This window comes from Ictidomys tridecemlineatus, chromosome 7 (genome assembly GCF_052094955.1).
Source record: "Ictidomys tridecemlineatus isolate mIctTri1 chromosome 7, mIctTri1.hap1, whole genome shotgun sequence".
NCBI lineage: Eukaryota > Metazoa > Chordata > Mammalia > Rodentia > Sciuridae > Ictidomys > Ictidomys tridecemlineatus.
In genome coordinates this window covers 34,743,887-34,815,975 of record NC_135483.1, presented here as the reverse complement: position 1 = coordinate 34,815,975, position 72,089 = coordinate 34,743,887, and the positions used below count along the sequence as shown (strand labels likewise).

The window sequence follows — 72,089 nt, the reverse complement described above, 5'->3', positions numbered from 1 at the left end:
TATTAGGAAACAACATTAAGTCTGAAACTTAGGGAATTAAATACATGAAACAAAAGAACTGATTTTAAAAATAAGGGTCTAAGAATAGGAGTTGCTAAGAAACTATCAGCACTGAAGCTTTTCCTTGCAAACATCTTATTTTAAACTTTCAGTGAAGACAAACAAGGTGGGCAGAGTATGTGGAGCTACAAAACAAATGCAGCAATGAGTTACAGCAGAAGGAGGGAATGCATTTTGTAATCCACAGGATCAGATATGTGGCTCTAAGCAGTTAGCAGTAAATATTTTAGTGTTCTTCCTATTATGTTAATTTTAAAATTTAAACTGAGTTACAGCAGTTTCATTTGTACAAGTTAATAGTTGACAAAAGCAAATTAAAAGAACACTAAAGTTGAGTTTTCTTTAACTGGGTAGCATTTACTTGATCCAACTGAACAAAAGCACCTCCCATGCTTAGTCCCCAAAGATTGAGCATACTGGTTGATTTTAATACTTTTCTAGTTTGAATGGAAGTCATACTATAATATATAGTCTGATTTTAGGAACCACCAGAATGCCAATTCCTAAATTCAACGTTTCAATAGAGAGGATTCTGGGAATTAACCAATCACAAATAATTCCAATTCCTGTTAATGCAAAAATTCATTCATAAAATTGGCCAAATAATTAATAAGTTCCTAAAACTCCTTCAAAAATTATGCTTCAATTTAAAATTAAAGAGCTAGAACAATCTGCAAATAAATCCACTATAATTTATAAAAAATCTTTTTACCAATTCACATTTATTCCATCATATTTTCTATTAAACAATAGGACTAATTATTATTTTTGTTTTGACATATACTTCAGAAACTTATTTTTTAGAAGGACTCACTGATAATCCAATTGTTTTTACAAATGTATTAGTTTTCTATAGGGTACCCCTGACTGGTAGCTACGCCCAATCAATTCATACAGGAAATTTAAATTTGTCAATTCTAAACATGTGAAATGATCATTGGGGGCATAATACTTAACTGCAATATTCTAAGGCAGCAGATAAAGTCATTCTTCACCTAAATCATCAGCTGCCAATAAAATTACATGCACAATTTAAATGAATGAGTCTGCTTTAGTTTAAGGAACCTGCACTGAGCTGAGAAAGGGAGATAAAAGTTGCGTTTGTAATTCTAGCTGCTGAATTCATTAGATTTTTATAAGGCAAATAAGGAAAGTTAGAACAGAATCTGTAGAACCATTTATCCTGTGATGTTGTAAAATCAAAGTACTACTTTATTAAATGAGTTATTTTACACAATATGAACATCAATATAATTACAATTGTAAAAAAATTTTTATAACAAGGATGGACTGATTTTCAGATTTCCAAATCAGAGTCAACTGTACATTTACACAGAATTGTCTTTGCATGAAGCCCAAAAGGGAACAGCATAAAAATGAGTGTTTCTGTAGCCCCTTTATTTTTGCTGATCAACAGTTTGTTAGAAAAGCAGCTGCAGGTTTGTTACCTAAGGTCTGAGACAGTAGAAGAGTCAAAGGTGTCATGAATTCACCTATAAAACATAAGGAAAATTTCAGTGAACATACCCATTGTACAAATCCAAGTTAACAATGCATTTCAAATGTCTAAAATGAAAGACCACACATACCATTTAGGGGTAAAAAATCCAAGCACATAAAAAGTGTAAACTGATTATTTTCAAAAAAGTTTTTAGTGTATGCCTACATTTTATACTATATTTAATATTTAGAAGCTCTGCTAAGCACTATTAAATAAAATAACTATAAAAATGTTCTCAGGAAATTTGTTTACATCATTTTTGGGAGGAAGGCCCTTAAAAACCTTAGAAATAACTATTTTCTTGCAGCTGATAAGTCTTTCATTCTTGAGCTAGAGATGGCCAATATTCACTCATCCCCCCACCCCTGACCCCATTTTGGTACAGTAGTAAAAACTTGGGATGTTTCAAAGGAAGTGATCTGAGGAAAAAACTTTTGATAATTATAAAGCATTCTAGTAAACTATAAGTAACAATTGTTAGGTTCTAGTAACGAAGTTAAACATTAAAAAGAAGAACTAATAAAGACTCAGAAATCAGAAATTAACTTCACAGTTAAAGAAGTTAGTTTTGCTCTTGTATTTAAGTCTGACATTAACAGACAAAAAAAAAAAAAGGTCAATTACCTGTAAACAACTTTATGCCTGAACATCAGCTAATTCTGGAGGAAGTGGAGTCTTAGGATGCTTGCTTTCAAAGTGCTGCTTGAAGGTCTTAGGGTCTGGCATTTGTGTCTAATTTAGAAATTATACAAAAAAGAAGAAATGGACTTCATGTATGAAATAAAAAACATGTTACCTTTTAAAACCCTGAACTTGTTTATAATAAACAGTTATCATAAATTGCCTTCAAGCTCTAACAACTTAGCAGCTAGCATATGAAGAGGAACCTTGCAAAAAAAAAAATCCTCATTCTTACATTTAACAAAAAAGGGGAAAGTCACATAGAAAAGTATTTGTTTATCTCATTAATAGCAAACAACAGGTAATGTTTATTGACATCTTATTGTGCCAAATATATTACCTTAATTTTCACAAACTTCCACAGTAATCTCTAGCTTCTACTGTTATCATTCTTGTTCTACATGTTAAGGAAACTAAATCCCAGAATTTACTTTGCCTAAGACCTATGTTTTCAACCCAATGCTAGGCATTTCAGCTCTTAAATAACACACTACATAACAATGAATTCCTTTGGCAAAGACCTTAATTCACTTACTCTTTAACATGCTCAAATATATAAAACATATAATAAAAGGTTTTGAGTTTTTAAATATGTGAACTAATTCTTGTACTTTTAGGTCAAGGTATTTCTTCATCATTAACTTAGTAAAATTTATTTTCACCTTCTTTTCAAACAGAATCAGAAGCTGCTCAATTCCATCATTTTGTGTGTATCAAAGCTCAATGTGAACAAGGTATTTAATGTAATAGGTTTCCTCTAATTTTTTTTTTTTTGGGGGGGGGTTGCCAAGGATTGAACTCGAGAGATACTTAACCCCTGAGCCATGCCCCCAGCCCTTTCTTTTTATTTTGAGACAGTGTCTTGCTGAGTTCTTGAGGCTGGCTTTGAACTTATGATTTTCCTGCCTCAATCTCCTGAGCCCGGTAGGATTATAGGCAAGCTCTGCCATGCCCACTACTAATAAGAATTCTTATGTAGTTATAAACTTCTCTTTTGTTATAACTCAAATAGATGACAAACTTCAGTCCAGGAATCATGTCTTATCAAGATCCCTTTGCCATGGGCTAGGGTTGTGGCTCAGTGGTAGAGTGCTTGCCTCACACATGAGGCCCTGAGTTGGATCTTCAGCACCACATAAAAATAAATAATGGTATTGTGTCCATTTACAATAATAATAATAATAGTAAAAACAACAAAAACAACAACAAAAAACCTTTGCCGTCCATACCATCAATTCCACTCAGCTTGTAAGGGGGCTGGAGAGCTAGGTATGTGATTATGTTAGGATTGCTATGTGGGCTAAACGTGTGACTGTATGTCTGACACATGGTAAGCACGCCACAGATGCTGTTTGTTGCTCAATTCTTTAAATTTATAAAAACAAATTAATTCTAATAATAGCCTTCAACATGAATACATTCTATATGGTTTTACCATACACTCTAACTCTGAATTTTAGTGAAAGAAAACAAATTAAAAGCCATATTCATAATCAGAAGTATTTTTACTAGCATAGTAACAAAGTTTAGTCAAATCTATATCAAGAATATAGACCTAAGTTTCTTACAAAGTTCAAGGCATATTACATTACCTCATAAAAACATCTTTATCCTACATAAAGAAAAAGTCTTGTTTCATTCTTTGTTCCTCAGATCATAGAAACCTGCATCTGGCCAAGAAGCCAAGCACAAAGCTTTGTAAATGGGTACATGAAGACAAATTCCTAAAACAACCAGATGTCAAATCTATTTCAAACAAACCATCTATTTTGCTAGCGTTACAAAATTTTAACCTATACAAATCAATTTACAATGAAAGAATTGTCCACCAAGCAATGTCTTTCAAGCCCTCTTACCCTACAGACAGTGCAGGTATATATTAAGGCAGCTTTGGCAGCAGCCTTTTGGTCATGTCCTTGTTTCTTCTTTTGTCCAGCCTGCTTTTTGGCATTTTTTTGCTGAGACTGAATCTTCTGCTGTCCACGAGCCATATCTAAAAACAGAAGTTAAGGCATTAGAGTGACTTAATTATTCTAATATTGAGTAATCTAAATAACCATCTCAGAGTTAAAGCCTTAAATTTTATAGAAACTTTAAGCAATCAAAATGAATGGGTTTTAAACTCTCACAGACAATGCTACTGGATTATAAACTGACAGAATCAACCACTGAGGAGGAAATAAAACTGGTTGGCAGTTGTCTATGACCTCTGTTGGTATATATTCAACAACAACAACAAAAAAATGTATACACACAAGATAAATACAAGAAAGTTCGGAAAACCGTTTCAAAACTAGGAACAATCCAACTGCTCAACAATTGTAAAATGGATACATCAATGTGCACACAAACACAATACATACAATGAAATACTAAGCAGCATTCTAAAATAATTATTGTTTCAAGCGACACCAAGTTTGTATCTCAATGTTAAATAAATCAGTTACAAAGAATATACATTATATAAAATTCAAAAGAGGCAAAGGAGGCTGGGGTATGAAGCTGTGCTTGAGCATCACCCTAACCTGTGCAAGGCCCTGGGTTCCAGAGCAAGGCTTTAAAGTGAAAGAGGTGACATTGGGGTTTATGGAGCAATGATTTGGGAAGAGAGGACAAGAGAAGAAATTATGAGGTGCTAAAAATGTTCTGTATCTTGAACCAGGTAATGGTTACACAGTATGTTTATTTGAAAAAATTCATTGAGCTATATACCTAAGATTGTTCACTTTATGTAATCTTCAAAAGCTTTCCCAAAAAGTTTAGCTTCCCTGTAACATTTATTTGGTTACTTTGCAAAGTAACTTTCCCTTTCTGGTATTTACAGTTGTAATTTGCAATTCTTAACTGTTTAAGACAAATAAGAGCTGTTAACTAGTCCTTCTAAAGGAGATTATGCTACCAAAGAGGAATTATTCTCTTAAATACCTAGGTTTCATTTAATTACTGTGCCATTCTAATTTTTCCTAAATGGTCATTATGAGATTTAATTAGTTCCCAGTTGAGAGAATGAACCTGGTTTAAGGGTAGGGACACCCTTACAAAGTTTAAAGATACCACTTTTTTTTTTTTGTTATTGGTGGTCAAAAGTGAACATATGTGAGTTAATTAAAAATAATTGTCATTGAGAAGTTACTTTTACTTTCTCATTAAAATTAAAGACTTCTTTTAAACAAGTTAAAAATGTTCAAGAATGTTGGTTTTTCTGATGGGAACCCTAATTAGATAATGATTGTAAGGTCTAAGCATTTCATAGAAACAACTAACTCCCCTCCCCACCTCCAAAAAAGGGGATGTAGGGACACAATAAGTAAATATACTGATTGGGCAAGTTCCCACTAGCATTATGAATTTAAAGTCATAATTTCAGAAGAGGATCAATGCTTTTCTTTTTTTCTTCTTCAAAGCCAGCTGAAGATCTTACTAATTATAAAAATGTTTAGTATGCTAGCTTAATACCAGAACCCAATTCCTACCAAATAATGGTGACTACTACCAGCTGTTAGTCCCTACAAGTATGCTTCAATTTTTTATTAAACCTTATTAATTTTAAGCTAAATGCATTATTTTTTCAAAAGAATATTTAAAGTATATTCAGATGAGAGCAGTCAGGTGTTCAATCTTTATGTACACCAATGTTTTGTAACATTCTTAATGTCTCAATGTCTTAGTATCAGAACCTATGTTAGAATACTCCAGTTATCTCTTTTATCTTAATCTTGACTCTTACACATAATGTATTTTATGTATGTTAATACACTGCTTTTGTGGATAAAATTGTTTTAAACAATTCTTAACAATTAAAATCCTAATCGTTAACACTGAAGAAAAATCTTACACAATGGCAGACCACTAATTCCATAAGTTTCCTTGCTATCTAGAAGCTATTAACTATTTTGATGACATGTTCATGCAGTGATCTGTACAATATTATAAGATGAACAAAATAAAACATTATATGACAGATTAACCCATTTTCATTGCCACCTAGCAACAGTAACAAAAAGTCATAAGAACTTTAACAAAAAAGGTAGTTGTTGTTTGTTCTTATTTTTGAGACAGAAAACTAGGCAAAAGAAATTTTATCAAACAGGCTAACAGCATGGGGTAGGCCCCTAACTTCTGACAGCACACTGCATTGATTTCCTTTCTGAAAGCCAAAATGCAAACGAACAAACCACCTGCTTTTGGACAGCTCAACTTAAGATTTGTTCTCAAACCAATCGAATTTTCTGCAAAATCGTATGCATAACTTCTCCCTGATTAAATATGACAAATGGAAGGGCAAGAAATCGTTTACAAATAACCTAAAAGCTGGTTTTTAATGTAACTCTTATTTAGTGTGCTTTTCCGAGGGGACTGCAAAAAGGGAAGTGTAGAACGGACGAGTTCTTTCAAAATGAGGAGCTTTCGCAGGAGGCAACAAGTAAGCCCTGTTCCAAAGATCCTTTTAAAAGCAAACCAAGAATTAAGAAAAAGATTTTGGATTCAGGAAGTAGGCTGATTATCCGTAACCATCTGAAAGGAAGAGGCCCAGGCAGTAGTGCTCAACATCCTGACCCTAGCTTTTTAAACTACATCCATCTGAGGAGAAGGGCGGGAGAAATCACCAGAGTAAGGGCGCCTTCACTCAACACTCCAATAACCCAGCTGCAGCCTGCAGCACCTTTCCCAGTCTTCTCCAGCCTCAGTGAGCCCCCTCCTCCTTCCAGCCACCAAAGACCACATAACCCTCACCTACCCGCCAGTCCTCAAGGACCCTGGCCCGAGATTTGTCAGCTGGAGGCCTTGGTTGTACGAAACCCGGCCCCTTGGGTCGCCGAGAGCCCGGCCTCGAGATACCGACCAGCTGCTGTCGCCAGCGGGTAAAGTTACCGCTGCTCCCGCGGCCGGCCTGCGACCCGGCCACCTGCAGGGCCTGGCAGGCACCCGAGCTTCCCCTCCTTTCCGGGGCCCGCGCCGGGACGGGCCCCGCCGCCTCCCGGGAGGCCGGCGCCCCCGCGCCCCACGCGCCCCACGGTCCCAGCCGCCCCTCGCCGGCTTCCCCCACCCCGATTCCCGGGCGTCCTGCGGCGTCAGCGCCGCCCCTGCCGCCGCTCACCCGGGCCGGGACAGTCTTGCGTCGGAGAGACCGCGCAGCGCGAGAGGGCCAGGGAAAGTCGCGGAGGGAAGGAAGGGGGAGCGCGCCCAGCACCGCTTCGGCCTCCTCCACCCGCCAAAGAGGGGAAAGAGGAGAGCCGGGAACACAACAGCCCGCGCCTCGCACACCCGCCGCCGCGCGCGCCCGAAGCCGCCTGAGCCTTAGGCAGGCCACTCGGCCTCGTGCCCGCGCACGCCGCGCCGCGCTCCCAGTCACCCCAGCGCCGCTAGCGCCTCGCGGCCCCGCCCCCTCGCCTTCCTGCGGCGGCCTCCCGCTCCACCCCTCTCGCACGCCTGCACCCTTCCGGTCGCGAGGGCCAATGGCAGCGCGCCCCTATTACATAAGCGCGAGGGGCGGGGCCTCGCGGAAGGGAACTGCAGGGGTTGTCGCCCGCTGTCCCCAGGCGCTCCTCCCTTCCCGCGTGCTCTTTCTGGGCGGCTTCTACTCCTGGCCCTGGCAGCCACGTGATTTGGGTCCTGTCTGAGGACGGGGCCGCGGCGTGTTTCGCAAGTCTCCCACCCGCTCACTCACTCGGCCAGCAGCCCGGCCTCGGCCCCCGCGTCCCTTCTCACGCGCCTTCCTGTTTGGCGTGCCCGACTCGGTTGCACCCTCCCGTGCACCAGCTGAGGTGCCTGCCCGTGGCGGGCCCAGCAGAAGAGCGCTGGGGCCGCGCGGCATAGGGCACCCACCCGGACACCCTCCACCCGCGGCCCCCGTCTTTCGTAAGGCCGGGGCCGGACGGCCTTTTACGGGGACGCGCCGCCTTTGTTCTCTCACCAGTCGCCTTTTACCTCATTCCCACGGAAACCCCCAGTATTTTTACCAACCTGGGGCTTTTAGTGAGTTCGAGATTTAAGACTGACAGCCGCGTTAAAAATTGCTAGCCAGGCCTCCTTGGCCGATTTAGACTGATTCCTAAAATTTACTGAGTAGCTAATTTGAAGTGGGGGGAAGAGTAGAGAGGAAAGTTCACCCGCCCCCGCCCTGATTTACAAGCAATGACAGTACATTTTGAATATCTTATTAGTAGCAATTGTAATTATTTACATCTGCTGATGATCAGAAACGGCATTTTTGAAATGTGCGTTAGTCTTAACCCTTTACCATTTTGGTTTCTAATTAGATTCATTAATAAGCCTCCCCCCAAAGGAAGCTTTTGCTTTTGATGTTCTCACTTGGTCCCTAGTCTTGAGTCTCCCAAATATGTCAGTGACTAGGAAATGTTGAATAACAATATATTATAAATTACCTGGAGTGGGATATAGATGCCACAGACTTGTTTAAACTAGCCAGGAAGGAATTAGTTGCCTATTGAATTTTAAGTGGATAAAATACTGAATGAAATAAGGTACGCAGTGATCTTGAATGTGCAGTCCTCTCTGCTCATCCTTTCAGCCTCTCTCCCTCACTTTTCACACTCTCCCTTTCTTATTGGCTGTAAATTATTCGTTTTAGTTTTGTTAATATCTTTCTGGTTCTAAGTTGTAAATCCATTTTCATCACCATATGCCCAGTGACTAGCAGTGTGGTTAAACGTGTAGGCATTGAATAAATGGATTTTAATTGAATGAATTATGTCATATAATGAAGCTATATCTTAGTCATTAGTCACCATAATCACAATCGTTGTTTTGGTCCTACTAATTGAGGGATGGGTTACTTGGAGGACCTAGAGATAGGAAATCATGAATAACAGTGGACAGTGGAAAGGGACAGTGAAATCTGGCTGGCATATATGCCTTAATTTCTAATTTATCTCTGGCATGTAGGTTAATATCTAAATGTATGAACTATTCAACTTGAGGGTTTATTAGAGAGCAAAAGGGACAATTCTGTTAATTAGATGACTTCTGTTTTTAAAGTGGGATTAATATGTCATTTTTTAAAAAACCATGGCCAAGATGAAGTAGTCAGAAAAGTCAGTGTTTAAGTTATATCTCCTTTGAGAACTTAGTACAAGTTTTAGACTTTGCCTCCAGAAAGTTCATGTACATGTAAATATACATTAAAACTTACCCCTATAGGTGGGGTTTCACAGTCTCTATACCACTGATACTTGGGTTGGATGATGCTTTGTTTTGGGAGTCTGTTCTGGGTATGGTTGCATGTTTAGCAACATCCCTACTTTCTACCCACTGGATGCTGGTATCATCCCATCTTCAGTTGTGACTAAAAATATATCTTTAGGTGTTTTCAAATGTTCTCTAGGGTTAGAATTTCCCCTGGTTGAGAACCACTGCCTAGAGGATATGGTACTTTATATGATGGATAGAAATGGGTAAGATTTGACATCTGTGAAGTGATAAATGGTAAATGAAAGGCAGATGAATTAGCATGACTACAAGTTTTATGTCCTTCCTGCTTATGTTTCCTGCTTATGTTATAGAAATGTGATAGCAAATGGAATATGAATGCCTTAGGAGATTTTTGTACATGTTTCTGGTTTTAATTGTGAGTGCCACAGTACTTCTAACTGGTTTTTCTCTTCTGCCTTTATATAATTACTCTAAGTTATTGAGCAATAAGCACTTGCTTAGTTTCTGTCCATAATCAAAATCAGATTAAAATGCTTCTCTAAGACCTGAAAGATTGCTTTATTTATTTGTATTCATGTAGAATTTTCTGAGGTAAAAGAGCTGGTGAGGAATCAATATATCATTTTCCAAGTAAACATATTCTGAATGACTTTTTCTAATTTATCTTTGGCATGTAGGTTAATATCTAAATGTAGTGAGCTATTCAACTTGAGGGTTTATTAGAGAGCAAAAGGGACAAGGTCCTGTCCCTGTAGAGCCTTCTGTCAATAAGTACAGTAAGCTCAAAAACATTTCCTTTGTTAGTTACTTCTCTTCTACTAAGCTTCTGTTTGCTGAGATAAATTTCTTGGGCTGCAATCTTGGGGCTGGGTCCTCTTGTCTTCTCTGTGCTCTTTTCCCTCAAAGAATCTTAGTTGTTGTGGCTTAAGATGACCCCCAACATTTTTGCCTATAGTTCTTCTGGGTTCCCTATTGATATATCTAAGTGCCTAGTGCTCATCTCCACTTTGATGTTTTATAGACATTTCACATCTAATACCACATTGTATTGAATCTAAGAAGATGTTGATTGTAAGTCACATGTATGTCCATTAAAATTAAAAAACTAAACTATAATACTAAAACACTGTAGGTTTCAGAGAAGTCAACGTAAGTTTAAAAACTGATGTGATTTATTGGAATAGCATCCATAAGAATAAAATAATTAGATATGGCTTTACCAGAGAAGTGCAAAATTTTTATTCTGAACACTAAACAACATTCCTGGAAAATATTAAAGAAGACTTAAGTAAATGAAAAGACATCCTAACTTCAAAGGATCAGAAGACTTACTGTTATAAAGATGAAAACAATCCCCAAATTTACCTATAGATTTTGTGAAATCCCATCAGAATTCCAGATGGCATCTTTATACAAATCAACAAACCTATTCTAAAATTCATATGGAAATTCAAGGAACTCAGAATAGCCAAAAATAATCTTGAAATGAAGAACAACGTTGAAAGACACTTTCAAATTTCAAAACTACTACAAAACTATAGTAAGTAATTAAGACTGTGGGTGTTGGCATAAGAATAGACATATACATTAGTGGAATAGAATTGAGAATCTACAAATAAACCTTTTTGTATATAAGCATCAAAAATTTCAATAAGGGTAAGGAATAATATTTTCAGTAAATGGTGCTGGGACAACTGTATATCCACATGTTAAAAAAAAAATGAAGTCGGATCCCAACTATGTCATGTTAAAAAAAAAAAAAAAAAAAAAAAAAGCTCAAAATGGGTCAAAGACCTAAAACTAAAAATCCTTAGAGGAAAATATTGGAATAAATCTGCATAACCAAAATCTTTACAACAAGTGCTGGCACAATGGATGGGGAAAACCCACACCAAGGCACATAAAATGAAATTTCACAACACTGGGAACAAAGAGAAAAGTCTCTAAAATTCCAGAAAGAGAAAAGTAAAATAGTTTTTTCAAAGAATTAAGAACAAGAATGGTGAGCTGGGGACATAGCTCAGTGGTAGAGTGCTTGTCTAGCCTAAACAAAGCCCTGGATTCAGTCCCCAGCACTGCCAAAACAAAACAAAACAAAACAGAAAGGTATTGGACTTCTTAACAGTCATATTGAACATTAGAGACAATAGAGAAAGAAATACAACATATTTCCCTTGTATGCATGTTTCCTTGCTGAGTTTATAAGCAGGTGAGTTCAACCAAAGTAAGGGAGTAAACAGGGAAAGCAAGTGATGTAGGATCCAGGAAATAGGAGTCCAGCTCACTGGTGAGATGAAGGAAACATGCAAGAAGAGAATGAAGAGCTCAAGATGGCAGCCTGCAGAATCCTACAGACCAACCAGTATAGTTCAATGCAGGAGAAACTTTAAGCAAATGAAATTAATAGATTGTCTTATGAGTGTGAACTTATAGAGAGATTGCACAACTTGGATTTAATTGTAATAAGCACATTGGGCAAAAAAGCCAAGAATAAGCAAGACAATGATCATCTACTTGGAAGATTAAAAGTTATGCAAGAAAGACAAGTTTATCATAGTGTATCCCATGGCTCAGCAATGAATAGCATTAACAGTGAGAATAATGTAAATACAGATCTAGCCACATTTCTACCTATGAATAAAAGTTTATTAAGAGTATAAAGGTATATAAAGTCTCTACATATGGTGGGGCCTAGCAGGTGTCTTAGTGGGGAGGATCTGAAAAAGAGCTACATTGTTCATTTGTTGTAGTGGGAAGTCCATAGAAAATGCCTAAAATTGGGGATGGGGTGGAATTCAAGAAATATAGATTTAGACACGTAAATATCTAAAGACCGAAATTGTAAGTAGCTGCTGCTGAGAAGAAATTTGGCAGGTGGGAAACTGCTTTTTTTTTTTTTTTTTCATAACATTATTAGGACTACTTGAATTTTTAACCCATGTACATTTTTTACTTTGATAAAACAAAAACTAAAGACATGAGTTTTATTTTTAATAGACTTCTCACCATGTTTTTGTTTTGTTTGTTTTTGGTAGTATGTATGTCTTCACAGTACTCTGGACTTCAGAAGGGTATCTAAGTTCAGGTATTGTAATCAGTCCAGCTATTATTGGTACCCTTGGCATCTCCCTTCAATTAGAGTTTCTATTTTTCATTCCAGAAAGACATGCTTCATGTTCCTTCATTCTGTTTTTCTAGTTCCCTGCATACGATCCTTATTATTAGACTTTCAGGCAGCTGAATGCTCTAAGAAGAGAGTACAAATTTAACATAGCCATTCTTGCTTTCTTTCCATTATTACTTTGAAACAGGCAGATAGGGAACAAAAGTAAACAAGAAAATCATGATTGGTGTTATTCATTCTTCTCCAGGCAAGAATTCAAATAGGTGTCTACTAGGAGAGGGCTTTTACCTTTTAGTCATGCAGCTATCTTGGTCTGATGGGTGGTCTTGACTGTTTGAGGTCGGTTGATTGCATCAATGATAGCAGGATGAAACCATATACAGAAGTATGACCTGAGAATGGCTCCTGTAGTTTTTCCTCACTTCCACAGATCTGCAAAGACTTGACAAAAATATCTCCACTTTGAAGTGTAACTTTGGAGAAGGGAAGGCAATAAAAGAAAAAAACTTTAGTTGCACTCTGAAATTTAAACCACTTTTTGGCAGGGTGTGGTTATTAGTTCTTTTAATCACATGCTTAATTATATTCTAAGTTTGATTTTTAATAGTACTTAAGCCATTAAACCTCAAAAGAATGTTTAATGACTGATTCCCCAAATGGAAAATGAAAGAGTTGAACTGAGTGACTTCCAAGACCCCTTTAGTCCTTGATCTTCTGTGACTTGATGACTCAACAGAACTCACAGATTTTAAGTGCACCTTATTTAGGCAGAGTAGAAGTCACTCCAAACTCCATCTGAATGAAAATTTAAAACAAAGCTGCTTATTTTTTACATAGTTAAAAAGAAATTTCTGTATTCCACAGAGGAGGACTAGATAGTTGAGGGATAAATAGAAAATAACATGAACTAAGGGGAAATACTTATTGGAACTCTGATGCTAATCATGACATTTTTTTCTATATCTTATGATCTGCCATGGGGGTTGGTGCTTATAGTCCTTAAGAGAGACTCTCGCTCCTGGGGCTAGCTAATTCCTAAAGATAAAACAAATTACTTAAGGATAACTTTCATATCCCAATCAACCAAGTCGAAGTCTACTCACAACCACCTCCTATATCTAACTATCATATACCATGTCAACATTTTTATATAATAGTTTTTATGATTTGCAAGTGTCATTTTAAAAATATCAGTCTAGTAAACCATGTAGAAATAAGTATGCAAAAAGTCTGCAAAACAAAACATTTTTTAAGCATGTTTTGGTAGATAGATTATCTGAAATTCTGGATTGTTCAGTCATTTCGTTATTCTGCTATGGCGACCAAGTAATCCTTAACTTCAGTTGGAGTAAACCGCCTAAATCCAGCTTCATAGCAGATTCTAACTTTTATGTTATCTTCTGTCATCTGCCCTTCAAGACTTTCCTTTAGGGTTAAGATGGCTGTATGAATGACATCTTCAACTTCCAAATCTTCATTATATCTTTTCTTAAGCAATATTTTCCCATTCACATAGTTCTTTCTTTTTAAGAAAAGTGAGCTCTAGATGGATCTGACTGAAATAAATATGGTTGTCCCTCCTTCCATCCACAAATAAGAAACTCCAAATGGACAAACACCACATGTCTGGGTATTTTCTTGCATCACAGAAGCTGCTTACTGTACCAGCTAACTGTGGGAATGGGTTCTTAGAAAACAAGATAATATTGCTGAGCAAGTTTTCTAGCTCTGTGCACAAACACTCGGTAATCTGGGCCTGTGGCACTATAGACCAAAGCTCTATGTTTGGTAATTGGTTCCAGCTTGTAAACACTTCACTTATTATACAGAATGAATTTCTATTTCTTCTCAGTTGCTGATACCACACAATTTGCAGCTTTAATTCCCACTGAAGGGGCTCCTCCAGTTACAGTAGCCAAAGCATATTCAATCTGGACAAGTTTATCAGATGGGCTCCCCTCAGTAGTCAGATAGGACAACTAAATGGGGAATTACTGATTCTTAAGAAAGTGGCCAAACTAGAATTCTTCCCTTAATTTTTTTTAATAATTAAAAAAAATTCTTCAGTGATGATTTTCTTACATTGGGTACCATGTTTCACCTCAACTGAATATAGTCAGTGAAAAGCTATAACCGTGTTCTGACATCTTTACCCAGAGAGCCAAAGCACCCATGTCAATATTTCTAACCTGCTAAGTCATCCCAGGGCCAGGTATCCAGCAATAGAGACTACTCTGATTGCCCCAAGCCTCCTGAAGTTATTCACACTGGCCAGCCCTAAGCTGTTTACTGGACTTCCCTGGCCTTCTCTGGGAAGCCCTGGTAAAGGCTCTGGCCTAGACCTCTCTTTCCTGCTTCTGCCTCCTGACCAGACTTAGTGCTCCCCATATGGCCCTGTGTGGCTTGGCATGCTTCCTTCTCTAGGAAATACAAGCAATAAATTCTTTCAATGGCATTGGCCTTCTTGTGTCATCACTCAGTCACCTCCACAATATAAAATCCCATGAGTACAATGGAACAATGACCTGAGCTCAGTTTCAGTTATCTGTATAGACTGTTTCCTATTATTTTTACAGTTACAGAGGGTTGGTTCTCTTGCTCAGGACATCTTCTGATATCCCAATCATTCAACTCAGGCCCTGTGAGGGCCATGCAGCTTTCCAATATTTCATGATCACACATGAAACCTCTAGACTAGGCCAGATGCCTCAAAATAAATGACTTTAGTCCTAAAGTATAAGGTGCCAAAGGTATCTGGGAATAAAGATGGAGAATGAGAGCCACTGTAGCTATTACTTGTTTCTTCTAAAATAATTAGTCATAGAACATGCTTTTCTGAGGCTAAGTCCTTAATAGCCTCTTTCTATATAAAAGCCTCTTTAGGATAATAGTAACAACTACAATTTATTGGTGCACTTGTTGGTATCTCTAACCCTTACATCAGAACAGGTCTGATAATTCCCAATTTATTGATAAAGAAACTACAATTACAAGAGTTTTCTTGTCATATAACTACAAGATAGATGGCCAGTAAGTAAAGGAGCCAGGATTGAGAATTCAGAACTGTCTGATTCTAAATCCTGATTTCTTTCCCCCCATGGCATGCTGCCAGGAAATGAATGCCAATGTGGAGTCTTCACAGTCTTTGGCTGTGAATGGCTGATACTATGTATCAGACTTAAGATGATCAACCATGGGTGCCAAATTTCTTTTTATTGTCATAAACACACCCAGCTACTTTCTGGGCTGCACAAGGAAATCTCATTACCTCTGGCTCTTATTTATTAATCATAAAATTAAGGTTTTGCAGTAGATTTCTTTTACAACAATTTGGATTATCTTAAAACATGATTTTAACTTTGCTAAGTATAATGTATGAGAAATTTATTGTTTATACTCTTCTTATTTCTTCTTAACCAGAGTCCTCAAATACCTAAATGTGAGTTTTATTTAACTGACATTTTATCTTTTTTTAATATGATTTCAGAAAGTCAACAGTAAACATGAATTGTTTAACCTTAAAGAGAACTATTTTTAGTGGCTTGGAATTTAAAGTATGAATAAATGAAGGATGTCTTTAATAAACAGGTGATGTGTCATTTGGGGGAAATGTAGCATGACGTATGGATTCATCCAATATAGCCATCAGGATGTTCCTACATACTTGGTATAGTTAAAATTCCCAAGATATGTGGAATATATAGATAGATGTGTGTATGTATGCCAATCTAAGTGGTTAATTTCACCATTGACTGGCCTCTGCTGGACTTGTGCTTCAGCCAAGTCTGTTTGTGGGGATGAATAGATATATACAGGTCCTCTCAACAGACCCATCTTTTGACCCCTGGCTTAAATGCATCAGATGTTTGACTTGCTAGAATCTGTGACCATAATAGTGTGTTATTATTTGTTCCATTGGGAGTTAGACCCCAAGCACTTGACCAATTAGCCCTAGAATCTCCTCAGCTATCCTAACCAACCATTCAGTCCAGGAGATGTGAAATTTTTGCATCATCTGGGCAAGTCATGCTATCTTACTGTGTCTCAGCTTTGACATTTACCCACGGGGATAATCTAAGACAACATTTTGCCCAATAGTATATTTTACCGTGTAGAGGACTGCCTGCAAGTAGTTGACTTATTTCTGAAATAACCCAATTAATTGGAGGGAAAGACTGTATACAAAATTAAGAACTATGATATCAACTTCAAAGTAACTATAATTAATTGAAAAATTGTATTTTTAAAAAATTTTTCACTTTGAGGAACAATTTAACATGGGGAAAAGAAAGAGAAATAGAGATTTTTCCCTATTTTTGACCAAAAAGATTTTGGGGAAACACATATTTTATTATGATTTTTCTTGCTATTCAGTAAAACACATATTTGTTATAACATGATGGATCCTGAGTTCTTTCAGACAAACTATCTGGTTTTATTATTATTACAATTAAGAGAGTGTATCTTTCAGCTGGCACAGCATTTCCCGCTTTCATAATATAAAGTGCTTACTTGAATTGTGATCGCAAAGTGGCAAAATGAAAACTTCAGGTCATAAATAGGTATTGAAATGTAATGAAGGCAGCAGATCCAAATTATTGGAAATGCAGCTGAATAAGCATTTAGAGAAGGGTGTGCTCCTAAATGACACCAGTTTATCTGTCTGCCTAGTAGAAAAAGGGTGAGTCGACTTGCTAGACAAGTCCAGCAGAGACAAACATGAAGAGTCTGAAATTGTGAGAGTTCTCATGTCATGTTCCCATAGGGTGGCATTTGTCAGGTTAAGGGGAGAAAGAAGAGAAGCAAGGAAGGAAGAAGGGAGGAAGGGAGGGAATCGTCAAGGAATTTGCTTTTCAGCACAATGTAACACAGACCATGGGATCTTCATGTTAAATCAGGGGTTGGTATTTTCAGTGGTTAGTGTCTGAGAGCAGCCATCTGCTTTCTCTCTCTCTCTCTTATACCTGAATGCTGTATGTGTCATGTCCCTGATTCCTTTGCATTAATCATCTCTGGAGAGTTCCAATAGTATGATGCACCTGGAGAATTACTACATGGACAGTCATTTCCAATGGTCCAAAAATATGCCCTCTATTGGCAAGAGAAACTCTGCCTTCAAAGATTTGATATTTATTTTTTCATTCATCTTCTTCCTCCTTCCAAACAAAATAAACCAGATAACTACTGATATTTTCTTAAATCATCATTGCTTGATTGCCATCCCAAAGCACATATCAAAGAAGGGAATTAGAGAGGGACTGGCTCAATTTAGGAATCACTTTGGAAAATGATAATACCACTGGTTACCAGTGACAAGTTCTGCTCCCTCACATGTTGAGTATAACATTAGAGAATCAGGTAGAGGCAAGAATATAAAGCTGGGTTTATTTAAAAAGGGGATGCTCAGTGGGATGGCCAAAAGGTGAGAAGCAGATGGGCTGGAGGGGCCATGGTAGAGTGATCTGGGGAGGAAGGGGACATAATTAACAACTTTTATAACTCCCTGTAGGGAGGGACAATCCCTGGGACAGGATACCTTACCACATGTTGGAGCAGGGATAGGTTATCTTGATAAGGGTGGAAGAAGGGCTCTGAAGGCATTAGCATTGCAATCCCTCTCCAACTTCCCAGACCCAAATTGGCCTCTGTTCTGATTACCTGTCTTTAATTCTGGCTTTAATGAGAGGAGACAAATCAAGGCCTGCTCAAACAGAATAATCATGAGGTTAATCTTATGTATAAAACATATGTTGATTTCTATGAATAACTCAAATATGTCTAGCCTAATCATTTATTAGCTAGCCTCTTTGTAATTACATTGTAGGGATTTTTTTTCTTTACATCATTTACTTCTACTGATGCTTTCAATCTTTATCACAGTCAGAAAAGCATTTGCTTAAAGTGAGAGGAAGGGTGCTACTATATCTGTTAACAGTGTGAAGCAAGTGCTTGACCAAGGGTTTAGAAGCTTGGTGGCTTCTGGTTCCCATAGGAGCTGGGGAGACTGGGATCACTGAGAACCATGGAGGGTGATAGATGCACCTGATTCATCATGTGAGCAATGAGAGGGGTCACTGCAAGTCAGTCACTCATCTAACCTTCAAAAGGGAATAGAATTGAGTGGACAAGCATAGCAGGTCGTCATCCTCCTCATTTTTTTTCTTTCTTTTTTTTTTGGGTGGTACTGGGGTTTAAACCCAGGGCTTTGTGCATGCAAGGCAAGCACTCTACCAACTGAGCTGTAACATACCCAGCCCTTCATCATTTTTCATATAAACAAAAATCCTAGATTAAAATCGGAGTTGAGACTTCGATGGCAAATTTTGTTCTGTGTTCTGTATAGTGAATTTCATGTTAAAGTCTGAAAATCTGTTAACAGAATCAATTAAATATCTTCTATTATTCATTTTAGAAATGTGCACATCTTCTGTGATTCCTTTTCTCTGCCACCCTGTGGATTTTACTTAAAATTGCAGTAGTGATGTCCTGAGATGAATAGATCAGCCAATGTTTGTATGGTTTGGAATTACCTCTTTTGAATTTTTTTCAAGAATTGGCACACACTATTAACAAACACTTTTAAAATCCACCATAGGTTAATAATAAAAATTATTATTAGGACATTATTATTATTATTATTATTATCAAGGACATCTAGGTCACTTTTACAATTTTTCAAAAACAGTTTTTATTATTAAATTATTTTTTAAATTTATACCCATTTCTATGTACATATCTATGGGCATACTTATGTCCATTTCTATATTTTGGACAGAAATTTTGATTAAGACTTCTAATTTCTTTTGGATTTGTTAAATGCAAAAACTTTGAAGCATACAGTAAAGTTGGAAGAATTTTAAAGTACGTGGCCATAAATTCACCCCTAGATTCTACTATTAGCATTGCACTTTACTTGCTTTATCAGTTACCCACATACTTATCCCTCTATTTGCCTTTTTTTTTAAGAGAGAAGAGAGACAGAGAGAGAGAGAGAAAGAGAGAAAATTTTTTAATATTTATTTTTTAGTTCTTGGCAGACACAACATCTTTGTTTGTATGTGGTGCTGAGCATTGAACCCAGGCTTCATGCATGCCAGGTGAGCATGGTACCACTTGAACCACATCCCCAGCCCACACCTTTATTTTTTTAATGAATTTTAAATTTATAGATATTAGTGTACTTCCTTCTAAATACCCTTCAGTAATAAGAGCTTGATATTTATTTGTACTATCTTTAGAGCTAAAATATTCATACAGTGAGATGCTCAGATCTTAAGTACCATTTGATGAATTTTGGTCCCTTTTAACAGCCTATGAAATATAGTATGTTAGCATTATCCCAGCAAGCTTGCCTCTCCCTGTCACAATTCATCTTTACCCCACCGCCACCAAAGGGACCCATCATTCTAGTTTATTCTTTGTTGATTGGCTTTGTCTCTCCTTGAAATGCCTCTACATGAAATCCTATAACATGAACTCTTTGGTAAGGCTTCTTTCACACAGCAAAATCTTTTTTTTTTTTTTTTGGAACAACATAAAACATTTTTTACACAATACCCTCTTTAAATCATATTTTCTCTTTTCTCACCTTTTGCCAACTGATATCTTTTTTGTTTTGACAAATGATAGTATTTGTTCCACAGTGATCTTTACCAAATGCTCTCAAACCAATAAAAGTTACAGAAAGACATACATGATAATCTAGATGAAAAATTCTAAATAAAATCACATCTATGCATTTTTGACTCTCACAGCAAGGATTATTATTCTTATTTTCCTTGAGGCAAAGCTGAGGTAGCATGTCTTGGGCTATGAAACTGGACAAGAATATACATCCTGACTTAATTCCAGCTTTTAAATTTTTCATGTTATTTCCCTACTCTACCAATTTTTTTATCAGTATAATGTTTTTGAGATTCATATTTACATTTTGAGGTTGTGTTGGTTAGTCTTTTTATTGTTAAATAGAATTCTGTTGTGTAGCTATACCATAGTTTATTTATCTAGGATCCTATTGATGGAAAACAAACTTTTTCCAGTTTTTAATTACTACGATAATGATGCTATGCACTTTTTGTGGGAGTCCATTTTTGAGTATCTATATTTATTTATCTTGAGTAAATAAATAAGAGTGAAATTCATAGGTCATATGGTTTATGAACGTCTAGTTTCTGAGAAATGCCCTAACTTTTTTTTTCAAAGTGGTTGTACATCCTAATACCAGTGTGTGAAAATTTCTGTTGCTACTCATTCTTACCTACATTTGATATTGTCTAGTCCTTTTAATTTTAATAAAGAAGTGCCAGGCCTATTTTCTACTTACAGGATTTCTCCATGTATCAGTTTTTCCATAATAAATATCATGGGCAAAAGGTTTCTAGGTTCTTCTCAGGAAATCTAAATCTAAATCTCACTACTACTCAATTCATAAAAAATTTTGTTTTAAGAAATATTTAAGAACAGGGTGCAGTGGTGCACACCTGTAATCCCAGCAGCTTGGGAGGCTGAGGAGGCAGGACAATGGCAAGTTCAAAGCCACCTCAGCAATTTAGCAAGGCCTTAAGCAACTTAATGACACCCTGTCTCAAAAGGCAGGGGTGGGATGGGGGTTTATGGTACAAAACAATAACAAAAAAATCCCAGAAATAAATAAGAAATCATCCTTGATAATATGTAGCCTATTCATTTCTGTTAAGATCCAGATTCTATCCCTGGATAGAGAGCTGAATTTCTGAAAAGCTTTCATTTGCCACTTTTTGGTAATTGTTTCTTTTGAACTCTACTTCATGTTACACTTTTACCTTCCCATGAGCAGCACTGTCAGAAATAGCCATAGGAAACTTAATTTGTATTCATGTAAGAAAGCTAATAAAGTTGTAAATGGTTCTTCCAGTCTCTTGTAATTCAGTGTGGGGATCATCTTTGCTTATTTCTCCTGAGCTACTGAAAGTTTCTTGTTTGCTTGTCTTATAAACCCTGTGACTTGTGGCTAATCTTCTCCCCATTCAATCACTAGGAGGCCTAGAAATTGTGACCTACTTCCTTTTCAAGAATTTCTGGTACATTAAACATTATTGTATATGTTACCTTTGGCTTTGTTCTACAATGCTATTCTTGGTTTTTCTCTTCATTTCCCTCTCTTTACCTATTTTGATTCTCTTGTATTTTAAAAAACTCCTCAAATGATTCTCACACTGAGACTAGCTTACAAATAAAAATTCGACTAGTTTGGTATGCTGTTTAAAGCACTGATTATTCAGAATGGAAATGTTTAGAATAGATGAATCATAAGAACAGGTTACACACCATTCTTTTATAATTAGGGTAATTAGAATCGCTAGTCATTTAATAAAAGCAACATTAGTCACAATAGCCAAAAGGAGGAAATAAGCCAAATGTCCATCAATAAATGAATGGATAAATAAATGGTGGCATATACCTATAATGGAGTATTATTCAGCCATAAAGAGAAATGAAATTTTGATACATACTACAACATGGATGAACATTAAAAACATTATGTTAAGTAAAATAAGCCAGTCACAAAAAGATGATATTGTATAATTCCACTTATATGAGGTATTTAGAATACATGAGTTCATAGAGACAGAAAGCAAAATAGAGATTACCATATTTGAGAGATTAAGTTATTGCTTAATGGTTATAATTTCTGTTTGAGGTTGAAAGAGTTTTGGAAATGAACAGCAATGATGGTTATACGACATTGTAAATTTTCTTTATGCCACTCAATTTTCAGTAAAAATTAGTTAAAAATGGCAAATTTCCAGTTATGCATATTTTTGCACAATAAAAAAATTAAAAACAAGTTAAATGCCATTCTTTTGTGATTTAGATAATTAGAATTGCTAGTCTTAATGAGTTGTAGTAGTTGTCTCTTTAGTTTTTTTCAGAGGACATCCTAAAACCCATGCTATATAGTTGTTTATTATAAAGAAGATCATGTTAAAGGACATGTTAGAATTGGGAGTCACATTTAAGAGTATTTGGCCAAGGAAGCAATATTATGTAAATTGCAGAGGTGACCAAAAATAGCCCAGAATAACTGAGTCATTACAAAAATCACTCTGCGTGTGTCCCGCAACAATCACAAAACCAGAAGGCAGTGGGGAAAGGAAGGACTGGACTCTGGACACCGGATAGGCAGGAGTGAACCTGTCTATTGTGCAAAGTGCTGAACAATGCCCTGAAACAGTCCATCTCAGGAGCAGAACAGTGGCACCAGGAATCTGTGGAGGAAGCCAGGTCCAGAGGCAAGGAGGAAGTGGGTGGATGGGAGGCTCTGCCGAGTCAGAGCCCCACCCACTGGGCAGGGCAGAGGGCAGCACTCCAGGCAGGGTGAAGTTGAAGATCCTGGCCATTTCATAGGTCAAGGACTCAGAAATAGGACGTCTGAGGAAGTTATCAATCCCCTACAAATATTCACATCTGAAATGAGTTAGGCATTTGGGGATACTGAAAAGGAAAGATTGAGTCTGAAAAGAGAAGTTCCCACAAGCCATTGGAATGCAGGAAACACCCATGAACCTTTGAAATGCAAAGCAAGCATCACGTGAGCAACCTAGCCCGCGTCCTTCGCCTTGATCCTTAGCCCTCGATCCAAGCCCTTGTGTGCAAATGCTAGAAAAACTTGCACAAAATTTAATTTCTCTGCTCTGGCTCCACCTCTAGCCCAGCCCCTAACTACTGTCCCTTTATATATATTAATGCCGGTGTTAAGGGGCTGCTGTCTCTCCATCTGATTGAGGGCTGTATTTCCCCCCTGAATGTGTACATTCCTTGTTTTACCCTAAAAGCTTCTCACTGTCAAGATACCTACATGCTCACCTGAACGTGTATTTATTACTTTAACCCAAAAGATGTGTCACTGGAGACAGCCTGCATTCTCCCTTGAATGTGTATCTGCTTTCCTAAATAAATCTGTCATGTATCTGCTTTTCCTAAGTAAACTTCTCTAGATAAATAAATCTGTGACAAAAGGATATTTATATCCTCCAATCTAACAATATGTTTTCAAGGGATTTGTTCTATAGACATTATCATCTAGCATGAAGATGTAACTTAATACAAATATTTTTTATAGCAAGAGTCCTTAAAATAATGCAACATTGTGATAAATGTTCAACAATAAAAAAAGATTCCTACAGTAACATAACAAAGTAATTAAATATGTTGTGGAGGATTTGGAAAGGCATACAAAGATATTTCTGTTTTTACAAATAGTATAGACTATTCCTTGGTTTGACAGTACTTGAGTCTTATTCCTGCTATGTAAATACTCTACTAAAAAATAAAAGGAGATTTCATGGTCAACATTTTCTGTCTAAAGCTATCTAGGTTACTCAGAACTTCTTTTGGTTGCAGAGTGAAATTGTGGGGTAACACAGGTCTTTTTCTTATTTCATCTCATGTTGCTGAAGTGTTTTATTACCTTTAGATATTTTACAGAAAGGATTCTTTATTGCCTGAATTGAGAGGTCAAAGACTGTTTTTTTTTTAAATTTTTGCTTTTAGCTGGACATGGTGGTGTTTGCCTATAATTCCCGTGAATTGAGAGGTTGAGGCAGGAGGATTATAAATTTGAGGTCAGCCTCAGAAATGTAACAACAGGCTGTCTCAAAATAAAAGATAAGAAGGGTTGAGATGTGACTCAGTAGTACAGTACCCCTGGGTTCAATCCCTAGTACTGCAAAATTTAAAAAAAAAGAAGTGTTTGCTTTTATTATTGCAGAGGGGGCTATACAGTACTGAATTCTGCATCTATCCCTCCCTCGGGAGGAGGGAGGTATGGTAGTCAGAGGCGTAGTCGATTTCGTCCCGGCCATGGAGGAGGCGCAGCCGCTGCCGCATCAAGAGCTGCCGCTCTGCGACAGCCTCATTATCTGGCTGCAGACATTCAAGACTGCCTCGCCTTGTCAAGATGTTAAACAGCTGACTAATGGAGTTGCCATGGCACAAGTTCTTCATCAAATTGATATAGCTTGGTTCAATGAATCTTGGTTAAGCCGAATTAAAGAGGATGTTGGGGACAACTGGAGAATAAAGGCTAGTAACTTAAAGAAAGTACTTCAAGGAATTATGAGTTACTACCATGAGTTTTTGGGGCAGCAGATTTCTGAAGAACTTATTCCCGATTTAAACCAAATAACTGAATGTTCGAATTCTGTGGAGCTTGGGAGGTTGCTACAGCTTATTTTAGGTTGTGCGGTAAACTGTGAAAAGAAGCAAGAACATATTAAAAATATAATGACACTTGAAGAATCTGTTCAACATGTGGTCATGACTGCTATTCAAGAGTTGATGAGTAAAGAAATAATGAACTCTCCTACAAATGATGCTGTTGGAGAATTAGAACAACAGCTTAAAAGGGCTTTGGAAGAACTTCAGGAGGCACTAGCAGAGAAAGAAGAGCTGAAACAAAGATGCCAAGAACTAGATATGCAGGTGACTGCACTTCAAGATGAGAAGAATTCACTGGTTTCTGAGAATGAGATGATGAATGAAAAACTTGACCAGTTGGATGGCTCTTTTGATGATCCAAATACGATGGTTGCAAAGAAGTATTTTCATGCACAATTACAACTAGAACAGTTACAGGAAGAGAACTTCAGGCTTGAAGCTGCAAAAGATGATTACCGTGTTCACTGTGAAGAACTTGAAAAGCAATTAATTGAATTTCAGCATAGGAATGATGAATTGACTAGTCTTGCTGAAGAAACAAGAGCCCTGAAGGATGAAATAGATGTTCTTAGGGCTACTTCTGATAAAGCAAATAAACTAGAGTCAACAGTTGAAATATATCGTCAGAAACTACAAGATCTAAATGACCTTCGCAAGCAGGTTAAAACTTTACAGGAAACAAACATGATGTATATGCATAATACAGTCAGCTTGGAAGAAGAATTAAAGAAGGCAAATGCAGCACGCACACAATTAGAAACGTACAAAAGGCAGATTCAGGACCTTCACGTTAAACTTTCCTCTGAATCCAAAAGGGCAGATACACTAGCATTTGAAATGAAGCGGCTTGAAGAAAAACATGAAGCTTTACTTAAGGAAAAAGAGAGACTGATAGAGCAGCGTGATACTCTGAAAGAAACAAATGAAGAGCTTCGATGTTCACAAGTACAACAGGATCACCTAAATCAAACAGATGCATCAGCTACAAAAAGTTTTGAGAATCTTGCTGCTGAGATTATGCCAGTGGAATATAGGGAGGTATTTATTCGACTACAACATGAAAACAAGATGCTTCGCTTGCAACAGGAAGGTACTGAGAATGAGCGTATTGAAGAGCTACAGGAGCAGCTAGAACAGAAGCACCGCAAGATGAATGAGTTGGAAACAGAGCAAAGGCTGAGCAAAGAGCGAATCCGAGAACTGCAGCAGCAAATTGAGGACCTTCAGAAGTCTTTTTTTTTTTTTTTTTTTTAAAGAGAGAGTGAGAGAGGAGAGAGGGGGGAGAGAGAGAGTGAGAGAGGGGGGAGAGAGAATTTTTAATATTTATTTTTTAGTTCTCGGCGGACACAACATCTTTGTTGGTATGTGGTGCTGAGGATCGAACCCGGGCCGCACGCATGCCAGGCGAGCGCGCTACCGCTTGAGCCACATCCCCAGCCCCCTTCAGAAGTCTTTACAAGAACATGGCTCCAAGTCTGAAGGGCAGGGAAACAGCCCAATGAACATCACCGCAGAGGAGCCAATCAGCTAGATGTTGCTGGGGCCACTGTGAGCCAATCATCAGCTGGCAACTGGAAGTTTGCTGGCAGCTGGATCATCAGCCGGCAGCTGGAAGTTTGCTGGGGCCCCTTTGGCTGTGGCTCTCACATTGGGCTAATGAATGCCGAAGTCTGGCTTGGCACAAATCAGGAGCCACTTGTCAAAAAGAAACTAACTTTATTTTTAGAACTACAAACGCCAAACAAAACAGCTCCAGGGAAAAACCCTCAGAGCCCAACTGCCACCACCGGCTTCCACAAGCCTCTCTCTGCCACACCAGCCTCTCCACCTCCCACAATCCTCCTGCTCCTGAGGCCGATTGGCTGGGTTGCGTGGGCAGAGCCAAAGAAGTCACCCAATGAGCAGCTCCGTGGAGGAGCCAATCAGCTAGATGTTGCTGGGGCCGCTGTGAGCCAATCATCAGCTGGCAGTCTGAAGGGCAGGGAAACAGCCCAATGAACATCACCGCAGAGGAGCCAATCAGCTAGATGTTGCTGGGGCCACTGTGAGCCAATCATCAGCCGGCAACTGGAAGTTTGCTGGCAGCTGGATCATCAGCCGGCAGCTGGAAGTTTGCTGGGGCCCCTTTGGCTGTGGCTCTCAACAGTGTTTGCTTTTATTATTGCAGAGGGGGCTATACAGTACTGAATTCTGCATCTATCCCTCCCTCCCTCCATCCATCCATCCATCCATCCACTGACCACCTACCATGTAACTCAGCTTTGCTTTCTATGTTGGTAAGCTAACATTAGACAAGCCTATATTTTAAAGAATAAATGTGGAGCAGACCATCCATAAGTAAACCATACATGATTGTAGGTAATAATAAGTGTTAATCAAAAATTGAACAGGAGAGAGAAAAACTGGATGGATGTGGCTACTAAAGTTAGAATGGCCAGGAAAGGATGCTCTCTGACAATTGTGTATGACCAGCCATACATGTTCAGCAGACAAAGAGGAGATACAGGGTCCAATATTATCCTTCATTCTCCTGTTAAATAATAAACCATGCTAGTCATACAGTTTATAATTATATGCTCTGTGTTAAGTACGGAGGAATGCAGGTGTTGTATTATTTAGAAGGAACTTTCAATAAATGTTATTCTTGACTCTGGTACCTGCATTACTGAAAACCCAGAAAAAAAATATTATCAGGTCATCAGTTTAGATTTTATAAATTTCTATTTTATAAATTTTTTCAAAATTTCTATGCTCAGGAAAGTTCTAGAATTGTTCTCTAAGTGGACTGAGTCTCAAACTTGCTGCCCTGGCGGGAAGGGAGGTGCCTGACAACCCCAGGAGTGATGGGCCATGTCATCAGTACTCACCTAGCTACTGCCAAGGTGGTGCCTGCCCTTCCTCACCATCCTGCACCAGACCATAGAGGAAGGTGATGGCTGCTCTGCTAGAGACTACGTAGTTCATTCTATTCATTCATTTGGCAATAATTTCCTGAGCTCCTGCCAAGGGCTAGGTTCTGGAGATTGCAGTGTGCTTACAGCCTAGTGGGAAAGGCAGACTATAAACACCAGCAACTGCAGAAAATTACAGCAGTGTTATGTAAAGGCACAGTGGGGACACAAAGCAGGGACCCTTCACTTGGTCTGGAGGTGCCAGGAAGGGTTTCCAAGAGAAAATGCTGTTTGTTTGAACTGGGCTGAGAGGCTGAGGTGGGATGAGGTGGTGAAGTGGGGTAGGCAGGGGTGGGGTGGGGAGGAGCAGAAAGAAGTAGGTAGAGTGGAAGAAATAGCATTCTTAGCAGCAGGAGTATACAAAACCTGGAGGGTCAAATGCTGAACTGTCAGAGGAACCGAAAGCATATGTGGCTGAGGCATAGAGGGCATGGAGAACAGTGAAGAGAAGGCGATCCAGAGGCATATTGTTCTGTTGGTCCATCATGTTTTCAACAGGAAAATTTCAAACATACTGACGGGAGAAATTAATATAATGAACCCCCATACCTGTCACCCAGATCCCAAAATCATCAACTCATGGTCATGTTTTGTCTACATTTCTACCATTGTGCCAACTCCCCTGCCCTCATCCCCTGGATTATTTGGGAACAAATCCTAGATATTTTATCATTTCAAAAGTATTTTTTTTGCATTCATTCTCCATTTATTTTATCTTCATTCCTGTTGTAATACCTTCTCATGGTAAACAACCAATAAATAAATTCACTTGTTTGTTGAATCAAGATACCAATATTAAGTGGAAGAAAGAAAGGCAGGTATCAAGCCAACAATGAAGAGTACTGTCCACCATATTGGAGTTTGCGCTTTATTCTATGGGTGCTTAGAACTAAGTGCAAGGTCTTTGATCAGAAAGGGACATAAAGAGGTTACTCTGCCTAAACTAGGGAGGAAGAAGTAGAGGGGGTAGTTGCATCTGCAGAGAGATTTTGGGGAGGCTATTTTACAAATTGAGGCAACTAGATTATCCCTGTGTGTGGGAAAGGGTAAGAAACTACAAGTGGAAGAAAACTAAAGGCAGGGGGGAAAGTCCAACTAGAAAAACAGGAAGGAAAGCAGACAGTGAGAGAGAACAAAGAAAAGCAATGAGTCAGAGGAAGATGAAGGAAGATGTCTAAAGGAGGAGGATGCTGAGGAATACTGACAGAGAGGGGACAGAGCACAAAGGGCCTGAAAGGTTTTCACCACTGATTCTAACTATCCATGCCAAGCCAATGCCTGCTGAAAGGGGTTTGCCCATTTCCTGCCAGTTTTCTTTGCCTCAACGGGCAATGTGCCAACAGCACTCCAGGGGGAGAACCCTGGTCTCAAGAACAGATCCAAGGAGGAAGGGAGGGATGCAGGGAAGGTCAGCAACATTAGTTCTCAGGGTCTTTGGGTAATTTAAGGAGTACTGGACAATGCAGGGTAGGTGAAATATAGACAGGAAAAGATCTGGAAGGAGTCAGGCTGGGGGAGGGGGAACCTCCAGCCCACTGGGAAATGATTCAGGGACCAACGCTCTTCCAGAAGGAGCTGGAATGGGAGCAAGTGCCAGGACACTGGGAAGAAGACCATTGTCCCTGGCACATATGAGTGGTGTTTAATAGACTGCCCACTGCTCAAGGCTGTAGTGGACACAGGCACAAGGAATGACGCAGCTAGCCAAACCCAAGCACATGCTGTGCTCCAGGTGTGGGAGCTACCCCTTGTTTCTAGCACTACCACCCCCATCATACTTTTGGGATTAGGGTCTTGATGAAGTGGATCTTGCAAGTGAATATTCTTTAGAACTTGAAGTGTGCCAGGCAGGTTACCAATATTTGAGACATTCCTATTTTCTAAACTGGCAAGATTTAATGAGGATTCATGACCATCATTTGTTTTAGGACTGGGAAAACCAGGGGCTGCCTCTCCTCTGTGAGCCAGGCAGTGATGTGAGGGATTCCCCTATATACAGCCACCTCCCGCTCCAGTCCTTCCTCTGTGGTGTAAGGGGGACCGAGTCCTTGGATGGTGGGTAACATTCGTGGTCTATGCTCATTTATTGGGTGCATTGGATTCCAACATATCCTCAGCATGGATGAGGCAGGGTTTGTTTTTGTCTTTCTTCAATCTTCATTGGGACCAGTGAGAGGCCACCACCTAGAAGTGTGTTTGCTTGGCAGATTTCACTTCACCTGTGCGATGGCTAATCTTAGATGGAGGTTGGCAGACCATCTGGAAATTACTCAGAGCTGTGTTCCCTGTTACAGTTCAGATCTTCCATGTCCCAGAAGAGGCCACGTGCTCAGGATTTGGTCCTTAGGGGGTGCTCTCAGGAGGTCGTGGAACTTTTAAGAAGTGGAGCCTAGTGGGAGGTCTTCTGGTCTCTGTGGACATGTTCTTGAAGGGGACAGTGGAACTCCAGCTCCTTCCTCTTGCTTTCTTTCACTTCCCAGTCATGAGCTGAGCCTCTTTGCTACACCATACACTCCCACCATGATGTGCTGCCTCACCACCAGCAATGGGACCAACACCCAATTATGGAAGGAAACCTCTAAGACTCTGAGCCAAAATAAACCTTTTCACTTTGTCAGTTGACAACCTCAGGCATTTGTTACAATAATGAAAAGCTAACACATTAACAGCTTTCATCAGCACTAAAGGTAACTTTTAGAAAGCTGTCTGGTATCTTCTCTATTCAGAACTTGGAGGTTTGCTCTTTATGGGAATCCCTGTGCAATGCTGTGTGTGACCAACCTTCCATAGACAAGGATCGGTCTCTAGCAAAGGAAGACAATGTCCTGACCCAGGATCATGCAGAGATATACCCCAAATGTCTCTTGGTTCATTTGTGATATAGATGGACAAATCTCTCAAAAATTCTTTATAGAGACATTTGTATCAAAAGAGAAACCAACAGGGACAAAAAGGTGAGCAAGGAGGTGGTGGATGTCATTTATTCGTTCATAGCAAGAAACTGCACACATCTTATTGAAACAGGAGCAACCATTTAACCTATCTTGCCCAAGAACATTTGTCACAGTTACTGTGCACTTTGTTCTTCACGAAGAACAACCTCTGACATGGCAGTTTCTAGGGCATTCAGGCCCAATTGAATAATTTTCTTATTTCTCTCCTGTCCTTTCAGTTGGTGATGGATTGATCAGACATAAATGTCTGCCCTGTCATCTCAATATCTGTGCTTAAAGCCCTGAACAGTACAGCAAAATAGTTCATCATGCTTTATCAGAGAATAATTCTAGATAAGAATGTGCTCTTAGAAACATGACAAGTGGATCATCCTTGAAATTTATAGGTCATAGTCACCTTAAAAAAAGGCTTTCAACAAAACGTTCTTATGACTCTGCCTTGGTTAACAGAGGTGGGCCCGACCGTCACTTTGACTTCTTACAGTATTAATTTGGACTTCTGAGAGCACATTCTGCCCATGGAAAAAACTTGACCTGTCTTTTTTCCCCTGAGTTCTGCAACATTGCCAGCCTGACATCCATTTTTACTCTGCTTCTATTTCTTAAAGTTTGATAGTTCAATAGTTTTACTTTTTGTACCAATATCCCTTTAGTAGGCTTTCTACAGCTCCGGATATTCATACAATGAGAATTTTTAGAGCTGGAAAGAAATTGGTGCCTCTGCAGTCTCAGATTGTCACCTACAGGGCAGAACTTCAGGTTACCAAGGAAACCAAATAGTCCAATGTTATTTGTAATACTAAGTCAAAAGTGCTTTTTGTGCATATGAAGAAACAAGGTCAAGACTTGGTTGTAGTTGCTGTGGTGGAGGTCAAGAGTATTTTAAACTTATTTATAGCTTATTTCATATTCTGCTTGCTCTTCAGAGCCTATAAATCTTTTCACCCTTTATAGCTCATTTTTTACTTCTACTGTTAATCTGAATCTGGGCCCTAGGAAGAGAATGCTATTACCCCCAGATTTTGTCCCTCTGATAAAGATATACCCTAAATGAGTGAAGTGGATATCCAGCATGTCCTCAGCATGAATAAGGCAGGGTTTGTTTTTGTCTTTCTTAAATCTTCGTTGGGACCAGCGAGAGGCCACCACCTAGAAGTGTGTTTGCTTGGCAGACTTCACTTCACCTGCGTGATGGCTAATCTTAGATGGAGGTTGGCAGACCATCTGGAAATTACCCAGAGCTGTGTTCCCTGTTACAGTTCAGATCTTTCATGTCCCAGAAGAGTCCATGTGCTCAGGGTTTGGTCTTTAGGGGGCACTCTCAGGAGGTCGTGAAACTTTTAAGGGGTAAAGCCTATTGGAAGGTCTTCTGGTCTCTGTGAACATGTCCTTGAAGGGGACAGTGGCCCTCACAGAATGTAGAATTATCTATATTTCCAAATTATCTATAGAATCCAAATTCAAGATTAGGAAGCCACAATGAGAACACCAGAGAAGACAAATCTGCTCACTGTCCCCAAGTTAGGATTGGTGTGTTGGCGCACTGGTTTCTGGAACACAGAGGGTGAAGTAGAGAGATAGTGCCTGAGAATCCAGCTTTCCAATTTGGGTGGTGACACAAACCAAGATTTGGAGCATACAGAAGAAGCGATTTTAAAAGTGAAGATAGCAGGTTTCTCCGGTACATGTGTTTGAGCAGCCTAGGGGATAGGCAGGGGAAATATAATCTTCCCTGAATTAGCTAATGTTCAGGTTTCAACTGAAAGATATTTATGGGATTGCCTTGACTACGAACATGGTGTGGTGAAAAGAGACACAACATTGACTCTTCTGGGACATGTTCTGCCACTAACTAGTTTTGTGACTTTAAGCAAATCATGACTTTTCTGGAATTTCCTATTGTTGAAGACCCTGAAATAAGAATACTTTAAAGATGTCTTTCTGGGCTGGGGTTGTGGCTCAGTGGTAGAGTGCTCACTTAGGACATGCGAGGCCCTGGGTTCGATTCTCATCACCACATAAAATAAAGGTATTGTGTCCAACTACAACTAAATAAAAATAATAAAATAAAAATTTACAGATGTTGTCCAATTGTGCAACCAGGGCTGAAGGTACTTTGATCCACTGTCTCCTTTTCCAGAGTGGCATATTTTCTCATTTAGTCAGTAATTATTTTTGCATGTTACCATGGAGGCAGCTAAATCACGTAGTCCAAAAGCTTTATCAGTTGATAAAGTAAAATCCTTACCTCTGGGACAGAGTATTGCTTGCCTATTTTGTTGGAATCTGCTGCCTGGTGTGATGGTTGCTCTCTAAAGTAGTTGCAGAGTTTAGACTTTCACCACTGGGAGAGTTCATGTGCCAAGATTTGTTGTCACACAAACTGAAGTAGTCTTCTTGGTTTTTGTTTTTTAGTACCAGGCATTGAACCCAGAGGCACTTTACCTCAGAGCCCATCGCCAATCCTTTCTATTTTTGTTTTGAGATAGGGTCTCACTAAGTTGCTTAGGGCCTCACTAAATTGAGGAGGCTGGCCTTGAATTTTTGATCCTCCTGCTTCAGCTTCCCAAGTCACTGGGATTACAGGCATGCAGGCATGCACCACCACTCCAGGTTTTTTTTTTTTTTTTTTTTTTTTTTTGGTGCTGGGGATTGAACCCAGGACCTTGTGCATGCAAAGCAAGCACTCTATCAACTGAGCTATATCCCCAGCCCTTGTTTTTATTTTGAATAGTGGTGAAAATTACATAAAATAACATTTACTGTTTTAAAGCATACAATTCAAAAGCCTTTTGTACATTCACAGTGCTCCGAGACCATCACCACTATCCAGTTCCAGGCTATTTTCATCATCTTAAAAAAAAAAGCACTCTGTCCCCGTTAAGCAGTCACTCCCCATTCCCCCTTCCCCAGGACCAACAATTACTAATCTGCTTGCCTTTATGAATTTGCCCATTCTGGACATTTCATGTAAGTGGTAGCATACAGTAAGTGATCCTTTGAATCTGTTTCTTTCTCTTACCATCATGTTTTCAAGGTTCATTTTATACAGGGACATGTATCAGTACTTCATTCCCTTTAAGACTGGATAATATTCCATTACATAGAGACACCACACTCCTTTTTACCTGTTCATCCATTGATGGACATTTGAATTGTTTCTACCTTTTGCTGTTGTGAATAGTTCTGTCATGGACATTCATGTGCAAGTTTTTATTTGAACACCTGTTCTTGGTTCTTTTGATTACATTCCTAGAAATGGAACTGCGAGGTCACGTGGTAATTCTGCTTAATGTTTTGAGGAACTGCCAAACTATTTTTGAAAGCAGCAGGACCATTTTCCATTTCCCCCAGCACCGTATGACAGTTTAGGAAGGCATTTGCTGTCACTTGCCTGGAGTATGCAGTATGGTGGGGAGTTCCAGGATATGAGGAACTGTTTCTCTTTTTCATTCTTTGACCACCCCTCCTGGTTGTTTCTCTGGCTGAGCTTTCAGTTTCCTCTGGATCCTGTCTTGGACCTGTAAGTTTTTTGCTGGCAAAGTATTTATACTGCTTCTTCTGGAAGCAGCATTGACGGCATTCTGATTGTCCTTTGAGGAACCAAGCCTTCACTCAGGGCAGTTTTCTGGTGACTGTTATTGCAGGTACCTTCTCCATTACCTGCCAAAGTGAAGGCAAGAGGATCAAGCTCAGCTAACCAGGTTCTCTCTTCCCTTGGAAACTAAACCTTGGTTGAAAGAGGAAAGGATAGAAAATGTTGAAGCTGACCCTTGGAAGAGATTTTTCATGTGTCCTTGTTATAGGAATCTTCAGAATTGTACTAGTTCCTGCCCCTTCTGGTTGTTTAACTTCTCATTAGATCTATGAGCCATCTATGTCCTTCTTAAATTATTATTTGCTTAATGGAGCCAGAGTCTGATTCTGTTGCTTTTAACCGAGGCCTTGGATAGATAGATATGGAAACCAGCCTGAGTGCTCTCCCACATGACTGGGAGTCTGATGCTTTTCTTGTCATGCCAAACCTCATGTACCTCCCACAGGGACTTAAGGATGACATTGTTGATGGACAATAATACATGGGATTAATTAACTTGGCTAACATACCTGGTACTGTTATCTGAATGTGCCTTCCCCAAATTCATGTATTTAAAATATAATTCCCAATGCAACATTGTTGGGACATGGGTTCTGAGGATGTTTTTAAGGTCATGAGATTCTGCCCCTGTGAACGAGTCAATGCTATACAAAGGGCTTGTGTGAGTGGGTGAATACCTGCATCTTCCATTCATCTGGTCACTTGTCTATGGACACGGAACACCTGATGAGCCAAGCCTGAGCTCTCCATGTCCATGCAGAGTGAACGAGCCTACTTATCTTCCTGAGGACTAGGTACAGCCTGGTCCTGGTTCCTTCCTTTCCATGTCAGTTCTGTGTTTACAAGTTCCCAACATTCTTCAGACCCAAGACCTTAATGAATTGACATTGGAGAAAGGATCATATCTATTTTCCATACATCTTTAACATATATTGGAAAGAGCACGAAACTCAAAATAACACCTGAACTCAAATCTTAGCTTTCCTACTGGCAATTTGGCCTTGGGCATCTCTTTCAACTTCTCCTGAATCCCAGTTTCCAGTTTGAGAGATGAGAGTTGTGATGGTCCCTGCTTCACCTATCTCTCAGAGAGGTTGTAAGGATCAAATTAGTTGACGACTGTGACAGTAGCCTAGCTTCCACCCAATTGTGATTCTCAAGGAGTAGGATCCGGCTTTTTTTTTTTTTTTTTTTGCATTCCAAGTATTTGGCATGGCACCTGGCTCACAGAAAATGCACCATGTTGGTTGAATGAATCTACCTTGGGAGGGAGATGTTTCAAAACTCAACTAGAACTTGGAGTAAGATGGTCATGGGAAAAAAAGAAGAACAGATCTGGGAGCATGTAGCCTCATTGTTCTGTAATCTTGTTCTTTGGCTGCTCTTTTAGGTTCCTTTATTCTGGACTGAACATTTAATCACACTGAAAAATCTGTTTTTTTTTTTTTCCTCCCCCAGTTGCTACTGAAACCGGAACTGCATGAAAGGGCAGCTGAGCAATTCATCCGTCTCTCTGTGGCTTAGATGGAGATGCAACTTCACTCTAAATGAGATTTCCAATGACACACAGGCTCCAGGGGGGATGTTACAATTTCATGGTCACACGTTACAGGCATTGTTCTAAGCTTGCAGGAGAGCTTTTGCTAAGCCCAGCTGCCTCTAGGTTTCCACCAACAGCCTGGGCAAACTGCCAGTCCTCTGTCACATTCTTTCCAGACTGGAAGGATTGCTGAGTAGCCCTCACAGATTTTTCTAGTTTGAAACTACCCAGCAGATATAGGCATGTACCCTTGGAATGAGACAAAGACTGGGAAGGATTTTATTTTTTAGTTAATCAAAATTTTAAAATTTTATTGAGGTAAAATTTATATATGATAATAATTGTGGATCTTAAGTGTATAATTGTATGAATTCTATTAAATGCATATACCTAAGTCACCAGCTCCCCAGTCAAGATGTAGAACATCTTTGTCACCCCAAAAAGCTGTGTTCTATTTCTTTCTTTTCAATTTCTGCTCCATCTAGTAGACAACAATAGAGGTGATTTCCAGCACCATCAGTGAGTTTTGCCTTGTCTAGAATTTTATATAAATGGAATCAAATGTACTCGTTTCCTACTTTTTTTGCATCTAGATTCTTGCTTTTGATATTAAGCCTTGTAGTTGCATATATCCATAGTTTATTATTTTACATTGACAATTAATGTGTCATTTATAAATATGCCACAGCTTGTTTATTCATAATGTTTTATATTTATCTTTGTTGTTGCATGTATCAGCATTCATTATTTTATTTTATTGGGTACTGGGGATTGAACTCAGGGGCACTTGACCACTGAGCCACATCTCCAGCCCTATTTTTTGCATTTTATTTACAGATAGGGTCTGAGTTGCTTAGTGCCTCACTGTTGCTGAGGCTGTCTTTGAACTCATGATCCTCTTGCCTCAGCTTCCAGAGCTGCTGAGAGTCCAGGCGTGCACCACCATACCTGGCTTTATTATCTTTTTAAAATCGCTGTGTAATATTCCATTTATATAAATATACCACAATTTGTTTACATATATTTTTAGTTGAGGGGTATTTGAGTTGTTTCCATTTTTTTGTCTATTATGAGTAAAGCTGCTATAAGAATTTCTGTAAAAGTATTGTAATGAAGATATATTTTACCTAGTAGTGGAATTTCTGGATCATGTGGCAGGCATATTCTTAACTTTATAAGAAACCGTCAGACATTTTTTCTTAATGGTTATATGTTTCATAATGATTGTATGTCACCAACAATGTGTAAAGCTCCAATTTTTCCATACCCTTACTTACACCTGTCCTTTTTTTAATGATTTTAATGGGAGTGACATGATTAATATCTCAGAGCATCCATGGAATTTTAATGGAATATTTGTTTGCTGCCCATAGCTTAGGCAGGACAGGTGAAAGCAATAGGAAGACACTGGTAGCAATTAAGGATTCTGGTATTCCTTCCCTTTCTCTCTGCATCCTTCACCAAGTTCTAATAACATGTCCTTTACAATGTGAAGGGAATATGACCTTTTCCAGTTTTAGAATTATTGCTATAGTTAATATCCAGGCAGTTTCTATTTTGGAGTTGAACCCTTGAACCTGGGCCAATTGCTGTTCTAGAAATGAAGGGGTCCTTACGCACCTCAAGAAAGGTGCTTTCCTCTCACCTCCATTTCATGATGGCCTTCTGGCCTTCCATCAGGATTATAATTCACTGAAGTATGCAAATCAGATCAGATCAGACTCCCAGGCTCTTCAATTGTTTGGAACAGAAAGCACTTCGGGCAATAAAGAGGATTCCCAGGAATCATAGAACTTAATCTAGTTATTAAGAATCTAGGGGCTGGGGATGTGGCTCAAGCGGTGGCGCGCTCGCCTGGCATGCGTGCGGCCCGGGTTCGATCCTCAGCAGCACCACATACCAACAAAGATGTTGTGTCCGCCAAGAACTAAGAAAAAATAAATAAATGTTAAAATTCTCTCTCTCTCTCTGTCCCCCTCTGTCTCTCACTCTCTCTTTAAAAAAAAAAAAAAAAAAAAAAAAAAAAAAAGAATCTAGAGCTTCTTCCAAAAGATGACTTGAAGGTTTTCAAGCTAAAACATGTCTCTCTGTAGATTCTGGGACACTCATCTTCAATCACGGGTTTATGGGAGCTCTCCAGGGTACTGGACTTCTGCCTGAAGTATCTCTGACATCGGACACCAGTGCTCCATGTCTGCATCCAACCACCACCTCCATGTGTCTTGAATACTGCCCTTCTGAGGTCAGCTTTTAATTCCAACCCAAACCCAGAGGATTATCTCTAACATATTCCCTCTGTTTCCATCTTCTCAGCCACTACTTCAGGACAAGCTACTTCCAACTTAGTGCTTTTCAAACTCTGTTGTGCAAAAGAATCACTTGAGGATCTTATTCAAATACATATCCTGATTCCAAGTAGGTAGAGAGGACCACAGCTCTATTTATCCAACAAGCTCCCCTGCAAATCTGATGCTGCTGGTCTGTGGTCTAACTAATCTTCCCACTTCCATTCTTGTCCATCAACATTAGATCGGGATGTTTGCCATTACTTCTGCTCAGGACTCTTTTGGATGAGGCTGCCTTCTTCTAAATCTTTAGGGCTCAGCTCAAATGTTTACTTCTTAGTCCAAGTAGAAAATAAACACATGGAGAAAGAAACATATCTATTTTGTTTACTGTTGTAATCCCAGCATAGAGTACACACTCACAAATATTTGAATGAATAAGGACAAATACCACAAACGCTACCCTCACTTGTCTTGATTAACATAGTTTTTCACCAGTTTCAATCAGATAACTCAATTTTCTCATTTGTACTCCAATCATTGATTGTCACATTCCAAAATAATTACCTTCAACTTTCTAACTTTAGGATTTCATTCTTGCTTATTAATCTTATTCACCATTAGCTCATGAACCCAAAGAACTGTTTTTGTTGTCTTATTCTTCTGTTTTAAAAATGAAAATTCTTACTCCCCATTACTTCTGAATAGTGTTCAAGCACTTAAGAGATTTCATTCACACTGATGGTCCCACTAATATCCTTACACTGTGCATGCCCAATACACCAGATTTTTAAAAGATTTCCATTAAAAGTAGAGTTTAATTTCTCCATCCCTCAAATATGGGTTTGTCTTGTGATTTGCTTTGGCCGACAGAATGCACTGAAAATGATAGGGTACCAGTTTTAGGCCAAAGGCTCAAGAGGCCTTGCAGCCTCCACTTGGTTTCAGGACTTCCCATGAGAATGCCAGCCTGGACTGACCTGTGGAAGATGAAGGAGCTCATGATGAGGTAGGAATGGGGCAAATTGTCCTGGTTGAAGCTAACTTTTGATCAGCCTTGTTTGGGGTTGGGGAGAGAAGTTTAAGACCATCCACATATTTGATCACTCACTATAAGCACTCCTAAGTCTCAGAAATTGTGCTCATGGTTATGGCTTATTACAGAAAAAAGACACATTGCAGGATCAGCAAATGAAAATGACACATGAGGCAGAGATGGAAGAGCCCAAGTGCAGGCTTCCAAATTTTCCCTTCAGTGCAGGAGGACACACTTCTTATTCTGTTTTTCAACCAGAAGAGTAAGACAACAAAACCAGTGCTTCAGGTTTATGAGCTAATGATGGAGGTCTGCATACTTCTTCCTCCAGCAATGATATTTAGTAACGTGTCACTGTGTTTCTATGTGCTTCTATGTGGGGAAGCTTACTTGAGACTCAGAGTCCAGGGTCTTTTACTGGGGACTGGTCACATAGGCAGAGGATGCTTAGATAACCAGCTACAATTATAGAAAGTTCATCCTACTGCAAATCCCATTGTTTGCACAATCTAGGTAAGCTGGTGCAGAGGGGTTCAGTGCCCAGGTATGCAAAACTGCCTCCTTGGTTGGTGTGGTAAACAGAATGAGTGAACAATGCCCTCCTGAAAATTTCTAAGTCCTAATACCCAGAATCTATTAGTATGTTACATGACAAAAGGAACATTGCATCTAGGCATGACAGTGCCCGCCTGTAATCCCAGTGGCTTGGGAGGCTTGGGAGTTCAAAGGAGGAGGATTGTGAGTTCAAAGCCAGCCTCAGCAATGGCAAGGTGCTAAGCAACTCAGAGAAACCTTGTCTCTAAATAAAATACAAAATAGTGCTGGGGATGTGGCTCAGTCATTGAGTGCCCCTGAGTTCAATCCCCAGAACTCCCCGGCCCCAAAATTGACATTGCACATATGATTTAAATTGAGGATCTTGAGATGGGAGGATTTTTCTGGACTATCCAGGGTTTAGGCCAAGAGGGGTGGAATTTGAAAATGCTTTGCTGTTGGTTTTGAAGACAGAGCAAAGAGTCATGAGCCAAGGGAATGTAGTTGACCTCTTGAAGTATAAAAAGCCAAAGAAACAGATTATTCTGTAGAGTCTCCAGAAGATATGCAGTTTAAATTTTAAACCTTTGATCTCCAGAGCTGTATGATAATTTGCTTGTTAAGCCACAAAATTTATGATATCTATATCTATATCTATATATCTATATATAGATATAGATATCATAAACATAAACATCAGAAATAGAAAACAAATACAATTAGTAACAGGGAACATTCCAAAAGTCATGTTCCCAAACAGCATCCAAGGGTCATCTCTGTAAGCAGACATCATCAATATCAGGCCACATCAGGTCCAGGATGTTAATTATCTACTTCTTAAGCCTATAGCTAACTAATTGCCAAATATGTGAGCTGGAGCAGCCAAGATCAGCAGAACTGTCTGCCCAACCCACAGCAGACTGCAGAAGCATGAGTGAGCTGAGTCTAAGCCAAAAGAACTTCAGTGTTGTGGTCAGTGATATTATTATCTTGGGCAATACTATCATTGTGGATAACAATACATGCTCATTATCTTAAACCACCAGGTTTTATTATGGTTTGATATGTAGCAATAGCTAATGAATTCATGGAATTCAAAGGCTTCAAGCAGGACTGGGGATGTAGCTCAATGGTAGAGCATTTGCTTAGCATTCACAAATCCCCAGTAACACACACACACCAAAGCCTTGTGCTTAATCCATATATTCTATCTTATATCTTGTTCACAAACTTTGTTTTATTTATGCTAATCTATTTAATATCCCCCAAATAATCCTTGTTCTATACTTCACTCTCTATCATCCCTGGATCTGGGATGCCTTTTACATTCACAGCTTGGCCTACTATTTCAGAATGTAATTGACAGGCATTTGGCAAGCATTTTGTGAACATCCAAGTTTCCAAGTCTAGTGAGCTGATGCCATTTGGAATTTGGTTAGGATCATGCAGTGTGTTACTAGAATTAAACAGGCTTGTAAGTCCTTGCCATCTGCAAGCTCTCAAAAGAACAAATACTTTTAGAAAACACTCCTCTTAGATGAGAGACAAGAGTTGGTCAGAGAGCTGCCAAAGTTATTATCTTTTTTTTTTTATTAGTGAGAGGGAGGTGTATTGATTGAGCACTTCTGAAACTCTTATTTCTTCAGGCCTCATGCTAAGCTGTCTGGTATTCTCCCTGGCACGTTGATTATTACTGTATTTATAAATGCTAAGAGCTTCTCTGGCCAGAAGTTAGGCAGCTCGCATTTCATTTTTGTATAAGACTTAAAGCCAGGTACAAAGGCTTGAAACCAGCCAGTGTTCTGAAATAAAAGTCGCAAATCTTGTGGACAATCACAAAATAGCAAGTTGGCAAATGCTTGCATTGGGTTGTAAAAAGGAAACACAACCACCAATATTTATGGAGTGCTTACTGGGTGCTGAGCCTTGGGTACAGTCATGAGAACATAGAGGTAAATAACACAGAAAGAACCCTTAATCTTGTAGAATTTATAATACAATATAAAAACAATAATAATTAAAATCCAGGGTGAACCATTTCTCTAGATCAGCAATGATATATAAGGGCATTTGAAGATTAAAAAAGAAAAAAGGATCCTCATAATGTCATCCTAAGAATATCCCAGTATCCTTTGTGTAAAGTGACCCATTTATTTCTAGTTTTTGTGCTACTGTGCCATGATAGTCCCATAGTCAAGAAATATTTATTGAGTATAGCTATGTCTTAGGCACTTTGGTGTTTGACACCAAGGAAAACTTGAGAGAGACCAATATATTAAAAACCCGTAAGTCCCCTGCCCTCACAACTCAATCACTCCACCTAAACATTAACAGCAATAAGAACAAAACACCTGGACCACAAAAATGTAGTTCATATTGCATTCAATCAATTTAATCAGGATGTTTTAGTAAGTCAGCAAACACACTGATAGACATTATGTATATTTTTTATGGTCAAGTTCTTTGATAAAGAGACTTGTAGCTTTAAAAGGATGGTCACAGTTAGATTATGAGTTACAGTTAGATTACAAGAATGAAAGATAATGCTCATTATCTTAAACCACCAGGTTTTATTATGGTTTGATATGTAGCAATAGCTAATGAATTCATGGAATTCAAAGGCTTCAAGCAGGACTGGGGATGTAGCTCAATGGTAGAGCATTTGCTTAGCATTCACAAATCCCCAGTAACACACACACACACACACACACACACACACACACACACACACCCCAAAGCCTTGTGGGCTTAATCCATATATTCTATCTTATATCTTGTTCACAAACTTTGTTTTATTTATGCTAATCTATTTAATATCCCCCAAATAATCCTTGTTCTGTACTTCACTCTCTATTGTCTTCTAGGACTTCTGGCTGTGTTTCGGATGGACTCCTCAACTACTTTGTCATTTGGATGGTGAATGTCAAGAAAAGAGCACTAGATCTGAAATCATGAGTTCTAGTTTCTACTCTCATGTGACAAATCATTAAGCCTTTTGTCCTGTAGGGGCTAAAAGGGTACCTTTCCTCACTCATAAGGTCACTGTAGACACCAGTGACAAAAGACAAGTCCAAAGAGAAAAGCACATGGATTTATTTGATTGAAGTATTACAAGACACGGGAACCCTCAGATTGAAGACCCAAAGATCCAGAGAAAACTGGCCACTTTTATACTTAGGTTTGACAGAAAAAGACAGCCATATAGAAATGTGACTGGAAAAAATGGAGCAGACCTGATGGGCTAGACAGAGGGGGGAATCCAGCAAGACCTGCCAGTTCAGATTCCTCTCAGCCTCTCTATGCAGCATTCCTTCCTCCCCAGGTGTAGGGCAGGACCCTTCTGGAATGAAGGTCTTGGGATCTGCTGTCAAAAAAGGTGGGCCAGGCTGGGCGCAGTGGTGCACACCTGTAATCCCAGCAGCTCAGGAAGCTGAGGCAGGAAGATCGGGAATACAAAACTAAGCCTTAGTAATTTAGAGAGGCTCTAAGCAACTTAGCAAGATTCTGTCTCAAAATAAAAAATAAAAAGGGCTAGGGATATCGCTTAGTAGGTAAGTGTCCACTGCTCAGGAAATGTAAGTATTTTTAGATATTACCCTGAGTAAAATGCAATGCCAAAGTGCATTGTGTACAAAAAAAAAAAAAGTAGGACAGAAACCTTCTTTTATGGCAGCTCTTACACAGACAGGCGGGAAAGGTTAGAGGCATATTTTTCAGCTTTATGACTTGCTTTGGAGGAAAGGGGTTCCAGTTTCTATGACCTGCTTTGGGAAAGAGGAATTCTGGTCTCTATGACTCACATTAAGGAAGAATTAGTAGCTGGAAGCAGGAGGACAGGAGAAGATTAGAAACAAACTATGCTTCTGAGGCCCTTTCAATGTTCTCCTGCTCAAAGTGTCAGCATGCCACAGTGTCACGTTAGCATATCATTTTCTGAGCCCTTTATATCATTCCCCTATAAAAACAGATATTTTATATTGGTTCTACTCAGTTCCAAAGACCTTTAACTCTCTGACATATTTGTCTCATAAGGGTTATTATTTATATATCTGCACATGGCTTCTGAAAGTTTACACCCATTAGCTAGAGGGAGAAAAACTGTCCCATAAGACTTATGATCATACAGCACTACTAATAACTTCCGCAGCAAGAACACTTGCTTATCAAAGAAGGCTTCTTTGTCCAACAGGATTTGGGACACTGGCCCTGCAGGATCACTGCTTGTGAAAGCCTGTTTTTGCAACTGTTTTAGGAAGAACATTTAGCTTTGATTTCAGAATGTCACTCCTGGGTGGAGCTGGGGTGTGTGAGGCTTTTGTAACTCTGCCCACCCATAGGCCCATGGACCAAAATGGTTCTTGAATTTGCCTTTTTAATTTTTTTCTATTGAAAAGCATGAATGGTTTCTACCGTGAGAGATGAGAGACCTCCTGAGATGCAGGTTTTGCAACTCAACTGCCTTTAAAGCAACCAGGTGCAGGTTAGGGAGAATTGTTAACTTAAGGATGTAAAGAAGAATCAAGCAACATGACAATATAATATTATTATTAAGATCCTACAAACAAATATTGGAGCTTTAAGAATTTCAGGATAGTGATTAGAGGTGAGTATCTGATGGGTTCTTACTAAGGAATTCCTCACACGAAATCCCTGACAATACTGAATTGATGGCTTAGTTCTTAAACCTGAACAAAAGAATGGTGGTAGGGGTAAGGAAATATTCATGAAGCCATCTAGGGCATCAATATTTATAAAGAACCACTAATGCATTAAAACACAGGGCACAAACAACAGAGTGCACACTGTTCTACCAGCTGTCACCTGGCTATAGAGGAGTTCTTGTACTTCACTGAATGACATCTCCCCGGTCGTCTCAGGCACACCGCCCCCTCGCTCCACTCAATCATGGTTATTATATAATATTGTGTTTTGTCCAGTGTTCTTTGCTTCTTCAGTGTTCTTGCTGCGGAAGTTATTGTCTTCTTGTCTTTATAAAAGGTGTATTTTGATTATTCCTGATTGAATATTTTCTTTTACATCTTCATCACAAATATTTAATCCAAGTGTGGTGTCTCTTGTGCCACAGCTTGTTCAAGATTGTTCTTCTGGTGTCTGTCTACTGCTCAGGAAATGTAAGTATTTTAAAATATTACCCTGAGTAAAACACAATGCCAAAGTGCATTTTCTTTGTGCAAAGCCTTTTGGATAGGCTGGACACCAAATTGGTGAGAAGAGGGTGTTAGACTCTGGAGTGAGAAAGACCTGGATGGGAGCCATGGTTCAGCCACCTGCTATTTTTGCAAGTTAATCCAAGCCTGTTTTTTTTTTTTCATCTCTAAAATCCACACTTTCGTTCTACTACTTATCTTGTAAGTTGTTGTTCGTAGTACATGAGCTAATACATAAGAAGTTCCCAGGACACCGGCCAGGGTATGGGAAGTATAGACTTTACAGGTGGCAGCATACACTTTACCCTGGGCCCTAGCTGAGCCAGATAGCAATTCAAACTGGGTAGTCTAAGGTAAGATTAATAAAGGGTCTTCAGGTATTTACAAAGGCATGGACAGTGATTATGGTTTTAGGATCGAGGATAAGGAATGTTGAAGTGCTGCCAGCGGCAATCATGCATTGCACAATGATGTTTTGGTTAATGATGCTTCACATACACCATTGTGGTCCCATAATAATACATGGAGCTGAAAAATTCCTAATGCCTAGTGACGTAGTTGCTGTCTTAACAAAACACATTACTCATGTGTTGTGGTGACACTGGTGTAAACAAACCAAGTGCTCTGCCAGTCTTATAAAAGTATAGCACATACCATTATACACAGCACTTAATACTGGAGAACAATAATAAATGACTATGTCACTGGTTTATGTATTTCCTGCACTATATTTTTAATCATTATTTCAGAATGTGTTACTACGAACTTAAAAAAAAACCACACCTATAAAACAGGATGCTGTGTGACACTGGAAGCATCTTCATGTCTCAAATTGAGAGCATCTTTTTTAAAATATTTTTTTTAGTTGTAGACAGATGCAATACCTTTATTTTATTTATTTGTTTTTATGTGGTGCTGAGGATTGAACCCAATGCCTCACACATGCAAGGCAAATGCTCTATCAACTGAGCTACAAATCCCAACCCCGTTTATAGCATCTTGTTGCATCAGGAGCCACTTGGACTGACTGACCTATACTGTGAAAGTCTGTGTAAGTGCACCTTATGAGGTTCACACAATGAGGAAATTGCCTAATGACAATTTTCTCAGGACATCCCCCTATCATTAAGCAACACACAACTTTACTGATGGTATGACTACTAAATAGGCCAGGTAGGGAGCAATTCACAGAACCCAGAAAGGTTACCTGTGTGAAATAGTAACCCCCATAGAAGCTGTGGTCTTCTTGGAAGAGTGCAACCAGTCCATCTATAGATGGGGAGCATCTTACCCAGGGATAAACTCTCCTCCACCTCTCCTGTATTCTCCCTTCCTCCCTCAGTTTCTGCCAACAACTTCTTCCAGCTAAACCCACTGGAAGGAAACTTATTTTTGCAGTTCATGTGATTCAACCTCCCAGTGCTCAGAGTAGGATGAAAGAGGCCAGCAGAAATTGCTTGGTAGAACTAGTAATCAAATCTCATCTGTTCCTAATAACTGAAGGGATCGACTGGTCAATGCCAGTTAAATGTTCAGACTATAGACTAACCAAAGAGAATAGCAGCTTGATTATGCTTAACTACAAATAGCATTAGAAACAGAGAACTCCCTGGGGGCTCCCCTCAATGAGTAAATAAGAACCACTTGTAATTAGCACTTCCCTTCAGTTGTGTGTAAATAGTACTTCTAAACCAAGTGAGAGTTTGAAGACAATTTGTTCCTTTAAGTAGTTTATACTTTCTCTTTTATTCAGCAAGTGCAAAGATAATACAGTGGCAGAATTTTGCTTGGCACTCTTCTGAATTCATCATAGTTCTTGATTTAGTTGAGTCTCAATGAATAAAAATTCTGTTCTGATACATTTCAAGTGACTTTGAGGTATTCAAATTTGGAAATTGTACTCATTTCATAGGGCTTCCATTAAAAAGTGCTACAGAATGGCAGTAGAAATTCATTCTCCTATGGAGGCTAGAAGTTCAAGATCAAGTTCAAGATCAAGATGGGCTATGCCATAATCTCTATGAAGGTGCTAGAAAATGATCTGCTCCAGCTCTCTCTCTTAGCTTCCAAAAGTTCCTTTGCTTGGACCAATATAACGCTAATCTTCATATGAAGTTCTCCTTGGGTGTGTCTCTGTGTCCAAATTCTCCCATTTTTGAGAACACCAGCCATATTGGATCAGGGCCTATGCTGATCTCATTTTAACTTGCCTACCTCTGTAGAGACCTTGTAGCCAAATGACAAATAAGGTCACATACTGAGATTTTAGAGGGAGGCATAATTAAACCCATAACAGGGTTATTTTGGCCACGGTTTCCTCTTTAGAGTAGACAGCAAGAGCTGGTTATGGAGTCATCTCTCTGTGTCCTGCTTTCATTAACCTAGATAAGTATCTACTTATGGAATGATGGGCTCTTGCTGGCAATAGCTTTATGAAACATTGGGCTCTAGCATATTCTTTAAGAAACAAAGAATAAGGGCAAAATTAATAAAAATCACCCAGGCTAAAGAAAATCCAGGGTTACACATGAGAAAACAAAGCCCCAGAAATTATGGTAGCAGCAGGAAGTAGAATCCTTAGGGATTTTCTGGATGAATGTCCCTCCTGGATGCTCTTGGAGGTAGCCTTTTCCCAGAATACTCTTCAGGCACCCTCTGTACATTGCCCAGGAGGCCACAACACATTTCTGACTAAGCTACAGAGCCTGAACAGCTAAGACTATCTCCATCGCAAAGCAACTTCAATATGGTTTCCTAGTGGCTTCCTCCCCAGCCTCTTGTACCTGTAATCATGGTCAAGGGCAAGAGGCAACTCCACTCCTCTCCCTGGTTCTCCCTTTCCTCCTGCTCCTCCCTCATTCCTGAATCCCCCGCTCTTAGGCTTATTGCCTGTCTGTTATGCACCTTCTTCGATGTTTCCCAAGATTTTGTCCTTGGTCTACCAACTTTTCTCCCATTTTATACACCAAAGATAAGTTTATTTGGTGCTGGGGTTTCAATCCCAGCCTGTCTGATTTCTCTAAACCTGTGTTAAACAGAACCCTGCATTTTCTCTGTTAAGTAACTTGTAATGATAACTGGTTTTGTCCCCTTCACTCAACCATACGCTTCCTGAAAGACATCACAAACACTTTTGTCTCCAAATGGTTGGCCTATGATTAATCTTATTTTGTACAATATTAATGTTATACAATTTACTGAATTGTATAAGACAGAATGAGTCCAAAATATTTATCTTGAACATCCTTCCTAAGTTTCAGATGCCTTTGTATACCTGCCACCTGTTTGTTTCACATGTGTCTATGCATCCAAAACTGAACAAGTCCTGGTCTAGTGTGCATATGTCTGGATTGCCCTGATCTCCCGTACTGGTAGCCTAAGAATTCATCTTCACTCCTCTGCCTCTCTATATCCAGTCAACATTTCCAAATATATCTTCTAAATAGTTCTCAAACTCATCCTATCTCTTCAGCCCATTCCCCTACTTGATGATGAGTTCCATGAGGACAGAGATGTTTATAGGAACACTGGTTCCTACAGTAGAGCCTGCCACATAATAGATACTTAAAAAATATTTGTTGAATCAATAAATCCTCCTGGGCCCTTAAGAACCAGCCTTGGAAGACACATAGGTTCCCATTCATTGCATTCTACTGATAAAATCATGTCATGAGCTAGGAAAGAATCAAAGACATGAAGAAATAGACTCATCCTCTTGAAAGGAGACACAGCAGTGGCACCGGGTGCTATGTTTCAGTTCACCCATTAAAACCTAACTGCCAAAGGGATGATACAGGAAGGTGGTGTCTCTGGGGATTAAATGATGAGGGCTTCTTCCTCTGGATGAGATTAGCACCCGTATAAAAGAGCTTAAAGCAGTGTGTCTGCCCTTCTTGCCTCCCTGTTCTTCTGCTATCTGAGGACAATATGTTCAACCTTTTTGCCCCTCTGCTGTGTGTGGTTATAGCCAGAGGCCCTCACCAGATGTCAATCTCTGTGCCTTGGACTTCCTGGCCTCTAGAACAGTGAGAAATAAGATCCTGTTCTTTATAAGTTACCCATTCTTGGGTATTTTTTTTATAGCAGCACAAATGGATTAAGACAAATGGCAAAAAGTGTGAAAAAAGTAAGTTTCTTCAGGAGCCATTGTGATACCAGTAGGCCATGCCATCTCTCTAACTGCCCAAGGTGGTATGCAGTCAAATCTGTTTCCTGCATAGCAGCCAAAGCTGTATCCTGAGGCATAAACCTGACATTGTTGTCAATTCTTTTATTTTTTTTTTTCGCTGAAAGATGGAAGCTGCCAAAATGATATTCTTTGAATAACAAGCAATTGGTTGTAATTTCAACTCCATCAACTCCACCATCAGCCTTTTGGTGCATAGTGGAAGAAAATCCATAAACATGTTCATCCACTGTCTGGTTTAGGAGATGATCACAAGGATGACTCATCCGTGGGCAGCACTGTGACACCCCCACCAGTATGTGCTTGCTTTTGCAATTAGGCTATCTCCTCCATTTTGTTTGTGAACTAAAATTTTAAAAGAGGATGTGTCAAAAGGAAAAACTAAATAGAAAGGAGACTTGGAAACCAAAAGCAGGTGGTTTGGAGAATAAACAAAACCTATTGGAAGAGGGGATGAGGAGGGAAATGAAACCCAAATCTTTTCTCACATCTTTAATTTTCTTTCAATAACTAAGACTCAGAGTATGAAGCTGGAAATTATGGAGAATGTGTATGTTCTTTATCTTTCTATTATTTTGAATTCAAGATATAGATTTTAAGTGTATGAGAGACATGGCAGGAATCAAAAATGCCTTTGCTAACTAGCATTAAAGTGTTATTACTAATATTATAGGGAAATAATTCCCTTGGGCCCACCACATAATCCTGTGGATTGTTTTCTGGTTTTGTTTCTCTATGGGATGTGTATTCAGAACGTCATGCAGGAGATGACATGCAGAATCTCAAGATGATAGGAATGCAGTGGTGGCCTAAGATTCACAAAATGTCTCTTTGTCTCTTTGTCTACTACCTGATGAGAAGCTGAGGTGTTGAGGTGAAATGGCAAATGGAACTCAGGTATGGGAAAAGTTTGGGGAGTAATTGGGCAGAGGTAGAATTCAGCTCAAAAGGCATCTGCTCCTCCCTTCATTAACAGTCCCTAGTGCCAGTGTGCAGTGTATGGTCCTTATTTTTAAGTGGAAGCTTATAGAATGCCAGATGGGATGGTATTAGCAGATTAAAAAAAAAAAAACTAGTGTAGCTCCAGAGAAAACCAGAAAAGAAGATATGCACTGGTATAATGGGATGGGCACCTGGAGCCTGGTGTCATCTATTGAAGTGTGGCTTGCTTCCCTGACTTACCTGATGAGGTTGAGGATGCTGGAATGCTCATATAGTGGCCACCAAGACAGGACTTCAGGAGTTGGGGACTTTGGAACTTGAAGACACTAGAATTAAAACAACGACAACAAAACAGACACCAGAAGAAACAATGGAACTGGAACAGAGATCCAAGACACACCTGCCAGTGCACTCGGCCTTCTCTCTTGCTTGCAATTTGACCTTGAGACAGAACATGGGAAAGTGTAAATGCCAGCTCCCCCTCACAGAAGATGAAAAATTTTTGAATGTGACCAAGGTCTCTTGCTCAACCAGGTTGGGTACAGTGACCCCTACCCCACCCCACCAAGAGCACCATTAGAGCACTAAGATCCACCTTTAGAGGTCCCTTGTAGCTCCCATCAGCAGGAATCCCACACTTTGCCTCACCAGGTTGTCTTTCAAGATATCTCAGAGCCCCAGAGGGCTGCCCCAGGCCAAGGGGCCAGCACTGTCACTCCTACTTCATGGGATGAAACCAGAAGTCCAGTCATTCCAAGAAAAAGACTTCTTATCTGCTGTTGTTACCTCTGAGTGCTCTAACTAGATGTCTAGTGTCCCTGCAGGCTCTTGCCTACTTATGAAAGACCCCCACTTTCAAGTAACCTTCAGTCTTCACATACCAAGGATTGTTGGGCAGACTGACTGTCCTCCACCTGCCCTGGAGCTCCTTCCTCTGTGTTTCTACAGCTTGCTTCTTAGCCACACCTCTTTGGAAAGCATTCTCTCCATAGCCTTGCTATTATTGTTTTAACTCCAACTCCATCTTTGTGTAATGCCTGATGTATGGAATAAATGTTGGTTGAGCAAATTCATAGAAAGATGGTACCTTAGGAAATAGTTATGTTTATGGTATACATCATGAAGTTTATCATTATTATTTTTCTGCTGCTGGGGATTGAACCCAGGTCCTTAAGCATACAAGGCAAGTGCTTTACCTCTAGGCTACATCCCCACCTCCTTAGGGAATATCTAAAAATCCCTACTCATGGTCATATGGACAAAGAAGTGAGTAAAAGAGAAAAACAGGGTATAAAGGTATGTTAAAATCCTCAAGTTATACAGGAGTAAAAAAATGTCTTTAATGCCATTACTTGGGTAATCACAGAAATAAACATTCAAGTGTTTTTTGTTTTAATTAAAGATAAATGGTTTCTTCAATAATCAGAAATTATTGGGATAGGCGGCTACCTTGACTATCATTTTACAGTGTGGAGCCAGAGGCTCAGGTTGGTTGAATGATTTGCCTAAGGTAATTAGTTAGTAAGCAGCAGAGGCAAGTCCTACCCTGACTTTGTCCCCAAGTCTTTTCCTACTAGATCTCATAGCTTCTGTCTGGCACTCACATAAAATCATGGATTGATTGATTGGCTGATTGTTTTCTTCATTAATTTGAAGCTCATTGCTTGGATGGAGCACTGTTTTAGGCATTAGGGAAATAAGGATAAATAAATGTCAAATGCTGATGGCTCAAAGAGAGGAGTGATTTGTCCTGCTTGGCAGGTCCGAGAAGGTGTGACAGGGCAAAGGCATTTGAATCAGGTTAGCCCTTTTTGGTCAAGTTCACAAATCCCCCTTCTGATTTAAGCTACATGAGCTATGCTACTGTCATTTACAGCTAGAAGAGTCCTCCTATGTGCTGTATGGATGTACCAGAATTTATTAACCAGGGCTTGCAATGTTGCTCAGCAGTAGAGGGCTTGCCTAGCATGTGTGAAGCTCTGGGTTCAATCCCCAACATAGGGAAAAAGAAAAAAAAGAACTTACTAACTAATCTCATAATGTTGGACCTTCAGGTTGTTTCTGAAATTTTATTATTAGTAACAAGATTATAAATGAACTTTTTGCATATAGGTTTTTGTGAACATGTTCTGAAAGGTCAAAGGTTATATCTTGATTTATTGTTACATATTCCTTCCCAGAAAGATGTAGCAAATACTTTTCCATTATGCTAGTAAAAGAATATTAAGTTCTACCCAGCAAACTGACTCCTACTTGCCAGACTCTGTAGTAGGATCAAAATAATATGCATAAATCACTTTACAGATAATTATTAGCTTTTTTCTTTATTATATAGCAGAACTTTTCCCTTGAGAAGGGAACAAGTATTATTTGAGTTCTTAGCATTGCACACCAAGAACTTTATATACAATATTTTTAGTAAACCTCCCCATGTCTCTTTGAAGAGTGGATTATGGTTATCCCCGTTTTACAGATGAAAAAGCTGAGGCTTGTATAATTAAAGTAATTTATCCAAGGTCATATGCAGAGTCAGTGTTTGAAACCAGGTCAGTCTGGTTTTGCATCCTCCCTTTTATCATTACTGGATAAAGTTGAAATGAGGAAGTGTGAAATAGTGGGGGCGTCAGACCTATACAATAGTTAACAATACTACCAGATGATAGACACGTTAAATAGCTGGTATTTAAGGTAAATGTGCCCTTTCCAGGATGACTCAGCCCTAGCTCCATGACAGCAGTTGAAGAGGAAGAAATAAGCCATCTGAGATACCAGTTTCCATGGTGCTTTTCCCTCATTTCCTCTTCCACTCGGCAGGCATACTCCAACCTAGCCCAACATTCCTTGATAATGACAGAGCTGGGTCCAGGATGCCCTTTATCTTATCCCCATGATTAGCCCCTAGTTTATAAAATCTGAAGAGACATTAAAGTTCCATTTTATTCTCAGCAGTTGTTAATTATCACACAGCTCTTTGTTCATAAATATCAGTTTTTCTCCTTTATGCCCTTGTATTTTTATTCAAATACATAAAACCTCATTTATTTAAAAAATAATCAATTTGTTTTGTTATTAAAAACTCAAACTGTGAGTCAAATACACCAGAGAAAGTTGCTTTTCTCTCCTAGCCTTTTTTTAGGATCCTGTGAAAACTACTCAGGAGTCTTTAGGGACAACGAGCCGACTTCCAGCGTCCTGGACTCCAGTATCCAGGTCTCAAACTATGACTGCCACTAGGTACAAGCTCTGTCCTCTTAGTCTTGGACCTGAGGGCTGGCATGCACCTGTCACACTCCCACATCACCCCTTTGGGGCAAAATGAAGTGAGTCGCTGTGATGCGACTAAGGTAGTGTGTGTCCAGCAGCTTCCTAGTGACAAGACACGGACATTCTACCAGTTGACTAGATTTGTGGCCTCTGGTCAGCTTCTAAACCTCAGTTTCTCATCTTCAAAGTGATGATAAAAGATATTCTCAGAATTGTTGTGGAGGAATAAATGAGATAAGGTATTTTAGCCATTAGCCCAACACCTGGGACATACAGTATTCAAAACATGGTGATTATGAGGCAGCTTCACACTGGAAACAAGAAGGGAAGACATACCCATTGTGGCTATTTTGAACGTTCAAACTGCTATGTTTTGCCATTTCCTTGGCTCTGTGTTCTGTGCTCTGAGGAAAGGAAAGCAATCACTGTTGAGCCAACTCACTGACATTGTTGTAGATTCACTGCCACCTCATTATTTTCTGTTCTCAGTTATGTATTTTCTGTCATTACCCTGAGCTGGTTTATATCATCTGTATTCCCTTAGAGCCAATCCAGGGGCATCTCTCAGTCTGCATCTCATTTGGTTTCCTGCATGGTTATTGCACAAATACTAAGAGCTGCAGGAGTTAAGAAAACTGCTTGCATAAAAGCAGAAAGTAAAAGAACACAAACATTCCTAATCTGATGCAAATTATTTAGTGACATCCTTATAGAATCCATAAAAAGATTTGCTCATAATTCAGTGCTCGCACACGACTGTATTTTAAATCTGCATCTCTCAACACATCTTTATGAGATGCCTCTTCTGATGAATATTAGTAGGAGTTAACAAAGCATTACAGATAATCCTTTGCCATAAAATATGAGAAAAGGTGGGGAACACAAAATTTAAATCACGGGAACTCTCAGAGCCTTTGAAATTCAAGTGTGTACTGCAAGTCTCTAAAGGAGGCAGGCGATAGCGTGCGGTATTTTCCAAATTGACTCTCAAGCTCTGTGAGAAATATCTCCCAGGACTCATGTTCTTCTAACCACACTCTGAAAAACAGATATAAATCCAAGGAAGAAGAAAACATGATTGTTTTATAAATTCAAATGTGGAAGTGAGCCTCAAAATGACACTTGGAAACAGCCAGAGAATCCCTCCCTCTTGCCAGATATCAACAAGGTAAGAGAGAGGAAGGGACAGCGGCCATTGATGGACGGGTCCTATGTGAGGTGGCAGGCAAGTCCACACTGCTGAGGGAAGGAAATGTGTGTGGGGGGAGTGACTTGTCAGAGGAAAGCAAATCTTATGGCTAATTTAGTTTAAGAAAATAATCATAGATAAGGATATGACTTCATCGGTTTTAGAATAGTGAAAAAATGGAAATAATATAATATCCAAAATGGGGCATAGAGTAAAAAAATCATAATTGATTTCAAATAGCCATGTATTAAACTTTTTACATATAGCCAAATAGTAGCTAAATAGTAGATATGAAACCATACCAGTAGTCTTAAGAGCATGAGATAATATGCATTATGTGTGTTTGGATTTTTCTGACATCTCCCATCTTCCTTATCTTCAGGGCCCTCCAGGGTGATCTGAGACTGTGGTTCCTCACTGCGCCATCTCCCCTTCTGCCTCTATATCCAGTTGGAACCCAATGCCTGCCATTCACTTCTCTGCCCTTTGTCTCATCAGTTGCTCTAGGTAGTCCATTTGGATGTTGGGGTGACCTAGAGGAAACAATGATAGAGTCTTTTTTTTTTTTCTGATGCCAGGAATTGAACCCAGGGTGCTTAATTACTGAGCCACATCCTCAGCCTTTTTCATATTTTATTTAGAGACAGAGTCTTGCCAAGTTGCTTAGGGCTTTACTCATGAGGCTGGCTTTGAACTTGTGATCCTCCTGCTTCAGCCTCCCAAGCTCTGGGATAAAAGAGTCTTTAAGCTCATTACACACACACACACACACACACACACACACACACACACACACACACCAAGCACTTACTGACAATCTGTAGCTGCTGGGCAATTAGGGGAGCCAGATGAATACCTGGGACAAACTTGGGGCTGCCTGATCAGGCCTGAGCTCAGATAAGGAGGAAGACCCCATGAAAGGAGATGGTACAGGGCTTTAGAAAGGATGGGAATCTAGACATAAGCAGTGAAGGATATGTAAGTGTAGACAGAGGGGAGCAGTGAGGGGGCATGCCAGGGGTGTTTGTGAGGACTGTGAAGTTTGACCTGCTGGAGCAGAGAAGTACATTTGAATAGACCAGAATATAGAGACAGGTCCTTCAAGACTCTGGGTGTTCTCTGTAATGAAAACATTTGTTATCCTTGAAGGGCTGCCAGGGTTATAATCTGATTGCCAGCAACAGAAACCACGCAGGCTAGCTGTTAGAAGGGACGTTTATTGCAGGTCCTGTGGAATCCTGAAGCTCTTGGCAATGAGGCTATGGGCTTCCTTTCCTTCTGGCTTGTCCCAGCCTCTGCTCCCGGCTGCTCTCTCTGCAGACCAGCACCCTCTGCAGGCTCATCTGCTTTCCCATGGCCCTGAGTCACTTCACCTATGGGATCTCTCAGCTCCCTGGTTCCTCTGCTCCTGAGCCCCGTTTTCAGGCTCTGAGAGAAGAATCTGATTTATTCCAGCCCTCAAGGCCAAAGGAGAGTGATTGTTCTGGGTCCTCCCCTGTCCTCGGCCCTACTGAGGATGAACTTCCAAGGGAAGAGATTGTGGCTTTGTATATCCAGTCGGTGCCACTGAGCTTGGTATTTTGTCAGTCCTCAAAAGATATTTGCTGCATGACTAGATGGACAGTTTATGGGAGGATCACATCCAGCCAGCCGGCTGGGGGTATAACTGAGACTGTGCTCAGGGGGCTGGAGGCACTGTGAGAGCAGGCAGCTCCCTCCACAGGACCGGAGGCATGGAAATAGCAATGGACATCTCCAAGTGTCCATGAGGTCTTTAGAACCTCACCAAGTTGCTGGTTTAGACATGGTTGTCATAAAGCTGAGACAAATTTTGTGCTTAATTTTTAGCAACTATTTGCTGCCTAGATTTTTTCTAATGCAAGCATTCTTATCTACTCTTGATCAGTCTTCCCCTGCATCGACTTTCATAATTTTTCACCTAATGATGATTTTAATGGCCCATTGCCTCTGTATCTTTGATCTTCCTATGTCTTAATATTATAAATCATAACAACAACAATACAAGTTTTAAATGCTATATGAATAGGTGAAGATGGGTGATTCAAGGCCAGAAGGCCTGCCTGGATGGAGGCATGTGAAAGGGATTCCTTCTAGGCCCAGGAGGGTGTAGGAGCCTCTTCGCCCTCCATGCTCTGGAGGAGATGGAGACTGTTACCTTCCTAAGCTTTGAGAGGGCCTTGGGCTTGCTCTGAAGGTCACATCTTATGGGGACAGAGTAAACATGGGAACTTTGATGGAAGTAGAAGGGGTAGAAGCAGACAATGACTTGTTTTAATATCTTTGTTTTCCTCTATTAGACCTTTAGAATACTCTAGAAACTTCAACTTTACTTTCCAGCCATTCACCATGATTTGTTACAGTTAGCCAGTCTTACATGCATGATGCACTGGTGTGAATTTTGTGATGGGCATTGCACACTGATTCTTTTTTTTTTTATTTTTTATTTTATTTTATTTTTTTTGAGAGAGAGAGAGAGAGTTTTTTTTAATATTTATTTTTTAGTTTTCGGCGGACACAACATCTTTGTTTGTATGTGGTGCTGAGGATCGAACCCGGGCCGCACGAATGCCAGGCGAGCTTGCTACCGCTTGAGCCACATCCCCGGCCCTGCACACTGATTCTTTCATGTTGTTTCTGTGCCAGCAATATTCGGGATCCCACTTTTATCTCTACATAGCTGCTGTGTCCCCCAATCCTATGCCCCTAAACTCACTAGTATCCCCTCTCTCTCACCCTACCTCTGCTCCCAGTCTACCTCTACCTTCCATCCCGCCCTATTTGCCCTGCCCTCCTTTATAAATGAATAATAGGGTCCCCTAAGATTTTCCTGTCCATTGGTGACACAAGGTTATTACACTGTCCTGGAATCTCTTCAGTCAAGGCCTTGAGAGGTGGACAGCCCAGGCTTTCCCTATCCCTCCACCTCTTTTTCGTCTGCTGGCAGCATAGCTTGTAGATAGCTATGCCGGGCTCCCCCACATGAACCTCTGTCCTGTTGCCTTAGTAACAAGACTGAGAAAGTTGGTTTTCCTGGTATCCAAGGTTACGCGGTGTTCAGACAACTGCGGCATGCTTCCTGTACATATGGGCCCATGGTTGGATCAATGAGAGGAGGTTTTAATTGTATACAGGTGTATACAGGTGGCATGCCAAATCTGGATTTGATCATGAGATCCTCTTTTGTTTGTATAACTAGAAATCAGGGTTGTAACTAGAAACATTGTGTCCCCTTTGCATTGTTTAATATGACCTCCCCTGAATCAGAGGAAATGTTCCCCTGCCTTCTCCTTAGGAGTAAAAGAATTGGCCAATAAGGAAGGAGTGAGGAAAAAAGGAGGGTGGAAAAGGAGTATGAATATTCATATTTATTTTTGGTTTGGTTAAATGGATTTACAAAATAACAACGGTGTTTCTTAATAGTTCACAGGTCTGGCTGTTCTCTTGGGCATCTCCTCCTACAGTCAGGGGTCAATCTTCTGGTTCATGATGCCCACTCCAGGTACACAGATCTGTGTGAGGCAGCAGGTCTTCCAATCAAATCCTTTCGTCCTCCACCTAGCTCCCTGCAGTTCCTAGCTTTTCTGCAGCCAAGGTTCCTCAACCCCAATCAGTGACATAGGTTCCTCAGGCCCATGGATGCAGCCCAGGGCCCCTGACTCCATCATGGTTCACTATTGATGTCCTTGGTGTTTCCCAAGGCAGTCTCACAAACCTCTCATCTGACCCCAGAAAGATATAAGGGGGAAGAATTAACCAGCCCATTGTAAAACATGAACAATGGGGACTTTGGTCAGCCCGAGTGGCAGCTGGAGCCCCCTAGGACGGGCGCCTGGCTCTGAGGTTCAGGTTCTCTCAATTGCTTAGCTCTGTAATCTGGGAATGTGGTCCTGGTGAAGGCAAATTCATCATCTTGTTAGGGAGAGTCCACACACTCCTTTTAAATGGTGTTCTCTCAGAAAAATTGGGAGAAATTAAAAAGATCACCTTGGTTCTAGTAGAATAGTTTTCAATCAAAAGTTCACAGTTACTGTGACAATATTTTCCTGACTAAAAAATAATATGTGTGGGGCTGGGGATGTGGCTCAAGCGGTAGCGCGCTCGCCTGGTATGCGTGCGACCCGGGTTCGATCCTCAGCACCACATACCAACAAAGATGTTGTGTCTGCCGAGAACTAAAAAATAAATATTAAAAAAATTCTCTCTCTCTCTCTCTCTCTCTCTCTCTCTCTCTCTCTCTCTCTCTCTCTCCTCTCACTCTCTCTTTAAAAAAAAAATAATATGTGGTCTGATAAAGGATTCTTCATGATTTCTAAATTTGATTTTATGAGAAAGAAAGTTCACAAATGTTACCTGTTTGTTAATTGTTTCCATTGATGTGCAGAAAATTTTCATTTAATGCCATGTATCAATTTTTGGTTTTATTTCCTGAGCTATAGGAGTACTATTGAGGATGTTGTTGCCTGCACCTATATCATGGGATGTTTGCCCTATGCTTTCTTCTAGCAGTTGCAAAGTTTCTGTCTTACACCTAGATTTTTGATCCATTTTGAGTTGACTTTTGAACAGAGTAAGGGAGAGGATCTAGCTTCATTTTTTAACTAAAGTATTAAAAAGAAATACTCAATGTCCCTCAAACAAATAATCCATTCAATAAATGGACAAATGAACTGAGTGCACACATTTCAAAAGAAGTACAGATGACCAACAATTGAAAACAAATGTTCAAATGTCTTTGGCCATCAAGGAATGCAAATTAAAACTACATTGAAATTTTCTCTCACTCCAGTCAGAATGGCAATCATCAAGAATACAAATAACAAATGCTGGTAAGGATGTGGGGAAAAGGAACGTTTAGATACTGTTGGAAGGAATGTAAATCAGTATAGCTACTAAAGAAATCAATATAGAGAGTCCTGAAAAAAATCAAAATTGAACTACCATATGATTCAGCCATACAACTCCTAGGTATTTATCTGAAAGAATTAAAATCAGCATACTTTAGAGATATGTACACAGCACAATAGCCAAATTATAAAATCAGTGTAGTTGTCTGTCAACAAAAGAATGGGTAAAGAGTATGTGGTTTACAGATACAATTGAGTTTTATTCAGTCATGAAGAAGAATGAAATGATGTCATTTGCAGGATAATGGATGAATCTGAAGAGTATCAAGTTGAGCAAGATAAGCTAGACTCAGATAGTCAAGCTGTTTTGGTCAGTTTTTTGTTTGTTTGTTTGTTTTTTGCTGCTGTGACCAAAAGACCTCACAGGAAAAATGTAGAAGAGGAAAGTTTATTTGGGGCTCATGTTTTCAGAGGTCTCAGCCCAAGATGGCTGACTCATTGCTTAAGGAAGCAGAGAGAGAGAGAGCATTCTTTACCAGGGACAAAATATGGTCCAAATTAATATGCACCAAAGAATGATGGTGATCCATCTCCTCCAGTCACATCCTACCTGCCTACAGTTACCAGGAAGTTAATCCTTATCAGTGGATTAATGTACTGATTAAGTTAAGGCTCTCATAACCCAATCATTTCACCTCTGTTCTACTATTGTCTCTCACATGAGCCTTTGGGGGACACCTCCTATCTAAACCACAATGCAAGGATTGTACATTCTCTCTTATATTGGAAGTTAGAGGGGGGGAAAGGTAGTTGTAGATAGAAGGAGGGGCTGGGGAGGTGGCTCAAGTGGTAGCACGCTCGCCTCGCATGCGCAGGGCACTGGGTTCGATCCCCAGCACCACATAAAAATAAAATAAAGATGTTGTGTCCACCGAAAACTAAAAAATAAATATTAAAAAATTCTCTCTCTCTCTCTCTCTCTCTCTCTTTCTCTTTAAAAAAAAAAGTAGAAGGGAGACCATTTGGCTAAAGGAAGGGGATAAGTGGGAGGGAAGAGGAGAAGGTAAGGAGAGGTATTGATGAGTGAAACTGATGAAATTATGTTATATGCATGTATAAATATGCCACGTAGAACTCACCACTCTGTATAATTAATATGCACCAATCTCATTCATTTATACATTTAACCAACTGACATAGTAGTAGAAAAAAAATCAAAATATTTAAATCAGGACCTTCCCTAATTTAAGTGTGTGACAGTTGTTAGGACATTAATGAAGCTACACTGTACCATTATTTTTTAAATTCCCATGTTATTTTTTTTTCAATAAGATTAAAATAATTTATAAACAACTTGTATTCATCCTTTCATAAATATTGATATCAAATTCAAAGAAATTATTGTTTGAGTAGTGAAATGCAAATCAAAACTACACTGAGATTTTATCACACCCCAGTCAGAATGGCAATTATTGAAAAATAATAATAATAAATGCTGGAGAGAATGTGGGAGAAAAGGTACTCTCATCTATTGTTGCTGGGACTGCAAATTAGTACAACCTCTATTGAAAATAGTGTGGGAGCTCATCAGAAAACTAGGAATGGAAACACCATATGAGCCAGCTATTCTATTCGCTGGTATTTATCCAAAAGAAGTAAATTCAGCACACTATAGTGATAAAGCTACTTCAAGTCACAATAGGAAGATTATGAAATCAACCCAGATGTCCATCAACAGATGAATGGATAAAGAAAATGCCATACACACACACACACACACACACACACACACACACACACACAATGGCACAATGGAGTTCTTCTCAGTCATAAAAAAGAATGACATAATGGCATTTGCTGGCAAGTGAATGGAAACGGAGAACACTAGGCTAAGTGAAATAAGCCACACTCAAAAAATCAAAAGCCAAATGCTTTCTCTTATATATGGAGGGTAGGGCAAAATAAGGGAAAGAAGGTGGTAGGGAAAGAGATTGGATATCATAAAGATATAAGGTAGATCCGTAGAGAAGAAGAAGGAGAACAAGAGTGAGGAAGGAAAGAAGGGAAAAGGATAGAAACATGGAATGAATTAGAAGATAGCATACTGCATACATATATAAATGCACCAAAAAGAATTTTACCTGTATGTAGAAAATATCAAGCAAAAACAAGTAAATAAAGGTGTAAGATTAATAGAGGAGAGGAGAGAGAGTTAGAGGGAAGGAGAGAGTGGGAAAGGGTAGGGGGTAAGAAAATTGAAATCAGACTCCTTGCATGCATTATTTTGTCAAAATGAACCCAAATATTTAAAAAGAAATTGATTGCTGGACCAAGCTTCTAAGAAACGTGGCAGAATTAATATGTAAGAGGGACCATAGAGTTCTGATTATTTATGATATCCTGCAAAAACTGAGATTAAAAAATTAGTAATGTCAACAGTTCCAACTTGAAAAAAAAAATGTGTGCTTTGATTTATAAGTCATGATTCATTTTCAAAAGCTTTTAAAGGAAATTTTATCCTGGTTTGGAGTGTTTTTTCTGATTTCCTTTTGAGGGAGTTTCAGAAGGATTTAATAAATATTCAGGTCAGGCAGATGTCTGGAATTTACAAGAAAGAGATTGTAAATTCTTTGCCACCATAGCTCTTCTGTAAAGAAAAGTAGGTGATGGCTACGGGTTGATAACTTTATTTTATGAGAATTAGAAATAGTGAAATTTTTGTAATGCTCCTGGGCATTACAGCAACCGTAGCATTTCTTATAGGTTTTTAAATTAATAAAAATTTAATTGCAGTATAATTTTATGACATTTTTATATTGCTTGTAAAATGACAATTATGCAAATACGAGAATACCTTTCTGTCATGCTGCCCTGGGAACCGTCTATTCCCAAACATAACACTAAGCACCTTTAAGTTGCTAATTTTACAACATCCACAAAATATAGCTCCCTGATTGTCTTAGAGTATTTTGCCAGAAAATACTCTTAAGATTTAATAAATTATTTACTGCTTTGAAATACAGAGTCACATAGCAGCTTTTTAAAAGCAGGATTTGCATTGTCTCTGTGATTACAAAAAATAAAAAATAGAATGAGTGAAAATTTACAGCCATAAGAAATGCCACAGAAACTAAGGTTCCCTCATGCATCCTCATGCTTATGACATGCTTTAATTTAACTTTTAAGATCGTAAATTACCAACCACCAAAATTAGGGTCATTTGTGGTTACATGTCTAGGAGCTCAAGTCTCTTTCCACATTTATTTTCTTAAACTCTCAGAAGCCCACAAAGGGCACATGGCCACATTCTACGAGGACATTCACATCTTCCCCTCCATCTGACTGGTATTCCAGCTTTGAGCAGGTGCAAGACAATCTTTTCTAGAGTCCAGGTCTGCAGTAATTAAACTGCTTCCTGGGGAAACCACACACCAGAGCAAAACATGGTACAAAATGTAACCAGGTTGAATTGGATTCCAGAAACAGTCACCAGATTTGCCCAGATCCAATTGTGTTACACTTACAACCAACCACAGTGAAAATGGTTCATAAACACAGCTTGCCTTACAGAGGCAGCCAGGTTTTGGGCACTGTACCAGGATCCTCCTTTTCCTTCCCACTTGTCTTTGGTCAGGCAGCACAGTGCAGCCGGATCTTTGTTCTGTGGCCCATTCAGCAAAGTCAATAGGGCTTCCAATTCTTATGCTTCTCCTCCATCTGCACAAATGGGGCCTCCTTCTGCTTTCTAAATCAAGACTTCCACAGTGGGCAGCAGCTTTTGCCACTATAACTTGAAGGATGAAGGAGAAAAATAGAATTGAGTTGCCTTTTGGGGGTTAATTGAAATCAATCTTGGATGGAATTAGGGACTTGTGTATTATAGTTCTTCCTCTGTCTTCCCTGCTCCTGGGCTCTGCTGTCCCACTCTGCTCATACTGCAGCAACACCTGGTTTCCTGACACACTGTGACAGTGTTAGGTTCTTTTTTTTTTCTATGTTGAAACTTTATTACAAAATTATAAAGCAGAGCTCTGTAACAAAAAATACACATCATTTGGGTTTGCTTTAACAGTGTTAGGTTCTTAATGGAGCCTTGCACTGCCCATTTGATCTTCCCCATCGGTTATTGAACTTGACTTGATTTTCTTCTTTGATTAGTTTTTCCTTTAGGGTACTACCTCCTTCTGCTGATTTCCATTGTTGTTTTTTGTTTCCTCTTCATGGAATATTTTTCCAAGGATGTTTTGTAGTGCTATACATTCTTTTAACTTTTGTTTATCACAGAAGGTTTTTATTTCATCTTTAAATCTAAAGCTTAATTTTGCTGGATATAAGATTCTTGGTTGGCACCCATTTTCTTTCAGAGCTTGATATATGTTGTTCCAGGATCTTCTAGCTTTCTGGGTCTATGTTGAAACATCTGCTATTATCCTAATTGGTTTTCCCCTATATGGTAATCTGATTCCTTTCTCTTGTGGCTTTTAAAATTCTCTCCTTATTTTGTATGTTGGGCATTTTTCTTATAATGTGCCTTGGTGTGGATCTGTTGTGATTTTGTACATTCGGCGTCCTATAGGCTTCTTGAATTTGGATTTCTAATTCATTCTTCATGTTTGGAAAGTTTTCTGATATTATTTCATTGAATAGATTGTTCATTCCATTGGTTTGGACCTCTATGCCTTCCTCTATCCCAATAACTCTTAAATTTGGTCTTTTTATGCTATCTTATATTTCTTGAATGTTCTGCTTGTGGTTTCTTACCATTATCACTGTGTGGTCTATGTTGTTTTCAAGATTATATATTTTGTCTTCATTGTCTGATGTCCTATCTTCCAAGTGGTCTACTCTGTTGGTGATGCTTTCATTTGAGTTTTTAATTTGGTTTATTATTTCTTTCATTTCTAGGATTTCTGTTTGTTTGTTTTTTAGAACCCCTATCTTCCTATTGAGGTGATCTTTTGCTTCCTGTATTTGTTTATGTAGCTCCTTGTTGAAGGGATCTTTCACTGCCTGTATTTGCTCTCTTATATCTTCCTTGATTGCACAGAACATTTTAAACATGTACATCCTAAACTCTTTCTCTGTCATTTCTTCTGCTGTGGCTGCCAATGATTCTAATGATGTGGTGTCTTGATTTGTTTGGGGAACTTTCTTCCCTTGTATTTTTATGTTGCTCATGTGTCTTCCTTTCCAGCTCTGTGGGTCTAGATTGTTATTGTTTTTACCCTATAGGTTTGTAGTGCTCTTGTAGGGTTCCAAGATCTCTCCTTTGTGGGGAAGGACAATGTCAACAGATCCCAATAGCAACAATATACCACCTATGAACAATGTGTTGTTATTAAGATGTTTACAGTTTAGTCTCAAAATGTACAGAAATGTTGGATTCAATTATTACCTAAAATATAATCAGAGTTTTGTAAAAAGGTTTATAGTTTCTGACAGTGGACAATAAACTGGGGGTGGGGCGTAGGAGGTAGGATATGCTGAGGAGATAGGATGTGAGGATATAGAAGGAGAAATCTAATGAAGAGGGCTAGTAGCAAGAGAATAGACAGGAAGTAATTTAGGGTAGGCAAGTATGAGGGATGACTTTAGAGTACATAAAACAAACACACATATGTATTTAGAAAAATACAGTAAAATTTGGAAAGGGAAAGAAAAAAGAAAGAATAAAAAGGAAAAAAAGGTATATACAACACCTCTATATTATATTATTCAGATGACTCAGTCCTCAAAGTCCTATTTCATGCAAATTTCTTGGTTTCATATACGTTGGGGATGTGAGGGCTGGAAGATAGTAGGGTAGAAGAAAACAAACAAACAAACAAACAAACAAAACCTCAAAGGAAGAAACCAGGGTTGTAGCTAGCTTTAGAGTTCCATATCTTTCCTGCTTCTCTTCTCATCCAATAGGTGGGGTTGTCTGTTGTAAGCTGGTGTCTCTGCCCTCCGGATGGTGGAGGTAACCAGGGTGGGAAGACTGGTCCTGGTGCAGGGCACCTGGATACGGATTGGCATCTGCCAGTCCCTGCAGAAAGACTGCACCTCATGGGTCTCTTTTTGGGACCGCTCATATGACTTGAGTGCCTGGTACTATCTCCCTCTCTTGCGTGGAGATTTCCCAGTTCCTGGTCTGTTAGGCTCCAAACTTTAGCCCCATCTCCCTTTTCCCTAGAAGTTCCCAATTGAGGAAACTCTCACCCCGGGGGGCTTGCATGAGCAGCTCCCTGGTCGAACTGCACACCTGTGTTGGGCAGCTACTGTGTTGGGTTGCCACTGCTGGGGAGAGAGGAAGGTTGGAAACCTGGTACCTGGCTGCTGGAGATCCGACCTAGGAACTGCCTTAAGCTAATATGGCGAAAATGTTCAGCCAAGATGGCAGCGGTCTACTTTGGGGGGGGTCTGTTGAGGTGGAGGGAGCCTGATGAGGTGGGAGGAGCCTGGTGAGGTGGGAGGAGCCTGTTGAGGGGAGGAGCCTGTTGAGGTGGGGGGAGCCTGGTGAGGTGGGAGGAGCCTGGTGAGGTTGGGGGAGCCCTAAGATGGCGTTGTACTGTGGGTAGGTAGCAGCTGAGTGACCTGCATGGGAGCAGTGTGAAGTCTTGGTGATCTGCAGATGTGTTGATAGCTGATTCTGCTAAGGCACTCAACGAGCCTTGCGTGGGCTAGAACTTCCAGCTTTGGGTCCTGCTCCAACCCCGGGCGTCCTACTCCAACGCTGAGGCCCGGAGCCCTGTGCTGGGTCACCGCACTGGTGATTTCTGTGGAGAGCAGCTGGATGGGGTCCTCTAACACTCTCAGAGATGCAGTATTCAGAAGGTGAGATCTGTGGGTGTGGTGCGGCGGGGCACGGGGTGGCTCACTCTCTTCCCACCGCCATGGTTTTTCTCACTCCATCTTCCCCATCTGTCCTTTAGAGCTCAGTCAGCCATTTATTTGTTTATTGATTCAACTCACATGTATATCTTTTGCTCTTGGCCAGACTTTGTGCTGGGGATGTACAGGTCTCATTTAATCAATCACTCCATCAATCATTGAAAGTTTTTGAGTAGCTATTAGGTGTTCTAGATGTTAGTTGTACAGTTAGAGAACAAAGCAGTCTTCATGGAGCGTCATGAAAAGGGAGGTGGAGACAAACACATTTTAATTTATGTTAGATGAATGCCCAGAAGAAAAACAAAGCAGGAAAGACAAATGGAGAGTGTTACGTGGGATGTGGCAACTTAAAATTCGGTAGTTAGGGATGGCCTCACTGTGCGATGACACTGAGTTAAGATGTGAGTGAGGTGAGGTGGCATGCCATTTGGACACCTGAATGTGACAGTTGTTTTATATGTCAACTTGACTGGGCTGAGTAATGCTCAGATAACTAATAAGGTGTTATTTCTGGGTGCATCTGTGAATGTGTTTCCAGAAGATATTATTATTTGAGTCAGTAGACTGTGTAAAAAAGATCCACCCTCAGCAATGAGGGCAGATATAATCTAATCTCAAGAGAATAAAAAGGCAGATGAAGGGTGAATATTCTCTCAGTTTGAGCTGGGACATCCATCTTCTTCTGCCTCCATCTTCCCCATCTGTCCTTTAGAGCTCAGTCAGCCATTTATTTGTTCATCGGTTCAACTCACGTGTAGATCGGAGCTCCTGGTTCTTGGGCCTTTGACTGGGAGTCACATCACCAGCCCCCTGGGTTCTCAGGACTTCAGACTTGGACTAAGTGACATCACCAGGTCTCCTGGTTCTCCATATGGAGATGGCATGTGGTGGGTCTTCTTAGCCTCTGAAGTCACATGAACCAAGTTTTATAATCAATCTCCTCTTAGATAGCCAAATATATTCTATTGGCTCTGTTTTTCTGGAGAGCCCTAATATATAGGGCTAGAGCTGTGCAGTCCAAAGAAGTAGCCCTTAAACATCTTGAGGCAGGAGCATGGTTAGTGTGTTCTAAGATCAGCAAAGATCCCAGTGTAGTACAGTATCTACAAAGGGAGGAGAAGTAGGATTAGAAGAGTGATTAGAGAGGTAAGGAGTGAAGGAAGATCCCTCAGGCCTTATAGGACTGAAAAGGCTTTTGACTTCAGCTCTGAGTAAAATGGGAAACCACTTGGGGGTTTGGGGCAGAGGGAGGACATAATTAGCTGTGATTACAATGGACTAATAAGGGGAAGGGCAGAGTCTGCTGTTCCCAACCCCTTTTTCCCTTGATATCTTACCATGGTTGGAAAAGCTACCCTGCATTTTCTCCACCTCTTTTGTAGAACATGGGAAAGTTCTTGTCCAACCACAGCAAGCTTATTATCTACTGGTTTGTAGCAGGGCCGTGCTTTGCTCCCCTAAGCAAGGACAGTCATGGCTGCTGGTCAGGAAACCTTCAAACTTGGAATGCACATGTGAAGTGGCATTGTGACAACCAGATTGCAGCCTCAAGGTGGTAAACCTGCATGCTAAGGAGCAGGAACAGGAAAGGTGAGACAGAAATGAGGGTGAGCTGCTGCCCAGTGCTGAGTGCCCACCTCCAGACTTCCCTAGATGAAACACAGTGCCTACTTAAGGCTCTTCAGTTGGATGTTCTCAAGTGTCCAGAGTGTTTCTAAGTGGTGGAGCCAAGGCCTTCTAGACCACGCAGGGTAGCTTGGACTATGAACAGTGGGGGTACTGTTAAAGTGAGAAATGATATGAATTTTTTTTAAATCGATTTTCATTGGTATGTTATAATTTGACCTAACAGTGAGATTCTTTGTGACACATTCATGCATGTACATAACATAAATTTGGTCACTCTTATTCCCAGGTAAATCCCCTTTCTATGTGGAGCTGTATATTTCTGAAATCAGGTCTTAGCCAGCAAGTTCCCTTGAAGTTCATGCTTAAGGACTGGCAGCAGGAAGTCTGTGTGGAAGCTGCACCAGTGTGGTCTTGCTACCCACAGTCATGTATTAGTGAGACCACTGGTCTGCAGGCTCCAGGGTGCAGATATTGAGGGACAGCTGGTTCCACTGCCCCTGATGCTGAACCTGGCTGGGATACTGGAACCAAGGTAGAGATGTAAGATATAAGGGTTCAATGCTACATACTTGCTATATTCTAATATAAGATACTTCTTCATGTACATTGTCCATAGCTTCATGGAAAATAGAGACTGTCAGGTGGGTGCTGTCTGGGCCAGTATGATGTCCCCAGTCATGCTAAAAAGTAAAAGAGCAATGTAGCATGAGTGATGGGTGACACATCATGCAATGCCCACCCTCTCCTTGGGGAGAGGGTGAACTCTATTGGCCTCTCTGTGGGTCTCCTTCTTACTCTCTTGAAAGCCAGGCTGCAGAGGAGCTGCACCTGAGCCTCCAGGGACATGCTGGCAGAGAGTAAAGCTCAGAGCAGTTCCTCAAGTGATGTGTACCTGGATCTTCCTCTGTCTTGAAGAGAATGGATCCTGGAGCCGGAACTGATCAGGATTCATGTTGATCCCAATCTAGGCTCCATTTCAGAGGTCTCAGTCCATAGATGGATGTCTCTATAGCTCTGGGCCCAAGGTGAGGCAGAACATCATGGTGCAATGGTGTGGAGGAGGAAAGTAGCTCAGGCCAAGGCAATCAGAAAAGCAGAGGGAGCTGATTTCTTTTTTAGAAAGATCCTTCTAATGGGATGGGGATGTGACTCAGTGGTAGAGTGCGTGCCTGGCAGGCATGAGGCCCTGAGTTCAATCCTAGAAGAAAGAAAGAAAGAAAAGAAAGAAAGAAAGAAAGAAAGAAAGAAAGAAAGAAAGAAAGAAAGAAAGAAAGAAAGAAGGAAAGAGAGAGAGAGAGAGAGGGAGGGAGGGAGGGAGGGAAGGAAGGAAGGAAGGAAAGAAAGAAAGAAAGAAAGAAAGAAAGAAAGAAAGAAAGAAAGAAAGAAAGAAAGAAAGAAAAGAAAGATCCATCTAGCAGTAAGTAGTGTGAAGACAGAATGGAGATGAGAGGCAGGAGGTCCATGAAGAGGCTGCTGCACTTGTTGGGTGGAGCTCAAGGTGAGCCAGGCATAGGTGTGGGCAGCAATAACACTGTCTTAATGGCCTGCCCCCTCTGCTTGCTGTTCACACCGGCCCTCCGGAGAGCCCTTTATTTGGTGTGACCTTCCCTTTAGCTCCCTTGGGGGCCTCCAACTGCAGCCAGACCAGTAGGTGACCTCATTTGGTTTCCCTTTCTCTTCCGAGACTTGACCTTTCTGGATTCCTTCCATATCCATTCATGCTGGTGACAATGTGACAATGGAATATTTGGGTCAGTAGGCCCTTCTCAGGGGCTAAAGGGCTTCATTCCAGACCAAGCCCTGCCTCTAAGGAAAGGAGAAATGAGGAGCTTTAGACATATTACTTTAACCTTGGCAGATCCTGGTTCTCTATTCTAAAGTTAGGGGAGTAAAAATGGAAGTTCTCTTGATGACCTAGAATATTTGGCCCTAACCAGTAGTCAGATGGACAGCTGTCAACATGTGAACTCCTGAAAACTTACTGTCTGCTTGCCCACCCCCCACACCCACAGTCTCCTCCATTCTGTGTCTGGAAGCCCACCATTCATTATTTCATTCTTCAGGGTCCTGAAGATCTTGGGACTTCCCCCACTTTTCTACACATGTGCAAATACCCTGGACAGGGCACCTATATTCTCTATCTACTGCCTGAGGAGGATAAGGAAAAGGAAGGACTTAAAAGTTATAAAAGTTGCTGCTAGGAACAGAGCATGGAGATGAAAAGGAGGGAGGGAACTAATGAGAATACCCAGAATTAGGCTACCCTGGCTTAGAATCCACTCATCATGGAGTCAACCCTCTTGTCCTACCCTTTGTCCATTAGCACCTGGGTCACCTCGCTGTCTCCCCAACTCACACCTTGATGTAGTTTTGAATCTTCTTCTTATCACTATGCCCCTACCTCCTTCCCTCTCCCTAGTTAGATGCACAGTTCAGATGACTACATTATCATTTCTTCTCAAGGACTTGGGATGTCTACCAAATGTTCATCTTTATTTTTTATTGTTTTTTTCTTTTAGTTATTAATGGACCTTTACTTATTTATATGCAGTGCTGAGAATCAAACCCCGTGTCTCACACATGCTAGGCAAGCACTCTACCACTGAGCCACAACCCCAGCCCCTCATCTTTAATTTTTAAGGAGAGAGTCTGCCATACTGGAAGGTAGAGGAATCTTTCCCTCTGAATGTTTCCTTGCAGCTGTTCCTGGACACACATACCCCAGGCCTCCCAGACCTATCAGTTAAGGCATATGGCAGCGTGATGGTGGGGGACTGTGGAAGAGCCAGCCATGGCGTCAGATCCTGGTGGAGCCTCTGAATGTGAGAGAACCATTTCCAACATGGGGAGGGCTCCAAGCATCCAAAGTTGGGAGAGCTTGTCTCAGTATCTCTTCCCATAGGATGTTCATATTCTCTCTCTCTCTCTCTCTCTCTCTCTCTCTCTCTCTCTCTCTCTCTCTCTCTTCAGTTCCAGGGATTGAATCCAGGGGAGCTTAATCACTGGGCCACATTCCCAAATGTTTTTTATTATTTTTATTTTGAGACAGGAACTTGCTAAGGCCCTTGCTAAGTTGCTGAGACTGGCTTTGAACTCCCAATCCTCCTGACTCAGCGTCCCCAGCTGCTAAGATAACTGGTGTGTGCCTTTGTGTCCAGCTTCGTGGTCTTCTCAGAGCACTGTCTGTCCCTGTAGGGAAGCAGGAAAAAGACAAGAAGGAACACTAATCACTGTGGTTTCTATGTTGTTTAACAAATGACCACAAAGTTAACAGCTGAAAATAATCTACTTAGCATCTCAGAACTTCCATAGATCAGAAGTTTGGGCATGGCCCAGCTGGGTTTCCTGCTCAGGGTCCCACAGACTGAGTTCAAAGTGTCAGCAAGAACTGTGGTCTCATCTCGAGGTCAGGGGCCTCTTTGCAGCTCATTCAGGTTGTTAGTGGAACTTATTTCTTGCAGTTGTTGGACTTGGTTTCCTGTTTTCTTGAGGTGATGAATCTATGCTAAGGCCAAGTAGCCTGTGGTTGTCACCTCACGGTGGGTTAGAATGGGCTTGGGCTGCAGAACATCAAAGGCATCTCTCAGAGTGACTTTCCTCCACTGCATTAAGTAGGAAACGGCAGCAACTTCCCCAGCTGTGCACAGCTGGCGCATTGGCCAGCCCCCTTTGCTTTTCCATGACTGATGGTGTCTGACATTTTAAAGTCATCTTTCAGGCATCCTCATTAGAAATGCAACTTCAAATAAGAGAAGATGAATTTTAAACCTTAGGAGTCAGAAAAAGGAGACTGTGTGGGAATTAAACCCAAGGCAGAGCTTCCAGAATTCAGAACTGTATGCATTTTGGATAGGAACCAGCAGGGCATGACTTAGAAATGCTGACCAGCCCTGAGCAGAGGGTGCACTTGCCTAAGGTTCGTCTCCCAGGCCTTTGCATGGACCAGTCCCATCCTGGTGTTGGCTTTTCAGACTCGAATGCTTGCTTTTTTGCTGCCAAGGTTTTGGCCAAGAAAAAATACTAAAGGAGACAGGAGGCCAACGGCACAAGATGGCCACATTGCATTATCAACTTGCATGGACTCAGAAAACACTGCCTGAAGCCCAGGGAACATGTGAGGGAAAGCCATCGAGCACCATGTTTAAGGCACAAGCTTTTCAAGTCCTTTGAAAACCTGCTTTGCATTGAATAGGTATTTGACTTAGGGACGTTTCTTTCCTTCTCTGAACCTCAGTTACATTATTCGTAAGCTGGGGACATAAATGCTTACTTGTGGGATGATTTCAATGAGATACCAAACCCCCTGGCCTGCACCTACCCACCCACAGCAAGTGTGAA

The 72,089-nt window shown here is 40.1% G+C and overlaps 2 protein-coding genes and 1 pseudogene across 3 annotated transcripts in view; 1 reads left to right on the top strand and 2 right to left on the bottom strand.

Moving 5' to 3' along the window:
• Positions 1–7,592, bottom strand: part of Znf706 (zinc finger protein 706) — an 8,253-nt gene extending 661 nt beyond the window's left edge. Inside the window, exons 1-4 of one of the 2 annotated variants that reach the window (XM_078016849.1) lie at positions 7,341–7,592; positions 4,099–4,235; positions 2,186–2,293; positions 1–1,553 (exon numbers count right to left, since the gene is read on the bottom strand). The exon at positions 1–1,553 is cut by the window's left edge and continues 661 nt beyond it. In XM_078016849.1, coding sequence (XP_077872975.1) covers positions 2,198–2,293; positions 4,099–4,233 — 231 coding nt within the window. In that variant the 5' untranslated portion in view covers positions 4,234–4,235; positions 7,341–7,592 and the 3' untranslated portion in view covers positions 1–1,553; positions 2,186–2,197. Of the gene's footprint in view, positions 1,554–2,185; positions 2,294–4,098; positions 4,236–6,980; positions 7,184–7,340 lie in introns of those variants that run through there. The other variant, XM_005316293.5, reaches the window with a different exon arrangement.
• A 6,252-nt stretch (positions 7,593–13,844) lies between these two features.
• LOC101973094 (proteasome subunit alpha type-2 pseudogene) lies at positions 13,845–14,686 on the bottom strand (annotated as a pseudogene).
• Positions 14,687–24,335: 9,649 nt separating this feature from the next.
• LOC101972802 (protein Hook homolog 1) lies at positions 24,336–42,590 on the top strand. The gene is made up of 2 exons (XM_078016416.1): positions 24,336–25,966; positions 42,500–42,590. Exons 1-2 carry the CDS (start codon positions 24,345–24,347, stop codon positions 42,588–42,590), a joined length of 1,713 nt encoding a protein of 570 aa, XP_077872542.1. The 5' UTR covers positions 24,336–24,344.
• The last annotated feature ends 29,499 nt before the right edge of the window (positions 42,591–72,089 follow it).

Excerpts from the sequence above, each read along its gene's own strand:
- LOC101972802 (XM_078016416.1), top strand. The coding sequence starts at position 24,345 with ATGGTAGTCAGAGGCGTAGTCGATTTCGTCCCGGCCATGGAGGAGGCG. Across the intron at positions 25,967-42,499 it reads CAAATTGAGGACCTTCAGAA|GACTTCTGGCTGTGTTTCGG; the intron begins GTCTTTTTTTTT and ends ATTGTCTTCTAG.